The sequence below is a fragment of the Nymphaea colorata genome, chromosome 6, assembly GCF_008831285.2.
Source record: "Nymphaea colorata isolate Beijing-Zhang1983 chromosome 6, ASM883128v2, whole genome shotgun sequence".
In the NCBI taxonomy this organism is placed as follows: domain Eukaryota; kingdom Viridiplantae; phylum Streptophyta; class Magnoliopsida; order Nymphaeales; family Nymphaeaceae; genus Nymphaea; species Nymphaea colorata.
Window position 1 is genome coordinate 13,305,413 of NC_045143.1, and position 60,948 is coordinate 13,366,360.

The 60,948-nt window shown below is 38.4% G+C and overlaps 3 protein-coding genes across 8 annotated transcripts; all 3 read right to left on the bottom strand.

The window, feature by feature from the left end:
- Positions 1-3,499: 3,499 nt before the first annotated feature.
- On the bottom strand, positions 3,500-5,128 carry LOC116256907 (uncharacterized). The gene is made up of 2 exons (XM_031633452.2): positions 4,891-5,128; positions 3,500-4,532 (listed from the first exon to the last, which is right to left on the bottom strand). The coding sequence occupies exons 1-2, from the start codon at positions 4,902-4,904 to the stop codon at positions 3,767-3,769; spliced, it is 780 nt and encodes a 259-aa protein (XP_031489312.1). The 5' UTR covers positions 4,905-5,128; the 3' UTR covers positions 3,500-3,766.
- Positions 5,129-14,717: 9,589 nt separating this feature from the next.
- On the bottom strand, positions 14,718-16,137 carry LOC116256583 (G-type lectin S-receptor-like serine/threonine-protein kinase SD3-1). Its single transcript, XM_031632985.2, is given in 5 exon segments — positions 14,718-15,333; positions 15,336-15,418; positions 15,473-15,615; positions 15,617-15,704; positions 15,758-16,137. Coding segments are annotated over 5 exon segments (816 nt in total). The 5' UTR covers positions 16,048-16,137; the 3' UTR covers positions 14,718-15,121.
- A 6,237-nt stretch (positions 16,138-22,374) lies between these two features.
- Positions 22,375-38,451, bottom strand: LOC116256726 (OVARIAN TUMOR DOMAIN-containing deubiquitinating enzyme 4-like). 6 transcript variants are annotated; one of them, XM_031633182.2, is made up of 6 exons: positions 37,909-38,451; positions 36,190-36,813; positions 26,190-26,311; positions 25,988-26,028; positions 24,051-24,149; positions 22,375-22,639 (listed from the first exon to the last, which is right to left on the bottom strand). In XM_031633182.2, the coding sequence occupies exons 2-6, from the start codon at positions 36,776-36,778 to the stop codon at positions 22,576-22,578; spliced, it is 915 nt and encodes a 304-aa protein (XP_031489042.1). In that variant the 5' UTR covers positions 36,779-36,813; positions 37,909-38,451; the 3' UTR covers positions 22,375-22,575. The 6 variants fall into 6 exon arrangements, with proteins under 6 accessions (XP_031489042.1, XP_031489039.1, XP_031489041.1 ...); XM_031633179.2 differs by having other exon boundaries at positions 22,375-22,698; positions 37,909-38,432; XM_031633181.2 differs by lacking the exon at positions 37,909-38,451 and adding an exon at positions 37,717-37,811 and having other exon boundaries at positions 22,375-22,698.
- Between the last annotated feature and the right edge of the window lie 22,497 nt (positions 38,452-60,948).

Genomic DNA, 60,948 nt, shown 5'->3' on the forward strand with positions numbered 1-60,948 from the left:
CTGGATTGGATTGAATTGGATCTCATCGAAGTATGAGTGCTTACAATATTGATCGAAACATCTTGAATTACCACACAAAAAAAGTCACGAATAAAAAGTCAAGAGGCTGAACCGCCAATTCCCCCCGACAACGAAAAGTGCGCCTTCTCCTGATGGTTGAGAGAATTCCATATGCGAACCTGAAGCTGAAAAATAGTAAAAATGACGTGACCCAGCTACACTTCCCCAACTGTGCAAAAGATGACACGTGCCGGACACCAAAGTTGAAGTGTTCTCTAATTATAAGATCGCACAACAGGCTGAACCACGGGAGCTTACATTAAAAAATAATCAAAATTCCATATGACCATTTCTATAACATAGCCAATCAACACTCCTTATCATACTCCTTCACGAGTGAAAATAACTATCTTTTCCTTGACTATGCACATTTTCTAAATCAACCAACTAGGAATTGCAAACCTAAGCCCGACGAACCACTAGCTGTATTGTGCTAAGGACAACTACTGATACAGGCTTTCATCATTCTATACCACTAGCAACCCGCCTGGTTGAAGGAGGGGAGGAAGAGTACAGCAAGCAAGATTCCAAATTGTAGGAAAAAGAAATAAGGCGGATCACGTCTTGTCACATTCTTTTGCTGTAAACACTGGGGAGAACGTCTCAATGCGCACCCATATCATACAAAAACTGCACACGATCACAAAAATTCATTCATAGACGCTAGGCTTGCGCTTCCCTCTACGTTCTGATTGACCATTCCAAACATGTAAGGCCTCTCAAGTTCAGATGGTAGATAGGAAAAGACATTCAAACACTATGAATTACAGAGTAACCAGTTTGTTGTTCAAGGACAAAGAGATCTGAATGCTTGCGTACTGCCAACAACATTTCTAGGGTGACATGATTACGACCCAAATGACGCAATGTATGCATGCAATCCTTAAGAAAATCTTATATTCGCATTTAATAATATGTCAATGTTTTGAGAAATATGAAATATTTTTGCAAAATCTTAGAAGGAATGAGATAAAGCAATGTTGCAACACATTTTCAATAATTCTCGTGACGATGGGGATCACGGTGTTGATGCATGTTGCAAATATGTACATGTGGATAGTGTCTCTTGCAACCATCAATTGTGACAGGGAAACAAAGTCCTTGCAAGGACAACGTGCACAAAAAGCACAACAATGCCTACATTATAAAATACAACATGGAAAAACACCACTCTCCAGTGCTCCTACAAGAAGTTTGAACTTAGTAGAGCTCTTTGTCTCCATGCAACAAAGGTGTTAGATCAGTAGAACATTGAGGAGTTAACTACAACATATATGAAGCAGCAATGAACTAAAAATGCAATGCAATAGCGACACGCTAAGATGCAACTTTCTTAAGATGGGTAGACAGAACGTGCCTCATTACACACGTTATCAGCGATTATGTAGAACCAACATACATGAAGCTAAAATCGCAACAAATACAGTAGATCCATCGATACGTAAGGGCGGCATAACTAAGGATCATAAAAAGTATCTGCTACATACACATGAAACAAAATAGGTCTCATTTGAAAAAAAAAAAAAAAAAAAGGGATCCGAGTGGCAGCAATGAACCCACATCCCCCAACAAGGATGAAAGAATCCATCCTCAATTTCGATGGCATCATCATGTATAGAAATATATATAGGCATATCTCACCGCATATGGATTTGTTATGACCATTAAACTGCTACATGCATTTATTAGCTGTACTGGGAAGAACATATTTTGTATGTGCCAATGTGCATGTGTTTATCACGTGTGTAAACATATAAGAATTATATGGACTGACTACAAATCATTCAGTGAACTTAACTGTCAGTTCACAAAGGACCCGTATGAAAAGTTAACTTTTTAAAATTTAAAGTCAAAATATTAGTCTAATAACTAGGCCCCAGTCCTCATTATGTATATATAACCGTGAGTGTGCAAGTGCTTAGTGAAAGGCCACAATATACCCACAGTGGCCATAGGCGATATGATGTATGAGAGGCCATAGTATTTTGTTGAAAAATATTCCAGTCTCCTCAGAATAGACTTAATGAATACAAGCAATTTTGGATGGTAGAAGCTACAAAAGACTGATATATCCCGTATCATTCAAATCAACAATAAAGTCACCCAATCTGGAGCAGAATAGACAGGTTGAGGAGATGCAACATAAGGATTAATTCAGCAGACTGCAGAAGCATCAAAATAGAGGGACATATACCTTATCCTGCAAACAAATGATCAAGTCTTCCACTCTGAAGCAGATAAGACAGATCTGCGAGATACAACTTGTACCTAAGGATTAGTCCAGCAGACTGACATGGAGATCCACGTACCTAAGGATTAGTACAGCAAACTGAACAAGGAGCAACATGTACAAGGACTAATATAGTGGACTGAACAAGGAGCTCCAAAGCTATTGTACGATTGTTTCACCATCTCTTGCATGAAGCTAATACTTGTTATGTAGGAACTATAAACTATGTAGGAAATAAAAACTAATTTTCTTGTTATAAAAGAACATCTTCAAAGTATGCTGTAGCGAACCCATGGAGCAAGATGTAGCTAGCAGGGACTCCAGTAGATCTATATGCCATCCAGAAGAACAGTTGTCAACAAAAATTATATAGAGGTATAATGTGCATTTTTGGCCAAGATAGTCAGAAAAATAAAATTGTTAAAAGTATTTAACCAAAACAAAAAAGAAACAATATAACAAAATTATTTGAGGCAGTGCCAATCTAGCCTTATGGAATCACCATGCTTTTCAAGTTTATGTGTGTCAGGTGACAATTTTTTATTGACTGGTGAACCTTTAATATAGTTGCTACAAAATTCTTGGCTTCTTATTTGTGCCAAGTAACCTCGCTCATACAATGCTATATGACATGTGATTATGTTAGATTGTTAATACCATCACTAATGTGTGTTTGTAAACCAGGGCTGAGAAAACTGATCAACAAGCATGTTCAAACTCTAAAATTATAGATCTGGCTAATGAAATTGAACCACTCTAAAATCAGAAAACAAAAGGGAAATGAGAAAAAAAATGCAATAAAATGCGAAAGTGCCTAAACAAAGGCAAAATGCATTATTTAGAATCTTAGACGTGTCACTCTGCTATCAGGAATTCAGCTTTAGACTGCACTATTGAAGCTTACTATGGCAACTGGTTAGATTTTTACCAACAGATAAACCAAAACAGAAAATACCAAATGACAAGTAGATATTTCACATAAAGCCCAACCATTATGTGAAAAACTTGAAGCATAAACATAGGAGAGAAAAAGGGAATCCAGCATAACAATGAAATATGTGTAAGACTTTAAAATGTTAACCATTACATACCAACTGGCCAAACATGTGGTATAGAAGATCTAACATGGACTACAAATAATATGAAAATAAAAGATAACCACTGTTTGCTTCCAAACCCACAAGTAGCAACACTAAAGGACACAACGAGAGCGTTAAGCAACATTCCTATAAGATCACAATTTCACAGAACAGAAACATTCAGTTGTACTCTCTTCCAATAGGAAGTCTAACGGAGCAAATGTTATGTCTGATTAAGATTTCAAAACAAAAAAATTGATGAAACTAACCTACTTGATTTTCACCAACAGTGAAAACCAAAAAAAAAAAGAGAAAAAACTTATGCATCATGACAGTACATATCTTCTTGGCAATGTTACAGTGCAACCTCAGCATAACTACAGTATTTTGAGTTGTATCATCTGGATGAAGTTGCCTCTTCAGCCTCATCATGGGAGGAAGGAAAAAGTTCTATGTAACGACTACCAATGGACATCCTGTCCTTAATCATAGCAGCTTTTGAGTCTTCAGCACTTGCAAACTCTACAAACGCTTCGCCTGTAGCCCTTCCATCTGAATTAAAAACCATGTGCACATTATCTTCTGAAACTTCAAAATCCTTAAAGAAATCCAATATATCTTCCTTTGTTGCTGAAAAAGGCAATCCCCTCAGCTTGAGGACTCCAGTATGCGGCATGGAATCCTTTGCATCATCATAAGATTTCATTCTAGGAGGTGGTCGGCGTGGAGAGATGCTTCTAGAATCAGCAACTTCACTAGCAACAGCCTGATAGTATTCTTGCCTCTTGCTCCGGAAAACCTCTATATACCGCCTACCCATGTTTTGTTTGTTTCTTTGAAGGGCGAAATCAACCTGCACAGGATATGCTAGCACGCAGAATGCTTCCCCACTGAACCGGCCACTTTTGTGAACAAACAGAACGTCAACAATGTCCAAACCCATAAAGAACTCTGCGATGTCTATCTCAGTGCAATTGAAAGGCAAACCTCGCAAACGGACAACTGGAAATGGCTGAGGCTGGCCAAAGAATTGCGACATGTACGAGGCATTGCCGTACATGAAACTGGGACCGGGAGAATTCCCATAGTAGGGATTTGAATCCATTAACCGCTGACGTTTCGACCCGAAATCATGCCCATCTCCACCACCATCCATGTATTTCCTTCAGTTCCCAAAAACCCAAAACCAAGAGAAACGACAACCCACCCGTTAATATACGAAAACCACCCACCCATCTATATCTACACGCATTTAGCTTAAGATTTCGAGGTTTCTCACCCCCATTCAACATTTTCACAGCAAACCGGAAAAGGAAAAACCCCAATACTGTATGAAACTCAGAAACTACTAATTCTAGAGAGAAATGAAACTCTAGCCCTAGTTCATTCACCATAACAAAGGAAGCATAAGGGAACCACTAAAAAGACAATCTTACGGTCGAAGGAAAGCAACACGAGAAAAGGGAAAACCTGGAAATGAAGCGGGAACAGAATCCCTAGAATTTCAAAAAACCCGCTTACCCTCTGGAGTACATATTCGAGCAATTGCCCACCCGGTTCCTTCCTCCTGTCTTTTCCCACCCTAGGTGCCCTTCGATCCTTTGTTGTCGACCGATTTCGAAGCCCCAGCGCAGAGAAAGAGAGGGAAAAGAGAGAGAGAGAAAGAGGGAGAGAGAGTTCCGCAAACCCTAGCGTGCTTGAAGTTGGATGAGCCGCCGTGATCCCTCTTTCATTCCTCTCGTTCGTAAAGTTGACTGCTTATGGACGGCGACCGGGCGAGACGTATATATTTGTATGTAAAAGAAAAGTTAATGCTGTCGAGAGCCACGTAGTAGTCTGATTCCTAAAATTTAAACATAAATCATAAAAAATTTACAATTTATCGTTAAAAACATTTTCTTTTTTATGTTGTTGGGCATAGGTATATCTCGAACCAAACTCTTTGGTATCCAGTTCACACTCTAAGATGGCTCATTTGACTCAATTGGATATACTTTCTTTTGACGTAATGAGAATTGTAAGGCAACGTTCTGGATGGCATTCAACTATGAAGAATAGTCCCAATAAAAGACTTCCTGTGACTAGGTTATAAGTTATAAGTGTATCTTGACTTGATGACTTCTCGATCAAAGTAAATCCCAAATGATGGTGGAGTCATCCACTTCCTCTATCTTCCTACGGTAGTGCTCCATACTAAAAAAGTGACCGTCGATGTTCTGAAAATGACATGACTATAGCCCCATGTGTTTGTAGAACCATGCTTGTAGTGCGAAGACACATCATTCTATCGAGTCTGCATCCCCAATTGAGAATTTGGTCAGTCCTCTGTAAATGAATGCTAAGACTGCCATTGCTATGGACATGTGACGGACTTTAACATGCCCCCATTTTCTAAAGAGGCGAGCTATACGAAAATCCATTATCTGTTCTGCATTGTTGAAGAAGATAAGACTCGCGGTACAAGTCACCATGGAGTTTTTGTACTTGTTTGCATTACTTCTAGATACTAAAGCAGGGTTGACATATTGAAAATATATTTCACCAAGTTCTTGTAGTTGAAGATATTGATGTCCATATTTCTCTAGAAACAGCCAACTTCGTTTTCCTGTGAGTTTACGAATCACTTCTAGAGTTTTAACTTGACCTTGATTCACAAGGAGCTGGTCTTCAATTGGTCTTCTTGGGTTACCTTTTGGTTCTGATAAACCCATAATATTGGAAAATTCATCTAGAGTGATTGTCATTTTACTCCATGAAAACCAGAATGTATTGGTCATTGGGTTCCATCTTTCAGTAATTGCATAGATTAAATTGTTGTTGATAGGTTGTATGGTAAGACTAACTGTTTCTTTGAAACCGCAATCCTCCAAGTGGTCGGGGAACATACACCGAAAAGTTGGGTGCCATGAAAGATACTACTCAGGTAGGTAGACTCCACTTGGGACGATGCGAAGTCCGGATTGACCTTGACATGACCCGAATAGAATGTTGTCATATGGAAAAATGCCTTTTGAGTCCCATCTAAACAAGAGAAAGTATTAGACGTTGACATGAATTGACCCAATATAGACTTGAGAAGAGCTTTGACATTGGGTTTGGACATGGTTTGAAGACAAGGTAAAACATCACATCTCATGCATCAAACAAACAGTTATTGAAAATTTGATAATGCATTCCCTAGGGCTCTTGCCTATATACATTGTTTTGAAAAATTGATTTTGGAACCTATGGGGAATAAATTGGTAAATTATTCTTAATTTATCAAAATTTAAGGTATACCTATATACCAAATTTATGGTATTGACATAGACTCATCCAAGGGCTTTTTAGATTTGGGTCCTTCAATTCTCCTTGTTCACCCATCGATATATCAGGACTATTTTCGGTACTAATGGAGGAACTTCTCAATCTAATTGGGTGGTCCAGTTGTAAGGCTATATCTTAGACTAATGTTCTACAAATAGCCCGACAAAATGACGACCGGGATATGATGTAGGTAATGATTTGTTTTCAAAACTCATGAGAAGATGTGAAATAGATGGCTCTATTGAATACATTCCTAAGAGAAAGATTTGAAAATTTGAGAGCATACATGGGCTGCATACAATCCTTAAATTGAAGAGTAGAATAAATTAAAATAGAAGGGGTTCATGGAATCTCCTCAATGATTACTACATGATGCCGGTATGCATGTTTATAAAAAATTTAGTGCAATTGATATCTGACATTGTGAAAATAACTTGTATATGATTCAAATAAGTCCTTAGACAAACGATGACGGGTCCCACTAGGTGTGCCATCTTTTCGCACCCCACTCATTTTTCAAAGGGAGTTGAAATGCAAATAAGCAAAATTCTTTTAAAATTGAGGGTTTTGAGAAAAATAATTTAAGAGAAAGGGATCTGTCCGTCGGTACGAGGTCCAACCGCTCCTGCCGCCTTTAACAGGGGTAATTGGACCAAAGACTAATGAACACTTGGATCATGTACGAGTTATTGATGTAAATCCTATATGCTTATGCATTGATGTTTTAGATTCAATAACCAAAATTCATTTTGAATATGTGATTTGAACTTATTTTAAAAATGAAAAACCTTTGTTTTGGTGCCATTTGATTTGAGATCCACAATTCTTGGAGATTTTGAAGATTAAATTTGAGTTCTTTGTTGTGAACTTAAGATGATTCATGAGTTGAAATTGTGACCATCTTATGATCAAAATTGATTTTGAATTCTTTTTTTTTGTTTAAAATTTTAACATTGCTTCAATTTTGATGTGAAAAAATTTGGGGTGTTAACAAACTGTTTGTAACTGTTCCATGAATCTACCTAAAAAGTTGGGTAGATTCATAAAACACTTTTTAAAAAAACAAGGGTCGCTTAAAAAAGTTGGGTAGATCCAAGAAAAATACAAAAAAGAAAACAAGAAAAGGGTGCTGCCCTAAAAAGCAAGGTCGCTTAAATTAAATCCTCATGTAGATAATAAAAGTTAAAACAAGTTTCTTGTCATGATAAGGAAGTCAAGATAGTGACAACTTCTTTGCTAAGGAGCCCAATGACATGTAGAATGATTTATCTCTTGGAAATGGAAAGACAATCATTTTCAAAGGGATTGGCGACATAGTCCTAGTTTCTTTAGAAATGAAATTGTGTGCAGTCTTGCAAGGTACAAATGAAAGAAGTTTTATCAAACAATAAAGGTTCACAAACATCTCCAAATCACTTTGCACTAGCATTCATATTGAGGTTTTTTTATTTTAATATCAAATGTTTTTCCTCAACAACCCAATTTCCACAACCAAGAATTTTGCCTCAAAATTTGAACATTTTATCTAAGACTTGGTGTATTTTGCCTTTGCCACTAAGCACAGTTTCACTGACTTAGTAGCAAAAAAGGACATTTGTGAACACTTCAAATTTTCACAAAACCAAATAACCAGTTTACCCTTATCAAAGAGGCTTCAAGTTAGTCCAAAAGCAAGATTTCAAAAGTAGGGCTATTTACTGAGCCAAGCCCAAACTCTCCATTCTAGTGTCAAATACGTTGGCCAAGATCACCTAACTTGGCACTAACTTAAATAGCCATGCTACCCCTATGGCATACTATTCTAGCTCTAAAATTGTGAATTTCACCATAACTCCAAGAATTGCCTAACACTTGATCAATTAATATAATTCTCACCTTTACTTGTCCACAAGAGTTGTTGGAGTAAGCCTGCTAGGGTTCCCTAGCTCAAAGTCAGCTCACTCTAACCTGATAAGCTCATTGAGATCACCTACCATATCTGAATCACCAAAACTTTGTTAGACCTAAGCGAGCTCAACATAAACTGTCCACAATGTCCATGGAGTGTTTCTTGACTTACTTTTAGTTTCAGGATTCAGATTTGAGTTATAGAGCCATTGTTCTAAAATTAGAGGGACACTATCTTACCCATTTTGAAAGGTTTAGCTAAAAATCTCTCAATCCTAAATTTGTCAGCCCACTCTAACCTAGGATCATATCCTTTAGTGCTTGACCTAAGCATTTTTTAACTTCAGGTTCAGTAGAATCATTCATATTTGAGTTCATTTGCAAATCTACAGATTTACTAAGGGTTGTCTAGATCCAAATATCTCATTTTAGTGTAGCTAATCCATAATGTAACTCGATGTATGATGGGCAGTCCGTGGTTTATGCAAAGGGAATCCCTAAATTAGTCCAAGGTTGGGGTAAATCCAAACTATCCCTGGTTTGGAACCATATCTTCATTAATTTATCTCATATTTAAACTAAGATAGAGGACACACCTAAGTGGCATGACTTCTTGGGCTCGCTCTCATCTTCTCTCTCTTTCTTGTCTTCCTTCCTCTTCTTCTCTTCCAACCTCTTCTTTTCTTCATCTATACTCCTCTTTCTCTCTCTCTCTCTCTCTCTCTCTCTCTCTCTCTCTCTCTCTCTTCATACTTGCTTGGTCCTTTAGTTGGCATCAGCTCTATCTCCCATTTCTTCCATAAAAAATGAATGTATTATATTTTATTTGGTTTACTATTGAGATGCTAAGAGAGAAAGTACCCTAGGTGGTGCCACCTAACTCGCCCATTTATCACATATTTTTAATTATTTATTTAAGTGACTTTTCATCAATTACCTTTAACAATTCCCAAATTGACTTCCTTCCACATAAATTTTTTATTTCAAGTTTACCCTCATTTTTAATTAAATTCTTCCAATTTCCCTTGCTATTTTCTTATCCCAGGTTTACCCTTTAACTTTTGGTTGAGTGAATTGTGTTTTTGATCTTGGGGTTTTCAGTGAATTCCCATTTTGTTCCTAAACTGGATTTAAGTTCAGACTAAAGATAAGTCATCCTCAATGCATGCTTATTAACACAAGGTTTTTTTAGTTTTCACTTATCAAGACATTATTTTGGAATAATCAATCGTACAGATAAAATAGGTATTTGAGTAAGCATCTATACTAGATATGCCTGAGTAGCAGCACGTCACATACCATCTATTGGCACCCTTGGAGCCACAATTTAGTTTCTTTTTTCAATTCATTTAGGAACTATGCAGGTGGTGACTTAGCTAATGCTTGTATTATCAAACAATGTATTATGTAAGTGCCTAATGTATAACCAAATGATCACACAATCATGACTCAAGTGTTAGTACTATACTTATAATTCAGCCACTGCCTTCCTTTATTTACCATAAAAAGATTAAATTAGAAAGCAGTTCTCCATAATCTCATGGTAGGGAAAATGGATCACGCCATAATTGGCATACCCATAAGAAAATACCAAATAAAAGTCCAAAACCTTGATCACGAGTATTGGCCTTATTCAGCCTCATCCTAGTTAGAAGGGCATGCCACGAGAGATGGTTTGGCCAGATAACGAATTAATGTTATGAACATGCATTATTTATATCAAATAATTCAACATACTATTAATGAAGTTACTAATTTGCTCATGTCATTCATTTAACTGCAAGTATTTAACATGTACTGACATTACAAATAGCAATTTTAATGGAAGCCATCATGTTAAATTTCAATCACTTGTATCAAGTCATTAGCACTAACAATCTGAATCTCAAATCAAAATTTAAACAAATCCATAATTTAGTAAAAAACAAATGCAAACACATGTAGCCATATATGTCTTATATTAGCCTAGGTCTAGATCAAGGTCTCTTTGCAACCAATAGGTAAATGTTCTATGTGTGTGTGTGTGTGTGTATGTGTGTGGCAATTCAAACGCAATCATAACAATAATCATGTAAATGTCTCTAAAGGAATCATATCCAATTCTATTGATTCCCCATGCTGCATGTCGTTCATATCATTTTATGTTGAAATCAAATCAAGTTGCAAAAATAAGTTTACACTTATCCTATTTAGTTGAAGTAGTCAAACTAAATCCAAGTTTGGGTCAAATCAAGTTTAATTGAAAATGGTAATAAGTTCAAGCATGCAGTCATTCTTTTATGAGTAAGAAAACTAGCAAAGCATCGAGTGTAATTTAACAAAATTGTAAGTCAACACAAAGTATGTCTGTCATATGCCCTCTTAACTGAAATTAGTTAGGCTAGGCAGAAAGCAAGTTTAGGCCTAGAGAACCCTATTTTGGAAAATAAAGGGGTGTTAGAATTCCTATTTTGCAGAAGCCAGTCTAAGAACACCTCTTCACAATGTTTAAAACTTAAAAAAGAGGTGGATGAATTTTACAACCTTTACAACCATATTTTCAGAATTCATGAACATGTATAGTTCCTAAAATTGCCAAACAAGGAGTTGCAGCCTGCTTTCTAAAATTATTTTCTTGGAAAATGTTGTGTTTGGACTAACTCATAAGGGCCATCTGATCTACTGTGATGGATGGTTGAAAGGAAAATAGTAAGAAAAAGTGTGAATTAATCTCAGATTATGAAAATACCCATCTCTTTTTTTCCTTGTTTTTCTCTCAACCATGCAACATGATGAATCGCCCTCAAGAGTGAGCTGAGTGACTCATATATATATATATGTATATATATATATATAAAGTGTTTTTATTAACTTCATGCAGTTAGCCACTTCATCCATAGGGGGAGAGAGAAAAAAATGACAAGGACGGAAGAGAGGGGCTACAATCAGCGAGAGAGAGAGAGAGAGAGAGAGACCCCATAGAAGGCAAACTCAATATTTTTTGACATCTGAATAATATCCATAACTTAAAAGATGGTAGAAGTGCTCAAGCTACTTCACCTGTTAGTTCTACAGTCTCCGCCCCCTGCTCTGAAACATTAAAGAACATTGAATTAGAAACACATAAAATTATATGTTGTACATGTTTCTATTTCAATGAAATCGAACTGCAGTATTCCATTTTTAGGCCAAGAAAACAAGTCATTATACACTTAAAGCACATTTAACCACATGTTGCTGACCTCTTCCTGAAACTTCGTCATTAATTTTCATCTCTATTTGGGGTCCTCTTTATTCTCATTAGCCTTAAAAGTTCATCCTCATCCGGTTTTTGCACACAAGTTAGAGATCCATCTCATATACCTATGCCGTTGATTCTTGTCTATCTCTTAACTTTCCAACCCACTAATAAGCCTGGGATATGCATTGAAATTATATGATGCTGCTATAATGACAACAGCTATCTTCCTTTCTCTCTTTTCTTTTCCTTTTCCCTTAATGCTTTTGGTTGAAGAAGAGGAGAAAACCATTAATAGTGCAATCATATAAACTTTGGGGTAAGATTAAGTGAGTAACCTTATCATCTCCTATAATCAAGGTTGGAAGAAAAGATTGACTGGCATTCTGGAGAGCATGAGAGAAATTCATAGGGCGTGGATAAAAGTGTATCTGTTGATGAATAGAATAAGAAGTATCAATCATATTCCTTCATTTGAAATGGGGTGGTCATGAGGAAATATGGTGAACAGGATGAAAAACTAGAGAGAAGCCAGGATTGGGTCTTCCAGGATTGGTTCTTATGGTCAGGTTGGCCTTTTTTGGGTTGTCGCAGCCTAGTGCCACCTTTTATTGGAGCCAACAAGGTTTGCTGCCTTGTTTTTTTTGTACATGATTGATGCCTGCATCCTAAGAATTCCAAACTTGCACATATATATTTTTGTGGAATAATGGAAGGGTGCGGAGAGAAGAAAATCTTGGCAAAACCAACCTGGAAGATGTTAGAGGAAGAGGTTAAAACAATAGCCACTACTATCTCAATAACCAATAGTTATCAAGGCAAGTCCAATGCCCATGATATCAGATGATAGTTGTCGTCTTCTATAACCCCAAATCCCTAGCCTCCACCATCTATTAGTGGAGTTGATTTCCATTTTGTTGTTATGCAAACTGGAGCTTTTGTGCGTATAGCCATCGTTGTGCCCATTCTTTACTCTGCAAATACAACAGATTGATTAGATCACACGTAGAGGGGGAGGATTAGAAGGCTCTTGATGACATTTTACTTTTGGCCCTGAATGGAACCCTTGGCATTTGAATCAAAGCTGAATCCCATAGTTGGAGACCGAAGCTTCAAAGATGTTTACAAGCTTCATCCAACTCAAAGATGGCACACACAACTTTTTTATATGTTTAGGTGTCACATTACCATTTAGGCTTTTAATCCAGCTGCTGAAATTGTTGACATTGTTCTTCAGCCCTGCAAGAAGGCAAATGAGAGGCACTGAGACTAATACTTGTAAATGAGTCCAGTCCTCCCTTGCCAGTTTTTGTAAATTTTGTAACCTAACATTTTTTGTCAATAAAAGTATGGGGCCTAAACCCCAGCAAGGTTGCGGCACAAGAATGGAAAGGGTGCCTATTTCCCAGAAGTCGTTTTATTGGAAAGCACATAACCTTTCCAGTAGGCTGAAAGAAATTTCTGACACTCAAACAGAGGCTGCAAAGCGAGAGCCCTTCCCAACTTGCACCATGGATTTCCTAGGCCACATCCACTTATCCATAGTGTTTATCAAGATAACCTGGTTGGGTAAGTGATTTCAATCAAGGGTTTTATTTTTTTCTCTTTTTCTTCTTTGCTCTCTCTCTCTCTCTCTTTGAGAGAAGTCCAGCTCCCGACTTTCTTGGTTAACTGTCCTTATCTCTCCCTCCCTCCCTCTCTTTTGACTGAACGGAGGACATCGTAGCATAGTTCGCCAACCCTTGACTTAGACTTGCATTGGCAGATGACCGGGTCACCAGATAAGTGACTTGACTCGTCGACTCAGTCAAGTTTTAAAGTAACTTGAATCAGATGAGTTAGGGTGAATAGGGGGTGAGTCAGGGGCAAGTCAGGCCGAGTTGATGGTGATTCAGGGGCAAGTCGGGCCGAGTCGGAGGCTAGTCAAGGGCAAGCCAGGTTAACATTGACTAGTGGCCAAGTTTTTTTCCAGTGACCAGAGCTGAGCCGGGCAACTCCTAAGACAACTCGAGGTGTCAGCCAACTATGCATCATAGCCCTCATTCTTTGCAAAATCATTTTTTCTGGTAAAATGAGGGCTTCACACTATTTCACGAGAAAAATGAAGGCTTTTGAAAGCCCACTTTATCTGGCGAGATAGATGGCACCTTCCCTCTAATTTTATTGCTTTTTCCGGCAATAATAAAAGGCCTGAAAACCCTCCCCTTCTGGCCAGAAAAAAGGGCTTCAAAGTCCTTTCCAAATGGCTGGTCCGACCAAGAAAAGGGGCGCCCACCCTTCCCCGACCAGATAGAAAAGAGGACTTCAACTCTCAATCGGTGTTAGAGGGAGAGGGAGAGAGAGAACAGGGCAGGTAGGGGCAATCAGTCACATATCTCACATAATTACAACTGATAGAACCTCAGGTCTCACAGATCCAATGTCAGATATGAGATCGGATCATCAAAGGCTATCAACCGTAGGCTAAGATGATTCCAACTCAGGTTGCCATTGGCCTTAGCAGGCTGACTCCAGCAAGAGATTCAAAAAATTGAACAATATAACAAAAACAGGAAAAAGTTACGATGTTAAAGGCTTCAAATTATCAAAAGACAAAAAATTCAGAAGAAACATGAGGCCGTCACTCAGACATAGCCTGGTAGTTATGCCTAACCCTGACTTGGTACTCGATAGCTGAAAGAATCACTCACCAGAAAGGGCTGAAGCGCAATATCCTGAATATCCGTGACGATCACCATGCCTAATTGAAGAGCACATGGGGACCAACATGAATGCCAAAAGCCTCATCCCCTCAATCTAATAATAATTGACAACTCTGGGCACCTAGGAATGCATGAAAAAACTTTATATAATTGCTGATGTTCTCCCATCTGACCTTCAACAGATGGGGGGAGGATGCTCACAAGCCAAAAACAGACAACGATAGACCAAACCCACCTTCCCTACATCATCAAAGAAAGGGAAAAAACTATTACCAACCTTGCCATACTCCCACGACCACCATTTCTTGAATGGCCAAAAAAACCAAACCAGGAATGGCCTCCCACCCCAAAAAAATTAGAATCTTCCTGACTGGTGAAAATCTGCCAACTATCCAGACTGACAGGCCAATCACCATCAGTTTCGTCATCGATATATGGCCATCTCGGCCTGGTGGAAATTGAGGGAAACGGTGGTGGAGTGCGTCCAGTCACTTGGCTACCTCCCCCATTGATGACCTCATGAAGGCCCCCTCTTGCACACACCACAAGGCTACCCAGAAGCCCCTCTGTGCTTCCCCGGATCTGCATTGCCTCCAATCGTCCATCCACCACACCCATGACACTTTCTGACACCAATGTCTCATATCCCCACATGTGCAACTCCATCTCTCCCCTCCTCCCAGACACCATCTCGATCAGCATTGTACCAAATTGCTGCACATCCTTCATAGCTGCAACCTCTGTATTGTCGGACTTTGCCCATTGCAACCCAAATTCCATTCACTTTGGCTCGGATCTCCTCATCCAAGACCACGTTCTCCAATTTCTGCCTTCCGTGTCCCATGAACCGCTGCAAGCTGAGTGCAGGTATGTCATTGCCCTTGCGACACCAATCCAAATCTTCACATGTGGCTCCCATGTCCGGCTGTGCCTTCTACTAGACAGTCAGGATGCCACTGAGCCATTCTTGGCAAACTCATAAACAAGATACTTGTGGTCTAATTCACAGCATATGCTTCTAGCTGAACGAGTCTCTTGTGATCGATGCTCCACAGCAACAAATGAGCGAAATTGTCTCTCTTGATTTGAACAGTTTGACACTGTGACAACGACAAGCTTGTTTCCAAGCATCAGTTACATGAAACACAATGGGACCAAGAGGATCCTTGAAGTTCTTGGTCAAATCTTTTATCTCAGCATAAGACGGCCCAATGAAGAATCCCCTGGAGTTTGGATTGATGAAGGCTAACTTCCCACTGCACAGTTGGGGCTGGACTTTGATCTTCTGTGGTAATGGATGAAGCATAACATCAGACCAATCTAGATAAAGAAGAATGCAGAAAATGTACCACTGGCAGCAGCTATCAAGCATGACTTGCAGACTTCGCATGATTGTGGATGAGGGGATGATTGGGTGGATGATGGTGGTGCTTCAAAAGCGTTTCTCCTGCTCAATGCTGCCAATGGATCCAAGCACATCTTCACAAAACAGGCAACAACTAGAGACGCCTGCTTATAGCCAATGACATATCTTGTTCGCGATCTACAAGACAAGCTTTCCAACATGCTTCAAAACTACCAAATATAATTGAATCATGAGGTGGGTACAACCCATAAAGTATAGTGTCCTTGAGGGGAATCATGCCAGGAGTAGTATCACAGACGCTATATGGAGTTAAACAATGCAAAGAAGTGGCCTACGGGAAAGCGTATGCACAACTAGTATCACCGCTTGGTCCAGTTAAGCTTCAGATTCCATTGAGACCACTTGTTGTTGAGAGCCTACATAGCACCATCAGAGGAAAAGGCTGCAATAATAGTAACTGACGTTTGTTTCCCAGTGTAATTTCAAGTGCCCAGAAGATCTGATCACGCGTATAATTACTTGTAAGGTTGAGCAGGGACCTAATCATAGGTCTGCTAAGTGTATAATTACTTTTATACCAAAAAAAAATTCATTAAGGTGGATATGTCCTTACACAACGGCTCTGGTAGAAGAAGCCAAGTTACAACTCAAGGTGTGTTTGGCTCGAGAGTCAAATGCACAAGCAACTATCCTCTCTCTCTTTTTTTTTTTTTTTTTTGAAGTTTTCATTCATGTTCGACTTCCATCTTCAAAACGATTTTAAAGTGTTCGGCAAAGAAGATTGGGATTATTTTATTTTACTGTGTTCACATATTAAGGTTGCATTTGATAGCCTCAGATCTTAAATCTGAGGCTACATAAAAAGATGTGTTTTTGGGAGATCCTCAGTTCAAGCAAACTAAAAATCTCAATAGCATGGATTTTAAATCCATACTACACGTTAAAAACCATGGATTTAAGATCGGGATGAAAGGGTCTGACCTTAAATCACTAGATCTGAAATCTTAGGGATCTCAGATCAGATCCACAATAAAAACAAGTACAATCTAAATATTGAGCAGAGTATACTGCATCCTCCCCCTTCCCCGTTTCAAATCTGTTTTCCTTTAAATTAATCTGCCCGTCAACATAAGATGTAAATGCCCTTCATTAAGAACATGCAATGTCCACCCTTGAGTAATATGTTGCCCCTTTTCGAGTCCATTTCATTTGAACTAATATGCCGTAATTATTACGACATAAATTGCCTTCAATAATGTGGCCACCCTTGAGACATCAACCAGTATATGTTGGTATAAAAACATAATTGCCCTTCATGGCACAATAGGTAAAACTTTTTAAAACCCTGACTAGATCCTTCGCAAAACCCTCATCATCACTAGACCCTTTGTGAAACCCTTACAACCAAATATGTCAAATTATTGCTGCAGTCAAAGAATCACCAGTGTGGGTTTCTTGAACAATTACACAACACAATGTTTCAGTGTTCAATGTCACTTTTCTACCATTGGCTACCTCAATTTCCTAGGCATGTCTCGTCTATTTTCATGGCATCTTTTCACTGCTCATCTATTATCCTAGTCTTGGTATATCTTATTTTGTTTTTGTTTATGTTATAACATTTGTCTAGTTTATAAAACTAAATCATTAGAGTTCAATTGGTCCAGCTTGTCATGGAAACTTTGCATTACTGAACAGATTTGCTTTTAGTATAAGTAGCACTAAATTGTTAAACAATATGTAAAATCACTTTTATGTTTCAGTATGTGATAAAGTAAATTGCTACTTTATAAAAGTTCCATTTAAATGCATAGCTATGCTCCGCGACATATACTTTAAGTCGGTAGTGAAGGCAAAAATTTTGACTGTAAAGGCACTGATTCAAAAACTTTCATTATGTTAGGGCCACCAATATATGTACATAATCAAGTACCTTAAGACAGTAATGTGAAAATAAACATATTTTATGGGTCTAATGTATATAACTGCCAACACCAGCCCACATGTGGCTCTGCTCACTGCATTAGGTTGTCGTTGACTCATTCATATATTTTATGAAACTTAATCACTGGAGCCTTACATGTCAGTCATGGTGTAGGAACTCTTGACTATATTGCTTAATTTTCTTGTTTAAATTTACTTTCAGTATACATAGTAATAAATTGTTAGTCAATATGCACAATTGCCACACTTTAAATTCCTACACCATATGTAAACCATTTCGAGAAGACATTGTTGTCATATGATGTTATTGCTTGCATATATGTTTGACATTGACATCAATATATTATGTTATATTATGTAGATAATATGGCTTCATTCAAGAAAGTCCAAATTGCTAGACTCATGGCTCCTTTAAAAATGACCTTATGGCCACTTATTCATTAGTATGACATGACAATGGATGACATCAGTGATTTATATTTATATTTAGAGGGCATTAAAAAGATACCTAGGAGTACAAGAGGTGAAGGCGAGAGGGTTGAAATAATAGTTGAAAAGAAGCTTATTAAAGAACTATGAGTTGTGTTGGTGAGAATGGAACAAGAAAGAGCTAAAAATAGGTGGAAAGAGGAAAGGGATATGGAGAACCCAAGAGAAGAAGGACAAAAGAAAATGGGTAGATGAGATGAGAGAAGTGGGAGAGATGAAAATAGGACAAGGAAGCAAGGGTTGAAAAGAGATGGAAGAAGTGAAGCTAGAGTAGAAGGGAAGAGGAGGGAAATATAAGGAACCGCAAAACAAAAGGGAAGAAAGAAGAGGGAGGTAAGGGGAAAAAAGTAGAAGGGTTGAAGTTGAGAGAAAAGAAAAGAATGGAAACTGATAAGAGGAAAGACGAAGAGGAGTGAAGAGGGATTCTTGAGGAGAGAAATAGAGAGGATGAAAATAGAGAAGAAAGAAGAAAAGATGGTGAAAATAAAAAAAATAGAAAAAAAATGGGTGAAATGCAAAAAGATACAAAAAAGAAGTTAAAAGAGAGAAAAGGAGGGGACTGAACTTGAGAGGAGAGGAAAACAAGCTAAGGGGATGGAAATTGAGAAGTCATGATGAAATAAAGGAAAAAAAAAATAGTTGCATGGAGAGAGGGGATGGATGTGGTTTGAGTGGGAGGGGATCCATGGTATGTTGAGTGCTCCTTACTTATATATGAAGCAATTGTATTTGTAGTTACATCATTACACAACTATTTACTTACAAATAATAAAAATGGTGTTTGTGGGATTGTTTCTTTTGCAAGTGCTCCATTCTTTTTCTCTTTTGGAAAATCAAGTGCTTTGTGCAAAGCCAAAGCAATGCGAGTGCGCTTTTGCACAAAGCACTCGCTTTTCAGTGCACATGACGTACAAGAACCACTGAGTTACCAATCTCATTAACCACTTCTAGGGCCTTAGTTACACGAGGGTTCTTCTGGTAGACATCACCTGCGCACCAAACCCACACACATGAGAGCGAATCGTCGTGTTGTACATGTAACGCAGAGTGGTTTGATGAATGTCATTCCATTCTGTTGATGTATAATGGCATACAATTCCATTTTTGGTATGGAAATAGAATAAGAATAATTAACAATTTGCCTTTGTCATTAAAACTACAGCAAAACCTATGAGATGAGACCTGCCTATCTACATGAGGTCTAGTCATTCCTAACATCTTTATGAAGAGTAAATAGACTAATGATTAATCAATTCTTATGTCTCCTATACCTTGAAATATCCAAGTGTTGCATGAACCTAAGTGCAAGAATGAATTATGCATTTCTTATTTGGAAAGAGTAGAATTTTGAAAATATTGTATGCAGTGAAAGATTTGGCAAATACTTATTTTGATTTGTAGAAAATGGAAGAAAGGTCATTTGTGATGAAAATGTAAAGGATTTTTTTTAACTATATGGTCACGAGTGATTTTAGAGAAGTAAAAGAATCATGAAACATTTAAATGGAGATGAAAGAGGACAAAACTTTGATATTATTTTGGGCAAGAAATTTGAATAAAGAGGAATTTGTTAAAGAATTACTAGAAAACTAATGGTTTTGAAAAGTACATGAGGAAAACACAACTAATTTTACAAAAATTGAAATATGATTTGAGAATTTGAAAAAAGAAAATTTAAACCTTCAAGTTGCATCCTAGGACCAGAGCCTCATCATTAAGCTTGAATTTGAAAGACTTGGGAAATAAAGATTGATTTGGTCCTTCATATTTGAGGCTCTGTTACTACGCCTAAAATGAGAAACATTAAAATAGATTTGAAAAATTGTGTTGAAAACATCATTTGGAACGAGTTTTGCTTAAAAAAATGCTTTAGAAATGTGCTTTGAAAGAGACTATATTGTAAATTGCTTTGAATAGTTTGGCAAGCTTGAGTAATTTCAAAAATTGAAATGTGCAGCCATGCAGGTTATGTAAATTGATATCTCTTTCATATTGTGACTATGATCAATGATTTAGACTGGATCCAATCCCCTCAATTTTGTTGAAGAAAGTGTTTAGTCATTCATATTACTCTTCTATGCATATTTTCCAAAAAATTGTTGGATGACATGCAATTTGCTAGGGAGGTCTGTATGGTTTGTGCATCATGAACTAAAGTAAAATGGGAAAACATGTAATTGTCAAATTATGTATTGTATTTGATTCCTTGAGAAATTGGAAGGAGGAAATCAACAAATTAAAACAAGAAAGTGGTTAATTGTAACCACATGAGTATGTTTAATTACATTCATCTTTGTGAAACATAAAAACATTCTACATTTGGTCAAGATAATTTTAAACATATGTATGCATAGACAAGTAAACAAGATAATAATCATGAGAAGAAAGTAGATGACACTAATGAAGGTCAATACTCACTAGTAGAATGGACCTTGAATACAACAACAACCACATGAATGCTTATGCACATCTTTGAATTGTCTGGTGCATTTGAGGCTCCTAAATGAGGTTGATGTGAATCTCACAAAATTGTGTGCCATACATGACAAGATTCTTCATTTCTCATGATGTTTGAAGTTTGATTTTCTCATTTCATGTCTCTTTATATACAAGTCATCCTTTGTGATAGTAATAGTAAATTCAATATACTTACAAAGTTCAACCTAATTGCAAATACACATGTATGTACAACTATGTTTATTTGTATGAACCATTCAGCCTTCCATGCATCTGGTCAAGTTAATTTTAAAATTCTACTAGGCAAACAAATGAACAAGGCAGTCATCATGAGAGGATAAATGTTGTTGATGAAGCCTAATGCTTGCTTGTAGAATGGATCACAAAATACATTGAAGATGGCCTTGACGTTGACACACAATTTCAATGTAAGGAAACATATGCTAATCTCTTTTTTCTGGTGTATTTGAGGGTACCGAATGATATTGATATGTTATTTCGTAGAATTTTGGGTGATACATGACGAATTTTTCATTCCTCTTGAGCTTTGAATTATGCTTTATCATACAACTATGCACCCTCTTCTTGAGCTTCAGATGCAGTGACTATCAAAAAAATATTTCACCACCACCTCCACTTTAACCACTGTGGCTACAACACCTTCAACTCCTCACCACAACCATCTCCTAAGTCCCAACAAGTAATATGCATTCCCATATTACAAATTGAAATTCTAACTGTGAACAACTTTTGAGCATATTATAAAAACATGAAGTTGTTTGATGTTTCAAGTCAGCGCCTAAGTTCTTCAAATACATATCAAGTATGTGTTTCTCTTCATTAATGTCAATTTAACAAGTTATGTGAAAAAAAGTCTAGAACTACCCTGAAGGCCTTACCTCTCTCTCTCTCTCTCATATTTGCTGAGGTGACTGTTCGACCCCACAGTGGGAGGCACAAGCACTAGAGCCAATGTACCAATGATGTCGGTGACGGTGTTCAACACCACAATGATATTCTACTGGAAATTTAGTTCTGCAGGAAGGTCAGCTGTATCTGTTCATGGCAGGTGGTGATCTCAAGTTTTCCAATCCATAGATCCTTTTATCTCAGCTTCAACTCCATCTATCTTTCTCCTCTCACGCTCTCCGAGCAACCCACCATGCTACGCCTCTTGGGGCAAGAGAGAGAGAGAGAGAGAGAGAGAGAGAGAGAATCTATTGGTATTCCAGTCTGGATAACTAAGACGTTGAAATGAAACACTAAATATGGAAAGCTAATTGCTTTCGGGTAAAACAATTATTTGAATTACATATTTGACAATTTCTGCCATGCATCGCCAAGTTTCTTTTTGTTAAACTTTTCTTCAACCACACAGTCACTGGAAAAGTTTTTAAACAGTGTGTGTTCTTGCAATAAGTTTGAAAGTTGAACATGTTTCTGTAAAATTTTCTACTCCGGAATATTATGCTACCGTGCCCTTTGCGTGGAACAATCTGAAATCCATATAAAGTGAAAAAGATATGGTAATTTCAACCACGACACAGATGATTCTCGATTAGGTCATTCCCTCATGCCAACTACGCTGGAAATTACCACTTAAACTGCAGGGCCAGAATGAAGGACTCGTCTGCGCATGTAGAATATGAATATACAATCTTAGATAGTATACACTATACAGTACAAACATATGCATATGTTCATCTAAAAGCCTGAACTGAAATGCTCGAGGTCATGCAGGGAAGCTTGCATATGGAGCATGTACATTTTACATTGAGGATCCTAATAGTTTGTCCTACAACCTTGCTCTTCCACTCTTCGGATGAATTAGCACGGAATCATAGTGGCCATAACCATGATAAAGAACCTGAATTGGTTCCTTGCCATACTCTTTGCCGTATTCTGCGATTGAAATCAATCCATGAGCATCATCATCATACATGTATACTGTTATCGGTATCCTGCAATATCAGGTCATACTTGTGAACAAATGTGATGTTACATCTATATATAAGGAAAACCTATGAAAGGTTAGAGTATTAAGAAATATAACCCTTCATTAAACAAACATAACCTCCAAAAGAAAACCTGCCTCCAGGTCATCTTTAATTTAATTTATTCACCATTTTCATGCAATAAAGGAAAGGCCAACACTATCTATTTGACCTTCTCCAAATTGCCTTTATCTTCATGATCGGTAAGGCATTATTTCTTGATAACTAAAAATTAAATATCTCACGTTATATTAAAGGTGATTAAATTTGTGAACATGGTACATCATTCCCAACCAGGGAAGGAGCCACTTAAGGGAAGGGTAGGCATGTCCCAACCCTGATACTACATTTAGGAATGGGCAAGGGGCCAATGCAAGTTCCTAGTCATAGTTATGTTCACGTTATCGGTTTATGCCTCTGCCCACTCAGAATCAACCTTTTCATAAGGATTTATATTTGAGCCAACATGTCATTTTGAAATCAACGGTAAGAACAAGAAAATAGAGGCTCTGACCTAGGAAGAAAAGGACGATGAACATTAAATGTCATTGAAAAAAACTATGGCTAAAGTACCTGCAGGCTTCAGGCAAACAGATCCTACATTCTGAAATATGCCAAATCTGTTACGGTGCCAGAACATTTCAAAAATTTTATTCTTTTGAAAGAAAAATGAGTAATATTCTAGTTCCTAAATAAAGAGTGTAGCATTCAGGCTGCCAGTGGGCCAATATCAGGGTTTGGTCAATGTTGTTCTTGATCCCCCCATGGGTTCAGGTTTAAATCTGGATTTCTATCAGGCTTACCAAGTCTTTTTATAAATCCCAAACCACAGTCCAGATTAATCCATTAAAATGTCAACTTGGTTGTTTGATCATGCTGGAAACATGGCCCATTTAATTAGACTATAACATCTCTTTACACTACAGCAAGATCCATGTTACTGTAGCACCAAACAAGTTTTTCGTGGAATTGGGAGGTCTAAGGGTTCGGTTCTCATAGTTTTCTTGATAAGCTAAATGTATGCCTAAAACTTCAAACAGGCTGGCATTTGATAATGACGTTATTTACCTATAGTTCAATAAAACTGCAGCATCTGTAACCAAATCTGACAAAGTTCTGAAAAAGAACCTGGATCTGGTATTTATTTTCTTCAGATTTATCTTTTTTCATCCACTTTGGAACTGAGTCACAAACAGATGCTCCAGCCCATTGACAGCCTCATGTGTAGCAAAATCCATAATTTAGGCATGGTATGCAGCTCCTTCACTGAGCAATGCAGTCAAAAAATATTACAAATGCCAAAGCTTGTTAACACTTACTCTAAGACATGCGAGGCCATCAGCAACTCTGGCTCCCCGCCCCACACATGTGGGTTTCTGATCTGTGAAACATAAGAATCAAAATCTCCTTCTATAAACCTGCACAACATACAACTCATGAGAATACAAGATACTCAATAGCAAACATGCACAAGCTTTCACTTTCGTTATGATCTAATAATCTCTTCTACAATCAGAGAACCATATTTACCACTTGGGAGAAAGAAGGCATTTAATGTCAATAACAAGTCATTTTGTTGGCAACAAGTAATTAACATAAGAATTAAATCTAAACTTGATGAATTATATATCCACATTTTCCTTTTGGAGATGACTAGAGCATCCATGAACACTTATCTATGTTAGATCTGTCCAGATATGTTCAGCATGTGGAAAAGAGAAGACAAAAAAGAAAATAGGATTTGTTCAAATGTATGCCGGCAGCCACACTTTATTGGGCATACTCTAGTTGTATTTAATCGTCATAATACATATTACAAAAGACAGCAGAGTATATTAATAAAACACAAAAGAACAAGCTTGCTACTAGGTACACACCTTCTACAATAAAATACACAACATGGATTGGGTAAAGTAAAAAACAAGGAGTAGTAGCAAGGTTGTGTGGAGTCAAGATATAGCGTTATGGCCCAAACTGCCTTAGAAATGGTTTGGGTAAAATTATTCTCTCATATTTAGGCATTCAAGCGCCTTTGCTAATGAAGATGATGTGTGATAACAAGCTTCCAGCTTATATTGTAAATAATTATGTGTCTCATGAAAGGACAGAGCATGTAGAGATCGACTATCACTACAATCAGAGATATGGTTCAAATGGGAAAATTTCAATTATGCATGTTTCTTTTGAAGATCAAGTTGCAGACATCTTTACTAAGCCTCTTTCTATTTCTGATTTTTCTAAATGTCGTAACAAGCTGAGCATGACTGATATATATGCTCCAGCTTGAGGGGGAGCGTTGAGTAATAGCTATTAGAAAAAGAATAAATTAGAGTGCCGACATCAGTATTTTTTGGTAAATTTTATTCGTTTTCTGAACTGTTTAAGTAAGTCCTAGCCAACCCATATTCCTCTTATTTACAAGAAGATTTGGGATAATCTAACAAGTGAGCAAACTTCTCTCCCTCTCTCTTTTCTTCTGCCTCTGTCTTTCTCTGAAACCAAATTCAAAAAATTTGATACCAGAAAATAGAGAATTTCAGATCAAAATCAACACTGAAATTTTATGTCAGAGCTTTTTGGAGATAAAGAATCCCAAAAAGGAGCAAAATATGATAAAGAAAGAGGTCTGAAACAGAAATAAAAGTGGAGACAGAGATTTCTGACTGAAGGAACAAAGTTTAATCTCTATGGGCACACCATTTGGAAGAAATCTGCAACCTCATTCTAATGCCAACAAATATTTTGAAGATAAAAACTTGAGAAAATGACCAGAATCCTAGATCATCAGAGAATAGGGAGGAGATAAGAGACTGCATAGAAAAGGGCAAGGCTGCAAAACCAAACCTGTGCAAAAATTCTCATTATATAGTGTCAAATATTTTCAGGGACAAAATATCCCTAAAGGACAAAATTAACTACAACATCACTGAGCATATTATATTACAGGTGTTTGAATCTGGAGAAAACTCGATCCAGATGCAACCACGTTTTATCATAGACCACTGATCTGGTCATAGATACTAGATAGTCCGGATAGATACAAACTCTACCAGAAGGAATGTCCTGAAACATGAATTCTAATTGTTCAAGTTTGAAACTTTTCTGTTCCATTAACTTATTATCTTTACTGTTGTAGATGTAAAACGAAAACCTTCAACCACAAAGAGAACTGCTAATATCTATACCAACTGTTCTTCAAGAAGGTTAACAATAAGAAACTCTTCTACTTCATCCATCTAAGCTGATGAACACCCACCATTCTGTTTCATCCCGTCTCTTGATAAATTCATCTGCAACCTATTAAGATCAATGTCACACAAGATTAGGTCTGTGATAGTTTAATGAGCAATGGCATTCAAACTGAAACAAAAGAAAGAAAAGAAAATATGATACTAAACAAATATTAAATTCAGCTCTTAAATGTATAAAAAGTTGCATCAGTTGTCTTTGGGAAGTACTCTTGCTCGGAGTTCATCAGCAAGTTCTTGCTGTAAGTTCTCGTTTGGAGGCAATTTTCCAGAAACTAAGCAGGCACCATGAGCAACAGATCGGAAAAGACATCTTCCATCGCCTGGAATGCCTGCATAAAGTACGAATGGTATCTTAGCAAAAATATCTCTAGGTAACCAATGTCACAAGTATCCGTTTTTTGGTGGCAAGGTTTTCTTTGGATGTTTTCCAGAAAGTTTGTTTTTTTCAAGAAAATTAAGTGAATATATTAGAAACTTTAAAAATAAAAAGTATATAAAAACAAGAAAAAGAATAAGAAATTAATAGTTGCATTCTAATTTCCTTGCAAAAACAATGAAAATATTAAAATATTTTTGCAATTGTTAAAAGAAACAAAAAAAGAGAAGGTTTAAGATACATTAATAATGAGGCTTTTTAAAAATAGGGAAAATATCACAATACTATTCCAAGAATTATTTGTTGGCAATATTTCCAAAAATATTGCCATATTTGTCATTTTTTGCCAATGTTACAGCAAAAAAATAGAATATATGTCACAAGCATAAAATCACAAAAATTTCATAAATCTGTGAAATTGGAAGATGAACTAACAAAGGAACAATAAGTAATATGGACCCACTTAATGCATAAGATGATAAAAAATTCCTGGTACGTAACCATCACTTGATAAGTTACATTCTTCTAAGCTTGAAAACCAAAATTATTAATTAGGTAAAGTTGTAAACCTAAATATAGTCATGGAATAGCGTGAGTACCATGTGAAGTGCTTTCTAACTGCAGTTTTAGCAGGTGTTCAATTGGTAAACGTTCTTCCATCCCAAGCTTGCTTGGACAGACAAAAAGAACTCCCCTTGCCAATTCCAGGTTGAACATGGGACACTATGACTAACTCTTTGTTAGATTTCAATGTCCAGAGGTATTCAACATAAAAGGAAAAAACAAGAGATATGGAAGAGTTTCTTCAGCAGCAAGATGGCAGCATCAAAGTGTTCAGTAATTCAAATTGAGAACAAGATTGGTTTTGCATGGCTAAGTAACCCAGCATAAAATCCAAAAAGTTACAATGCCTGCTATTAGTTACATGCCAATGATAAAACACAACAGAAGGGATAAGGGTTGAACCCAAATCCAAACCAATGATTAATAATAAGCACATCCTTTCACTCCCTTCAAGTTGTACATAGTTTTAGAACATGAACAACTTACATTTAAGCATCTAAAATATATCTCTAGTTAAGTCTTTTGTAAACAAATCTGCAACCTGCTTTTTAGCTCAAATAAACTCAGGTTCGGTTTCCTTTTTTTCTACCTTCTGCCTCACAAAATGTCGATCGATCTATATATGTTTCTGACACATATATGGTGAACTGCATTAAATGACATTTATAGCACTCTGACTATCACATAATCAAATAGATTGTGATGTCTTCTCTCTAACTTCAGTCAGCAGGTACTAAAACCCATGCAGCTTCAGCTGTAGCTACAGCCACACACCTATACTCTGCTTCAATGATAAATCTACTCACAACCTTTTGCTTACTACTTCTCCACGTGATGTGAGCCACCTGGAGGGCCCAAGCACTTCACAATCCCCAACCCAAGCGTGGTTCAGTCCAGCAGTCCACAGAGCCTCAAGCGGGAGGCTAGCCAGTAGCAGCAGCATGCCAAGCATAGCCCAGCCATGCCTTCCAGCCCAAACACAGCCTCGACCAACCTTTCTTAAGCACCAGATTTCAGCTCAGGAGCTTGGGCCAAGCGTGAGCACTTGCCCTGGGCCAGAGTCCGCTCAAACACGATGCCAACTAATGTTAACACATGATCGTTTGTAAGTTATTCGTTCGTAAGTTATTGGATATGGATCCTTTATAGATCCGGTTCTAATAAGTTATGTTGTATGCTGTAAATAATGTTTTACTTAAGGGTATGCTTGTAAAGACTGAGTCTTAGGGTATTAACCCTCTTTTTATTAATTAACTGAACCACGTCTAGGGCTGCTGAGACATGCGATTTCTTTCAGCTCTGTTCTCCTCCTGTCCTAAAGTTTTAACAACACTACCTTGTTTGGACTTGAATATAAGATTTTGCTATTTAATTTTTATATATTGATGATATGCTAATAACAGCAGTCTATATTGAAGATATCAAAAATATTAAATCCGTTTAAAGGAAAATTTTGAGATAATAGATCTAGGTTTCTGAATGACTTTTTAGGTATAGAGGTTGTTTACTCCCACAAAAGAAATCTCTGATCTCAAACCATTGCCTATCCTTCTTGGGTTTTAAATGGTGAGGTTTTTATTGGGTACATTTAAGGAAATTTGTTTGCCTCTGGAACATATAGGTAACTTTTAAAAAAGAAAAAAATCCTCAAAAAACAAAGTGACAAGGTGTAAAAGGTTGGACCCTGTGGGTCAGGGGTCCGATTCAGTAGGGAGTCACAGATCGGGTTAGGTAGATGGATCGGGTGGATAAGAGGAGATAATAACCCACCCCAATGTAATGAATCTGAGTATATAAGTTTCTTAGGGAATTAACCCTAATTACGAATGAATATTAGAGGTTTTAGTGGAGGCTCGGCTTTCACCGGAGCAGAGTGCGTGAGTTAAACTTCCTTGTTAGTTGTAGGCTAACAGAAGCTAATAAGAAAACATAAAAATAACTACATAAAACCATAAAAATAATGTTTTAGTAATAAAAAAATGGAGATAAATAATTCAAATTAACTTTTCAACTTTAAAGCAAAAATAATCCAAAGAAACATGATATATAAAAAAATGCCTTCTTTTTTTTTTAAAAAAACAAAAGGTCTTTTTTTTTTCATTTCAATCGTTTATGTAAATATCAGCTACCTTTCAAAAAAAAGATGCGATATTTGCGACGTCTCAAACTAAGCTTGCTGCAAAAATAATTGACAAATATATTAATCACAAAGTTTGTGAGACCCTTGAAGTTGCAGCAGCCAAACTGAAGGTTAATGTTGGAGTTCTCTTGAATGATCTCACTCTTTAAAAGAAGCTTGTAGGATCATTAATGTATCTTAGTATCATTAGACTGGATATTACATGGGTATTGCAAGTATATAGTTAGTTTCAACATGTTCCCAAATCAATTGACATGAGTGTGGCTCTTCAAATTGTTAGAAACTTGGATAAATAAAAGGAGCAATTAACAAGAGGGCAACAAAGTAAGTAGCATGACATGTGCCGCCTGGACCAATAGTTGGGCACATAAAACATAGCATGCCATAACATAATGTAAAAAATCATGAATTTATTTTTATGTTAAAAATAGAAAAAAGTAACACCAAAAAAATGCAGAAAAATAGGGAAAATAAACAAATATCATTCCTATAAAAGTCAAGGAAAATATGACACTCATTAACAAATTAACAATCATCAGTTTCACATCCATGATAACATTATCCATCAATTTCAGTTAAATTGTTTTAAACATTAACAAAGAAACCTGTTAAGCACAAAATATGAGAGATAAATTATCATTCATCATCTTCTCCTTCAAATTCTTTGTCATCCGAAACATATATAGCTTCCTCGACATCATCTTCTTGTGGTTCTTTAATGTTCATCTATTCTACAACTTCCTTTTGGAATATACTGGCAAGTTCTTCAGCCTATGTATCCAATACACCAAACATGCTCCAAGATTATAGGATCAACCTACTCTTTATTCTTTATAGCTGATGCTTATTTAGATGCTTGAACAAGTAAAAAATAATTTACACATATTATAAAATATGTCACACAAATGAAGGACGTGTGATGCAGACCCACCTAGGTCGAAACTTATTTACTCTCAGTGTCACGAATACAAAATTAACATCAGGACTTAATTTGGATTTGAGAGAAGATCCAAATCCTAGGAGCATACTGTGCAAGAAGGAACCGATGGGCCGAGTCATGCGTATGGAGAACAGAGATCTTTTTTAGAAAGCTTAAAATGTTGTGCTATTGTGAAAAAACTACCAAGCCCTCGATCCATTAAAAGGAGACCATGTGATAGTGGGGTAAATTTCATAAAAACAAGGAGCAGATTGGACAAAGGCATTCCCAAGTTTTATTTGCATACTCAAAGATTCATGGTGACTTGAAAGTAAAAGATTATGTGCTGAGATAAAAAGCCTATCGAGCCCTCTTACAATTAAAATGAGGCCATCCTACTTGCATACCATTTTGATGAAAGTAAGGGGTGAAATAGGCATAAGATTCTGCATTATGTGGTTTGGTTCTAGAAGCAGTAGTTGTTGTATAGTCAGAAAGAGGAGGACATACATGGTCATGCCATGCACACACATAAGATGGAATTGCAAAGCATCATGCATATGGAAGAGAAGGATTTTCTTTTGAAAAGACTAAGTTGGTGGGCTAATATGAAATATCCATCCACTCCCCTAATCAATAAAGGATAGATGTTGGATATGTTGGTAAAGCCGATGGGGAAGAAGGGCTTAATCATCATTTGGTTTATAGTTATACTTCTACCAAGAAGTGTGCGGCTATGCAAGCTGCATTTTTTACCTTTCAAATAGAGGCTGCATACAAGGCAAGAAACTCATCTATCACATGCACAAAAGGTTTTCAAGTTAAGGAGCAGGATGAAGACAAAAACAACAACTGAATTTTTCTTATCTCAAGTCCAAAAGGAAATAACGATGGTGCTCAAGAGATTTTCTTGTGCGACCATATTTTGACAAGGAAAGAGGAGAGTGATGACAAGAAGATAAGGATGAATTTGCAAGCTACCTTCATTCATGATTCATGCATAGGAGAGAGAGTCTCTCATATGTATAAACATTTGGAAGTCCAAAATTTAAGCCCTTCATTTGAGAGGGTCAGTGCATCATACCTTCCTAAAAAGGGCACACAAATCTTGGAGATGGGTCTACCAACTTCCATAGTCCATGTGCAAAATATTGGCAATTCCAGGAGAGGACGATGGTTTGAACTAATTTGAAATCTCCTTATAATTTTGGTGTCCCGCGTTGTGAATTTTGCTTTTTTATTTAAATCTTATAGCATGCCCAATTTTAGGCTATGCTTGGAAAAAAAATGAAATTGATTTTGGGTCTTCTTGCACACTAAGTTCTATTCCTTTAATTATGTTAAAATTCTAATTGATCGCCAAAAGCCAGTTCAGCCCAGTCGCTTTGGGGCAATGCTGACACACATAAGAGCACTCCTCCAAGGTAAGAGAAACAATGGTATCTTGTGGCATCTTGATGATGATCTCACATCGTGTAAGCTCTCTTACAAGTGCCACCAAAGCCTGCTTTCATGACTGCAAGTTTTTGGGCTTAAATCCTTTGAGTTGCTATGTTTCCACCACAAATGTCATCTTGCCACCACAAACACACTCATTCCTCACGTAGCCGAGACCATGACCATATGCGTTGGATGGCGATCTTGGATCTACGGGCAGCCCCATGGTGGGTCCCATCATTTGGGCACGTCGACTTTTGAAAAAACATAAGGGCAAGCGTGGCGGATCCTCATCCTCGTCATGCATATTATTTGATAACCTTACTTGCCCATGTTTTTTTCCCTTTTGCCATTTTTGTCATTACTATTGTGCGAATAAACTTTTATTTATGTCAAGGCTATTTCAGTCTAGAATTGTTAAATGAAAGGAGGGAAGACGACAGTGTATGTCCCTTTTGTGTTTTAAAGAATGAAATGAGAGAAAGAGAGTTTGGAGAAAATGAGATTGCGAGAGAGACAGAGAAAGGAAGGACAGTTCAAATGCGAGAGAGAGAGAGAGGAACGACACTCCATGAAGAATAAACCATGGCAAAGAAATGAAGAAGGAAGCATGAAAAAGGAACAAAAAAAGGAAAAAAAAAAGCGTTGATAATGGATTTTAAACTTGAAAAAGGGAACAAAAAAGCAACAAAAATTAGGAGTTGTATAATGGATTTTAGTCGTCAACGTGGATTGACCAAGTTGGGTGGGCATCCACTGTAAGACAAGAATGGCCCGGTGCAGTTAACGGCACCAGGTGCACATTAACCACATCCAGCATCACACCCACACCCATGTTGCATAGACATGGGTGCAACACCTCTTTGGTGTGGCACATCTTTAGGTGTGTCTTCACAACGTAGATTGTAAAGATCTTACATCACATCTATTTCTCTTCTTAGTGTGGATTTGTGGAAAGACATTTCAATTTCTTCCACCTCTACTTACACTGCATGTCGGATTGAGGATTTTAATTGCAAAAACATTAAAATTTGGGCAATCATGTTCAAGCTTATTCTACTACATATATGTTCACACATAGAATAATATGAGAAAAGTAGAAAAAAAAAATCAAATTAACTATCAAAGAGAATGACTACAAATGAACTTAATTACAAAATACATGGACATATTATTGCCCTCTTCTCAACAGTAGTGTTTCTTCTCATCTCACCTTGGGCATTATCATATATTTTCACATCAAGATGAATAGCATCTTGCATGTCAAGCTTGAGGATTAATGTATCAATGCAGTCCAACAGCCCCTTTTCCACTTCTCCATCCATTCTGGATGTGTTTAAATATCTTACTGTGTGATTAAGACAATAGGTTACATTAAGGGCATCATTAAATTGCCTAGCCCATACCTTATCTATAATCTCCCAAATATGCTTACACAAATTTTTCTTTCTTGTGAGGAGTTCTCCAATTGTCTCATCTACTTTGTTCATGGCTTTATACATGTCCTGATTGCAAGCCTATCCCCGTTGTTAACCAATCTTATAGGTTTCACCAAAACAATGTTGATTTTTCAATAACTTCAGACATGATTTTTGGAGCTGAATAAGATATCCACAATGTCTCTTGATTTTTCTCTTATGTGAATGTAGTATAAACTTCATTCATGACTTAAGAAAATCTATCTCAAAGCTTTTCTTGGCATTATGCACTACATTATCAAAACATTTATAGCAAATCTAGTTTGTGCACAGGAAATCAACTTCACCTCCATCCACATATTTCCTCATCAAACTCAAATCATATGCAAAAATACAGATACACTATGTGATTCTCTAGCATGCTGCACAGTTTCTTTCATTTCATCCATCTCATGCACATCTGCAACGCTTCAAGCATTAGATTAGCATAATTAGCAGCACATGGAGTCCCAAAAACTGCCTCACACTTTACATGCAAGATTTGCCTGCAGCTCCACAATTAGTTGCATCATTTGTAACAGGCTAAACTATGAAACTTTATCAGCCCCCCCCCCCCCCCATTTCAGAATATCATCAAAAAAGCATGATATAATACTTCAATAGACGTTGGAGTATCTGATTAATCAATAGGGTTAAAGAAGTATTTAGAACAATGTAAAGAAAGCTTATAAATGCTCTTATCCATGTATTTTTCATCCATCTGCTATCATAGCTGACGCAGTATAGTCTAGAGTAGATCGGATCTTATATTCAGATCCATTTAGGCTTACTTGGACTTTGATATATTTTTGGGTTTGGATCTTTTAGTTCTGTGGACTCAAGATCCAATTCGGATCTCAGGGTTAGGCCCCTTAAAAGGGCCTCTTTTCTTGTGATTAGGGCTAATTGGCATTGAGAAAAACCCTAATTATCTTTTGTTATTGAATTCCCCTTTGTTTTCTTGCATTTCCCCCTTCTGTTCTTGCTTTCTGGTGTTTTTCTTGCGGGGATTAGAGTGAGGAACTCTAATCACTGCATCAATAGCGCACCATATTCTTTCCAACTTATTATTAACACATCACAATATTTAATTTCTTTCATACTTTGATAAAAAAATTGTGCCCTTACTTGATGGTAACAGGTGAAAACAGAATGGACTTTCGCATGAAAAGAAACATAGGCATCATAACCCATCTTCCAATTGCATTGGTTATCCTATGAAATGTTTGGGAATCAAAAGACTCCTAATATCTGGTTGAAAACTTGAGGCAGTATGAATGGAAATGAATTCCTAATAGTTGCAGTAACAGTCAACTGCTAGTGAATGCTTTCAAAAACTTTCCAGTATCACCCCTTATTTTTCTCTTAGAGCTACCTCTAGCCATCATCATGCTTTCACCCTTAGCCCTAAAACTAGTCATTTCTAATCCTAAACTAGAATCAATAGGATCCAAAGTGGGAAATTTGTAATCTTCATCATCCACAATTTCTCCAGGCATGCCATAACCCCATCTATGCATCTTTTATCTATTTTTTTTTCTGCCTTCAAATTCTTAATTTTATTTGTTTGCACTTTTGTAACTTCTAGCAGATCCCTAGAGTGTATGCAGCAGCATTTTCATGCAATGCAGCTAAATGATGCTTTAATCTAAAGATCCCTATGATAATCGGTCTTTAAGAAAAAATCACACATGATTTTCAACTGATTGTAAACTTAAATAGAGGTCCATCCACTCAACACAGGGTTGTTGAACCAGCTCTTGAAAATACTGAGAAGAGACAACCTGTACTAAAAAGCAAGATGTATACCTTTTCACAGTGAAAATACCTCCCTTGAACAAAATATTCAGAAGCCCTCTTTTTCAAATACAAGAATTGATCTCCATGCATGAATGCAGCATCAAATTGAAACTTTGCTTCTCAAAATGGGAAAAGCATTCCACCACACTACTCCTGGAAATGCATATGACTTGGGGATGAAGGGTTAAAATCCAAAATGAAAAAAGAGAGATTTGAATCCCATTAAAGTTCCACAAAAGTTTGACCACATGATATCATCTGTAATTTGTATCATATATCACAGAGCACCATATCATACAAATACAATACAATGTGATACAATTACACTACAGCCTCACAACTAGCTATATGGATACCTAGTAACATGCGTAATACCATACGATATGCACAATGCAAGGCCATATTTTTCTCTTCATCCTCACTTTTGAATTTCACAGTATATACTGTCTTTAATTGGGGTTCAACCCAAATAACCATTAGTCTACCACTGAATTAAGGGTGTTATTAAGAGAATCATTAATATTTTGAAGGTGCATAAAGCAACAAAAGGTATTGTATTCATATACTAAGCTGAATATAGAGTTATAATGACAACTATAAAGGATATAGCTTGGCTTAGACAACTACCAGGTGACATGAGAATCCAAAGAAAACGCTTACCAATTTTGTTGATATAAAAAGAGTTTCACCTATATTGCTTGCAATCATACATTTCATGAGCACATGGAACACATAAAGATGGACTAAATGCTATGTTAGGAAAAAAAAAAAACTTGAAAAAATTATTGATCTGCCTTATGTTCCTTCAGAGTATCAACTGGCGAACTTCTTCACTAAGCATTCTATTTAGCCAGATTTAACTTCCTGGTTAGTAAAACTCTAAGTAAAAGCACTGTAACTGTGCAGGGATATTATGTTTTACAAATACATATGTAGGCATACATATGTGTGCATATCTGTGTTTTTATTTTCATTATTTTTGTGATAATATATATGTGGTATTATATGTATTTTATTATTTTTGTAAAATTTCTTTTAGTGTTTTATTGGTTTTTGCTCAGTTCTGGTCAAGAACGGCCTTTGACCATAGTTGATCTGAAGCCATTAGAGCTAGCTCAGTCTCTCTATCGTATATACTGAAGGGATTACTCCCTTTGTAATTTGTGCTTCTCTAACTCAAAGCACTCTTGGCATTATAAATACTTTCAGTTCTGAGCCTTTCTGCATCTTGACAGATTTGAGTGCTTGAAATTGTGAACAAGCCATCTACTGGGGTTTGTGTGCTATTCATGCATTGCATCTCCAGTTAAATCTCCTGAACAATGTGTGCTATATTTACACAGATTCCATAAATGAGCTATTGTTCTTAAGTTTGTTATCTACATCAGCAGTAAGGTTAATCCTAAAACCAAGAACTCCCACAAAAACAATGTGTAGACTGCTGATATATGCCTGATATGGGCAAAAATATGTATAAAAGAGACAGAAAAAGTTGTTTATACAATTGCACTTACCAGTCACAGAGTAATCTGTGTACACTGTTTTCCCATGTGATGAACTAATGGTAACATCTCGCTGAACACCCATACTGTTCTTCATCCTGACAGCTTCAGCATGTGCCACTTTAAGATTTGCTAGACAAAGACAAATTCCAAAAATCAGCCCAGCTGAAACCCCTCCTCGCACCCAACTTGCACATCTCAGACCCCAACCAATTTTTGAAGCCTTTTCATTCAACCGAGCAGCTGCATACAACCCTGAAGCCACATAGTTACTTCTTGATGCAATACCCAAATGTTTTAGTACAGCAGAACTAGCTGAAAGTGTCCCCATTAACGGAGTCAAGTGTCCTCGAGAAGTAACGGAAGAAATACAGCCTTGGAAATATGAGCCTATAATTGCTTGAGCAGCAATTGATGGTCCATACGATACTCCACTGAGTTTCAAAGCTTCATTTCTCTGTCGTAATTTATCATAACAAAAATACAAAGGACCAGATTTATATGGAAGCAGTGAGACCATGGTAAAATGGCCAGCTATGTTCTTCCCAAAACTTCTGCCAAGAAAAATAGGGGAGCACTTGGAAAAATGAACAGCTAACATGTCAATGAGAGCTCATCTCAACGCTCGATCCCCTTCTGTATCAAGAAAGGTTACTTATTAGGAGAGGAAAAGGGTAGACAATGAATATTTGTTCATCTAAATGCAAAAAAGGGGTCAAAAGGTTCACTAAAGTATGTTAGTTCTTGGACAAGTAACCCAGAGGAAGCAATTCTTTCAAGGCACTATTTCACGCACTCATCATACTCAAGAAACAGGAAATATTTTATTATTTACTTCCTGGAAATCTTTCAAACCTTCAAAAACAAATATGAAATAACTTTATATAGCTCTTGATCCAAGACCTACCATATCTATCTGAATATAGACATAATACTCCCAAAATCCTATTCTTAACTAAAACGACCTACTTATACAGTTTAAAGGAGGATCTTTGCTGCATTAAAGGAGTCAACTTGATCAAATTCACATCGTTCACACTTTTCAATTGTACTAGCTTTATAATTTGCCTCAAAAGCAAGCAAAAAGAAAAAGAATTTAATGCATGATGGAACTATATCCTTCTGCTATCTGAATTTCACTTTCAGGCAACACAATTTTCCCCGTTATTATGTTTGTAATCCTCAATTCATATCTCAGAAACAGTCAGAGAAACTGTAATCATACCGTCATCATCAAAACGCTTGACAAAAGATTGCCTCAATGTTTCGGCCTAAATAAAGCTTGCAGATAAAAATTAATTGGTACAATCCAGACAAAGAAATACTTGGAAATACGAGTTAATATCTAAAAGATCAACCTAACTAAAAAAAAAAAAAAAAAATCTAGAATGCGCAATTCCCGAAAATAAAACTCACATTTCTTCATAAGAAAGACTCCATCAGCTATCTGAACCAACTTCAGACAAGAACATTGGGTAGAGAAAATGCATATTCAAATTTTGTATATCTACAAAAGGAAAAGTTAAAGAAAAAGGAAACCTCGCGCAACGTTGAAAAGCTGTCATTGTAATTGTACATTATATGGTTTGCTTCAATCATTCCCGTAAAAGATAAAGTACATAAACCAAGCAACATCTGGGAACGTAGAACAATTAGCAGTTAAGAACCTACAAACCAGCACATACAAGCAAAGCATCGCGTAAGAGAGAGAGAGAGAGAGAGAGAGAGTACCCAAGTGAGAGGGCGGAAGAAATGCTTTCCTCAAACTGAAGTCGTTCAAAATGCTGTTTCTCTTTTCACATAGTAAACTTCTAAAATGGAAAATCTGTGACGTTATTCTCCCATCCGTAGAAGCCTTCACAGGGGCAACTTTGATACTTAGGGGCACGAAGAACCGACCATCTTGAAATCGACAGTTAACATGCCAGCGAAAAGGAAGGCGCGCTCGATGTTCGGGCAACGTCCTAAAAACAATGCTTGGGTACGCCCTTTTATATTGGATAATATTTTCTTAATGTCTGGTGTTGACCTAGATAGGCATCTTTGTCAATTTCGGCAAATGCCCTTTTTATTTCATAATATTTTGATCAATTCCTTAAATTTCTTAACTCAATTTCCTAATCATTTATCTATTTCCTTTAATTTTCTACGATGCTAAGTAGTGGCAGCAAGGCTGGGCATACGGTCAAGCCGGGTAGGCCCAAGGGTTAGGCCCAAGGGTCAGCAAAGTCGGGCTTGGGCTGGCCCGAAGCCCTCGCCGGTGGCCCAAAGGAGCCCGCTAAGTTATCGGGTTAGGGTCAACCGTCAACTTTATATCCATCGGGTATCTCGTTGAATACCCACATTTGAAACCCTTAACATTTCATATTTTAATATCTCAAAAACCCTTAACAAAGTGCTAATAGTTTCAAAGGGTGCCATCAACACCACATGAACAGTTTCTAAGGGTGTCATTGGTAACACATAAAGAGTCTTTAAGAAAGTCATCAGTGATGATGCACCAAAAGTTTTTAAGTGAACCTATGCCAAAAAAGATTATATATATATATATATATATATAGGCCAGCTCATGTGTAAAGTAATCAGCTCAAGCCTGGCCCATCACGAGTGGGGTACCCAATTATCAGGGGCCGGGGCTGCAAACGAGCCAAGTCGAGCTTGAGCTTGCCCAGCTCGAGCTCGAACTCGAGTCGAGCTACCTAACACAAGCTCAAACTCGACTCGATTATACAAAGTCGAGCTCCTCGATTAACTGGACAAAGTCAAATTCCTGGAATCAAAATAAGGAAGCTTCAGCCTCAAACGCCCAGGAAAACCAACACCATCATCGGAACCTCTAAATCTCTAGGAACTCAATAATTCCAATTTCTTAACGGGGAAGATGACATGAATCAATGAGTACCAAAAGAATCATCAAATGCTTTCACAGAAGCCGCTGGGAAAAGGAAATCAGAGCCCGAGAATCATTAAGCCAACTTAAAAAAATGCCAAAGATGCACGACGTTAGCCACAGAAGCTCGAATTAGTTGTATAATTCCTAATATTAATACAACAAAGAATAGGAAAAAAGGTAGCACGATTCTAAACAATATAATGCCCAAAGGTGCGTCGCAGGGTCTGAGGCAGCAGTAGCGAGATAAGGGCAAAGGCGAAAGGGGGCAGCAACGACGGTCTAGCAGAAGCGGCGAGAGCAGCAGTCCAGCGGAAGAGAGAGAGCAAACGGTGAGAGCAGCAGTCCAGCGAAAGAGAGAGAGCAAACGGCGAGAGAGGGCGGCAACGGCAGTCCAGCGGAAGTGGCGAGAGCAGCAGTCCAGCAAAAGAGAGAGAGCAGGCGGCAATCCAACGGAAGCGGCAAGAGAGGGCAGCAACGGCGGTCCAGCGGAAGGGGTGAGAGCAGCAGTCCACCGGAAGAGAGAGAGCAGACGGTGAGTGAAGACCGAATGGCGGAATGAGAAAATTTTAACCCTAAACCGGTGAACCGGAGTCAAGTAGAGTTTAAACGACTGAGTTCTTGCAACTTGAACTCGACTCGTTTATTTATTTGAGTTTAACTTTCAGCTCGAACTCTTATAAATGAGTCGAGCCGAGCTTTGTCGAGCGAGTTCGAGTCAAGCCCGAGTTGGCTCGACTCGTTGTGCAGCCCTACGAAGGAGGGAAAGGGGTCGAAAATCATCCCCCCACTAGTGGGCCATTAGGATAAATTATTTTTAATGTTTTTTCTTAATGCCCAAATGAATTTGTTAAGAGGTGGGAACGCCGGTTAAAGGGTCCCTCCAAAGTCATCACTTAAACAAATTAAAATAATGACAAAACTAAGATGAGGAAGTAGAGGAGAGAGAATTGTGGAGGCCATCAACTTGGGAAAAAGAGGGGAGGGAGAGAGGGGAAAGGAGAAAACGTGAGGAGAAGGAAAGGAGAAAAATAGAAAGCAAAAGGAATTGCATACGTCGACAACCTGAGTTAAAGAAAGAGGTGAGAGGATATGATAAAAGAACAAGAACGGGTGGGACTGGGACTCTGGGAGGAAGACAAAAAAAAATGAAAGGAGGGAGAAGGAAAGGAGCGAGTAAAGGCATGACCTAGTTCATAAACAATTTATGAAAGGCATGACCTATTTCCTAAACCATTTCCACATTGGTTCCATTTCTTACTTGCTTCTCTTTTGTTGTATGTTATGAGGGAAGTTTTTTCGAGTTTTTACTGTCCTATTGCAATTGTTCCCCTGTGTCTGGGAGTCTGTACAGTCCTTTGCTTTGTTTTGCATTGTGCTTCCTTTGCTTATGTTGAGTCATTTGCTTATGCATGTTTACTTGTAAGGGAGTATCCTCCCACCGGTCTAAGTGTCAAGTATTGGGATTTCTTGTTTTGGGTGGTCGACATGGGAATCCTGTAAGAGGCCTCGGCCATCCTACATAAGTAAAGTCGAGATCATTCTCCTTACTTATCTTTCTCGTGATGTACTAATTTTCCAAGCGAATACATTGCGAGATTTTTTTATTCACAAGCATTCTTTATACACTTGTTTTCTCAAACTACTTTTGCACCCCGTTCGGTGGTTTGAAGGCTTACGGCAATCAGGTTCTTGCCGCGCCGCACGGGCCGAAGTTGTCAGCCCGTGACAACTGGTATCAGAGCCCAGGTTCGGCAATCTGAGGAAGCGGTTGGATAGTCGGTGTAGAACTACACGCCGATGATCGTTGATCGAAAGAGACATCCGACGATCGCTGATCGAAGAGGAAGAAGCCCTGGCGACTCAATATAATCTGCAAAGTGCCAAGGGCAAGGGGGTAACCCATTCTGACGAGATGGGTACATCTCAGGGTCAGGAAGACCTGACCGAGATGGTGAACAAGCTGGCTACCGACGTAACTACTCATGAAGAAGCATTGGGTAATGCAGCTGAGTCCTTCGGGGAAATGAAGGACGAGATGAAGGTACTACGGGAACAAATGGCCGACCTAGTGGCCATGAATCGAGCACTGACTGACACAGTGACCACGTTACATGCTGAAGTCAAAGAACTTCAGGTAAAGAACCGCACACTATAGCGACAAATCTCTGTAGGTGGAGGTGACGATCGGCCAGCGAGGGTCGACGTTCAGAGACCAGCTAAATACAATGGAACTCGGGATAGTCGAGTGATCGACAACTTTTTATTCCAAGTGGAGTATTACCTGGACTTGCAAGGCGTTATGGGGGACGACCTTCAAGTCAAGACTGCGGCTATGTTGCTAGAGGGCGATGCTGTGGCATGGTGGAGAAGGAAAAGGCTCGACATTCAAAAGGGGATCTGCACAATAGACACTTTCGATGATTTTCAGCGAGAGTTAAGAACTTACTTCATGCCCCCGAATGCGACACGCCATGCCTATCGGATGGTTGGTGAATTGAAACATACCGGATCCTTGCGAGACTACGTGAGGGCCTATCAAAGGCTGATGTTAGATGTGCCAGATATGCAAGAACAAGATAAATTGAACTGGTTTATTTTGGGACTTCAGTCGTGGGCACAATCCGAAGTGGAAAGGAGTAATCCGGAGACCTTGGAGGATGCTTATGTGGTAGCAGAACGTTTGGCTGATACTCAGCGCAAGAGCTACACTAACGCCTTCAAGCCGTCGAGGAATCCTGACCATGGAGGAAAAAAAGATGATCGAAGGGAACGGAAAGATGAACCATCAACTCAGCGCCAAGTCGAAAGAAGAACTTTCTTTCATAAAAATGACAACTCTCAGAATAGAGTATTGAAATGTTGGTTTTGTGATGGCAATCACTTAGGAAGGCAATGTCCAAAGCGTGGAAACAGGGACAATCAAGCAAGCTCTTCAAGGCAATCTGCTAATGCGGTACAAGGTGAAGAAGGGGAAGGACCAAAGATGGGTGCACTTCAACTTCTGAACACCATAAAAAGGAAGGAAAAAGTGAAGGTGACAGCGACACCTTCTAACGATCTCATGTACTTGGAAATCCTGGTAAATGGAAGGTCTACCCTGGCTATGGTAGACACGGGAGCCACACATAACTTTGTCTCAGTTGAGGAGGCGAGGAGACTAGGCCTAACCCTTGAGAGGGGAGAGTTATGCATGAAGGCGGTGAACTCAGAGGCCAAACCCATCCACGGAGTGGCCCGGGATGCGGTTGTGAAGATTGAGAGTTGGTCAGGAAGGGCCAACTTCTCGGTGGTCCCGATGGATGATTTCCGGATGATCCTAGGCATGGAGCTCCTCAGTACTGCGAAAATTGTCCCAATGCCGCACCTACGCAGTATCAGTATCATGGATGAGAAGTCCCCTTGTATGGTTCCAGTAACATCGATAAAGAGGCATAAGGGTTACTTGGTGGCAATCAGGGAAGTGACTAATGACTCCCCTGGTTTGGTCCCAGAGGCGCTTGCGCCTGTCTTAGCGGAATTCGCAGGAACAATGCCCGCGGAGCTCCCTAGACGGCTGCCACCTCGACGTGAGGTGGATCATGCCATCGAACTCCTTCCTGGTGCCAAACCCCCGGCAATGGCACCATATCGAATGGCCCTTACAGAATTAAGAGAACTTCGACGACAGTTGGACGAGATGCTAGCTGGAGGTATAATCAGACCTTCCAAAGCTCTTTTTGGTGCACCAGTGTTATTCCAAGCGAAGCATGATGGCTCCAAAAGGCTATGTGTGGATTATCGAGCGTTGAACAAGGTAACGGTGAAGAAAAAGTACCCTTTGATTGCAGATCTGTTTGATCAACTAGGCAAAGCTCAAGTGTTTTCCAAGTTAGACCTCAGATCAGGATATTGGCAAGTTCGGATTGTTGATGGCGACGAGCCAAAGACCACTTGTGTCACTCGTTACGGTGCCTTTGAATTCTTGGTAATGCCGTTCGGGTTGACGAATGCCCCAGCCACTTTTTCGACTCTAATGAATAAGATATTCTATCAGTACTTAGATAAGTTCGTGGTAGTATATCTTGATGACATTGTAGTGTACAACAGCTCCATGAGAGACCATGTGGAACACTTGCGAACAGTGTTCAAGGTATTGGAGGAAAACGAACTCTATGTGAAGCACGAGAAGTGCCTATTCGGCCAATCGGAAATCAGTTTTCTCGGTCACATTGTGGGAAAAGGTAAGCTGCGAATGGACACAGAAAAGGTGAGGGCAATTCGAGACTGGAAATCGCCAACCAATGTACCGGAACTACGTTCTTTTCTCGGTTTGGCGAATTACTATCGACGATTCATTGATGGGTATTCTTTGATAACTGCGCCTCTCACTGATTTGTTGAAGAAAAACCGAACTTGGGCTTGGGAAGAGCTCGAAGAAGATGCCTTCGACAAGTTGAAGAGGGCCCTGACGCAGGAGCCTGTGCTCAGGTTGCCCGACCACACAAGGAAATTTGAAGTCCACACGGATGCATCAGATTTTGCCATTGGTGGAGTTTTGATGCAGGAAGGTCATCCAGTTGCCTATGAGAGTCGGAAGCTGAAAGACGCAGAGCGACGGTACTCCGTGCATGAAAGAGAAATGACGGCCATTATTCATTGTCTTCGCACATGGAGACATTACTTATTGGGGTCCCAATTCGTGGTAAAGACTGACAATGTAGCTACAAGCTACTTCCAGACTCAAAAGAAGTTGAGTCCGAAGCAAGCTCGATGGCAGAAATTCCTTGCAGAATTCGATTTTGCCTTGGAGTACAAGGCAGGGAAGACAAACGTTGTAGCCAATGCACTGAGTCGGAAGGCGGAGTTGGCAGCTACCCGGACGGCATCATCCGAAGCGCAACTCGAGGGTGCTCTTCTCGGGCGGATTCGAGAAGGCATGAAGCAGGCCCCAGTGGCCAAGCACTTGGCCGAAACAACGGAGGTGGGAAAGACGCGACGATTCTGGCTACAAGATGGATTTTTGATGGCAAAGGGCGGACGAGTGTTCGTGCCTAGATGGGGCAATCTCCGACGAGAGTTGCTGAAGGAGTGTCATGACTCGTTGTGGGCTGGCCAGGAGCGGACACTGGCACTGCTCGAACGTGGCTACTACTGGCCACAGATGCGCGACGACGTTGAAGCATATGTGAAAACATGCTTGATCTGTCAGCAGGACAAGGGAACAAACCAGAAGCCTGCCGGCCTCCTGGAGCCTCTTCCTATTCCAGAACGTCCATGGGAATGCCTCTCCATGGACTTCATCGTCAGCTTGCCCAAAGTTGACGGCTTCAGCTCCATCCTTATGGTTGTGGATAGATTTTCAAAGTATGCCACATTCATCCCAGCCTCTAAAGAATGTTCCGTGGAAAAGACGGCCGAGTTGTTCGTGAAGCATATTGTCAAGCATTGGGGCGTGCCGAAAAGCATTGTCAGTGATCGGGACGCTCGCTTCATAGGAAAATTTTGGCGCGAAGTATTTCGTTTGTTGGGTTCGAATTTATTATTCTCAACAAGTTTTCACCCTCAAACGGACGGCCAAACTGAACGAATCAACGGATTGTTGGAACAATACATTCGACACTATGTCAGTGCGAATCAAAAAGATTGGGTGAAATTGTTGGATGTAACTCAATTTTGCTACAATTTGCAGAAGAGCGAGTCTTCTGGACATAGTCCATTCAAAATAGCCACAAGACAACAACTGTTGATGCCGCATACCCTTGCAGCCCAAGAAAAGGGAATACCCACTTTTGCCTACCAGTTCGTTCGCGATTGGCAGGAACAGACGGAAATGGCTAAGACGTTCTTACACAAGGCCGTCAAAAAGATGAAAAAGTTTGCAGATCGGAATCGAAGGCCAATGGAATTCCGAGTGGGTGATCAAGTCCTCGTAAAGCTCTATCCTGATCGCACGGGCATTTTCCGTGGTCGACACAGGTCATTGATCTGTAAGTATGAGGGACCCTTCACAGTGCTGAAGAGAATCGAAAAGCTAGCCTACAAGCTAGACTTGCCGCCAGACTTTAAGGTGCATTCAGTGTTCCATGTTTGTAACTTGAAGCCCTTCTATGTCGATGAGGAAGACCCCGAGCGAAGCGTTCCAGAACGAGACCCGATCCTGCAGCGAGCCTCGCCGACCAAGCGAGTGGCGGACCGTCGGATGGAAGAGATTCTTCGGCACAAGACAAACTATTTGGGGGAGCCGAAGAAGTACCAAGTGAAGTGGATAGGCGAACACAACCTCACCTGGGAGTATGCATTCCGCATGAAGCAGCGCTACCCGCTTGAAGTCAAGGCCTATCATGAAACTGCTGGCGCCGAGGACGGCGCATAACTTGAAGGGGGGAGTCTGTTCCCCTGTGTCTGGGAGTCTATACAGTCCTTTGCTTTGTTTTGCATTGTGCTTCATTTGCTTATGTTGAGTCATTTGCTTATGCATGTTTATTTGTAAGGGAGTACCCTCCCACCGGTCTAAGTGTCAAGTATTGGGATTTCTTGTTTTGGGTGGTCGACATGGGAATCCTGTAAGAGGCCTCGGTCATCCTACATAAGTAAAGTCGAGATCATTTTCCTTACTTATCTTTCTCGTGATGTACTAATTTTCCAAGCGAATACATTGCGAGATTTCTTTATTCACAAGCATTCTTTATACACTTATTTTCTCAAACTACTTTTGCGCCCCGTTCGGTGGTTTGAAGGCTTGCGGCAATCAGGTTCTTGCCGCGCCGCACGGGCCGAAGTTGTCAGCCCGTGACAGCAATGATAGTGTCTTAAAAGGGCCGCCTTACGATGTTGAAGTTTCTTCTTTGGGTCATCTTTGATTCAATTTTAAGCTCTATTTATCATGATTAGGAGCTAAAGTTATCACTTAACCAAGTTTATCACCGATGATCACTGAACATGATAAAAATTTTATTTCAACACTCTACCGGTCGCCGGTGAAAATTATTACCTTAACGGTGGTAATATTCTTTATCAACGCACTTTCATGTATCAGAAAATATTTGTTAAATTTTATCGACAAAATATTACCGATGGTCAGTAATAAGGCATTGATGAAACGACAAATTATGTCGATGCGCAAGAAGAATTTAACGTGGTAAATTTAACAATGTCTGATGCACAGGAAGAATTTAACGTGGTAAATTTAACCATGTCTGATGCACAAGAAGAATTTAACGTGGTAAATTTAACCATGTTTGATGCACATGAAGAATTTAACGTGGTAAATATTGTTTTTTTTTTCTTCTCGTCCCCAATGATTTTACTGCAACCACTAAGGCAGCTGTAGAGCTCCATTTGATCCAACCCAACGAAGATTCTTAATCCATAAATTAGGATTTCATTTCTTTGTCTTCACATCGAAGCAAGCATGCAAAGATTTATGTAGCAGGAACACGTGGTGATGTAAATTAGGATTTCGTTTCCTTGTCTTCACATCGAAGCAAGCATGCAAAGATTTATGTAGCAGGAACACGTGGTGATGTAAATTAGGATTTCATTTCCTTGTCTTCACATCGAAGAGAGGGCTGATTTTGTACAGTTGATTGTATTTTTAATTGTTAGTTTGTCATAGTTGGAGAACAAATGGGAATTGCGTTTTATTTAACCTAAAATCACAAAATCACAAAATGACACTGAAAAGAACCTCTTTTTCTAGATATGCCAGCAAATTTCAAAATAAGCAGACATGAAAATGTAGTACAAACTGTAACATTTTCATACATGCTCTGCCTATGCCATAACAGGTATGTCCTTGAGCCATGGATCCAACAGCTTGCCAATTGAGTAAACTATGAAATCAATGTTCCTCAGGTGCTCAGTGTCAACAACATTGCAGCCATCAAACACGAATGCAGGCTTCTGCATGTTATCATAGATCCTTTGGTAATCTAGGTTCTTGAACTCATCCCACTCAGTTAAGATGCAGATGGCATGAGCATCCTTTGTTGCATCATATGCATCCCACACAACACTCACTTACTGAATTACACAAAATTCCTTCTAATTGATCCAGAAAACGAAGATCCCCAAAAACAAAACTCGTCACCATCAGCCTCTGTCCAAAACGAAGCAGATTCTGGTGAAGTTTCCGAGTTGGACTGAACATCCATTAACTACTCAAGAGTCTTGACACTCACATCTCCAAGAGAGAAGACGAACCCATGAATTGATCCATTGACAAAACCAGTCAGTGTGAAAAAGGAACCCGAAGGGAGTGGCGAGGGTTGAGCGGCGACGGCGGAGCGGCGACGGTGAGCAAGCAGCTATTCTCCAATGCGAGGGAGCTCGTCGACTGCGGAGAAAAACGCGTGGGTGAATGCCTTCGAAAGGAAAATGTCGAGCATGTGAAATCTCACCCGCCCATACGTATTTCAACTGCTCCACCGATTTTTTCTGGGCAATCAAACCTGAACGTCGGCAATATTTTGTCCGAAAATGCGTACTGCGACAGGAGGGATAGTACGTGTCGTGAAATCATTAGTTACCGATGTCAGCTTCTCAGCCATCGGTAAAATGAAATGTCAGCAACATATATTTCCCATAAATTCGTGAAGGTCAATGTTCATTGACATCTTTCTCCATATGTCAGTAAAAGTCAATCCTCACTAACATTACCGTCAGATGATGTCGGCAAAAAAGGACTTTCATTTGGTGGCTATTTTTCCACTCACTGGTGAATCCATACATGCTATCATTTGCAATTTAAAAGAGTAGTACCTAAAAATCAAGATAAGCAGTCTGCATGTCGGGAAAACTCACAAAATTGGTGAGCTTTCACTCCTTTCCTTTACAAACTGCTATTCCGTATAGGCTTGATGTACACTACCAACACGTTGGAGACAAGTCTTGGTAAAGCAAGTAATTCATGTATGGATTAGTCGACTAGGGCCTTGCTCAACTTAATTTATGAACGGTGCACCATTTCATTTATTGAATCTATGGATGTTTACCATCGGGTGAGTGGACTGTGCTCTCTTTGTGGAAAAGCAATCTCCTTTATACCCCCACTTCAACGGGCATCGCACAGTAAAAGGTGTGTTACAAGTTGAAGGATGTGTTGTCCTGATACAGCTTAAAATCTGGAAGACAGGAAAAATAGATGGGCCTTGAAGTATGCTCGCAGTAAAATTGCAAGCCTTCTGCTCACGTGAAGGTCTCATATGCCACTGCATTTGCGGCTGTAGAAAATCAAAAAATCGGAATGAACTGAATGGCGGTAGTGCAAAATCAAAAGAAATTAAGAATTAGAATGAACCTAATGAATATGATGCCCTGCATCTGAGTATCTGAGATTTGAGAAGAAGAATAAATAAGAAGGAGAGCCAGAGGGAAGGTCGGACGATCTGACCTCACATCAGTCTTTCAGCTGGCGGACGGTGGACCAGGCGATCAAAAAAGACACAGACAGCAGCGGCAGTCCCAGCGGGCGGTGGTGGCGGCAGTTCAGATGGCAGAGGCTGCGACTGATCATTACCATTCGGTATGTGTCTCTTGCCTTCTCCTCTTCATTTCATAATTGCAAACTAAGACCCTCCTAGGACGAGTCAAGTTTGGAATGAATTCATCACACAATCAAATTGAGCACTCTACGAATGATTGAAAAGACACAGATGATGACCTATCTGGTGGAGACGCCGACCGCCTGAAGTTCTGAACTGCATGAACTTCCGCATGAAGTTCTGCCTTTGGGGGGCTTTTGGTGCATATATGCCTCATGTTTTGGTTTATAATGTGATATTTGTATATATAGGTGATGCTTGGTGTACTATAGCTCATAATATGATGTTGTTTTTATAAATTTTTCTTATTTCATCATGCATTATTATACTCCTGCTTTGATTTTATATGGTGGAGCACATTATCTGCTTAAATCCTATTACGTACCAACTACGAAATTAAGCAACTTTCGTACTATTCACATAGATAATTGAAGCGCTTGATAGATCCAGATTCACATTCAAATTCAGATATAATTTTTTTTCGATTCATATTTTAATATGAATTCAAATCCAAGCATGCAAATATCCAAAAGAACAAATATGATTATGAGTTTATCCCATTCGAATTTGATCCTTTGACATTCCTAGAACGTAGTTGTTGGAAGCAAAGGTTGCAACAAACAGTTCAGAATTTATAAAAGGCAAGGCATGAGGTACTCGCCCCTACATGTGGCTAAGAACAAGACTATGATTAGGAGTTGCAAATCCTGCAAAGGAGGTCTTCAAGTCTCTTGTTGATCCTTTGGCCTAACCTTTGGGCCAGTATTCAATCACTTTTTTTTTCAAGGATGTATTTTTATTTTTTTATTTTTTATTTATAAAATGGAAGGTTGCCATCTCCCAATAGCTTTTCATCTGAACAGCCTTAACCTAAAAAATAAAACTTGTGTAGATAAAAAGAAAAGATAAGGACAGATTTAAAAACTTAATAAAGGATAAATATCCGCTATAGTGAGGAGAATTATGTGGGAATATAAGGACTCGCATTTACCAATACAAGTTATTCGTGAACCAAAAAGGAGGGCATTTTTGTTTCCCTTGGAAAATTTAATGCAAGACTTGGCACATTTACCAAATTGAGAAGTTCTTATTTTCCAAGTTCATTTGTTTCAATGCAGGGATGGTAACATTATATTTGCTTTTAGTCTAAACATATCAATCATTGCATCTTTCGTTATTTATTAGTGAAATTGACCATGTATTTTCTGCTTGGTGGCACATGGGCGTCATGCCCAACCACTTGGGTAGGTACTTACCTATGACTAGAAAGAAAATATGCACCACAGATTTCCTTTTATCATCTTCCCCTTTTTCTTTTCAAGTATTCCAACTACATATCAATTTTTGCTTTGTAAAGGTGGGAAAAAATCTTTATAAACTTTGCCCACATAGATAATCAAATTTGACACATTGACATTAATCACGAAAGATTGGAAAATAAATTAAAAAATAGATAGTATCGATTGTCATAATAAATGAAGATGATACAATCCAAAGTTTACAAATTTTCTTTGTTTCAAAAAAAGAAAAAAAAGATTTATTTTCATATTTTCCCCCATTTCTTATTTGGTCACCTACCATTAATGATTCCTTCCTAAAAGTATCATATATTATGTACTATAAAGCAACCATTGCTTCACATTGGTGACCATCCAAGGACGTGCTCTTCAACTTTAGTACTATACATTCTTGAATGTTCAAAGCCACATGTATGAGTTCCAACTCCATGTACAACTCTCCTTGTTTGTGTTGTTATGCATTGCTCCTCACTATTTTTGTGTTTTCACTTTTCAGTATGACGAATATTTCAAACCTAAAAAGTAACAAAAGCTAGTATAGGTCTTCAAAATTTCTTGTTTTTACTGTTCTATAGGTTCAAAATAGGTACTTAGATAGGAAAGCTAACAAAGGAAAGCATGGCTGGATGTATATTACTATAAAAAGTGGATATTCACTTAGTAGTGATATAGGTCTCGTAGCCATATTGGAAATGGTCCGTCTCCTTTTTTTAAGTGAAAAAGTAAAACACTTCACATACATGTAGATATAAAAATTCATATGTGCCTTTAGGTGCTTAACTTATCCACTTCAACCTTCTACCTTTTTTAAATTGCAGGTTAATAGAAACACTATTGAAAATGCTCCATTTCCTTTTTCTAAGTGCAAATCCAAAACAAATACACATTACATAGATATAAAAATTGGTATGTGCCTTTAGGTGGCAAACTTATAAGAAACCACTTCAGCCTTCTATTTTTTCTAAATTGACAGTTAATAGAAACAGAAAAATCAAAAGTCATGAATTAATATTAAAAAAAAGCTCCATGTCTGGTTTTTGAGTCTCTCTCTCTTCTCACATATAGTGCAACCACTTAGGTTAGGTGGCATATAGTAGCCAAGTCCTCAGTTTGATTCTTTGTAGAAACCAAGTGAACAGGCTTTTGCCCCTCCCCTGCTCAATCTTTTTCCTTGTCTCTCAATTGAATATGAATCTAGAAAATAATATAATTATTTGGCATTTGATTTAAGTTTATTTCTTGAAAATCTGCATTTTGTTTTTATTTCTTTAATTCTTAAAATAAGTATATAAAAACTTCTTTTCAATTTCATATTTCCAATGAGTGAAACGAGAAGGTGGAACATGGCAAACGTTGGAAACCGGTCGGTTACTCCGCGGCAACAGAAGATAAGGATCATAGCTGGAGGTCGTGATGCGAAGGTTGCTTATAGGCATCTCTTCCTCCATCACTTTTGGTGCCTTCGGACCCATACTAGGTTGACTGCACTTCTGTGTTTGTGTGGGGCCTGATATTGCTATAAATTGTTGGATTAAAAAAAGGAGAGAGAGAAAGAGCTTTCTTACATGGCGTTGGGTGTTTGAACGTTCTTGAAATTAATTTATTTGACCTTTGTTTCAATTTTTTTTTATTTTTCTAAAGAATGTCAATGGAATGGATTTGGATAGATATCTGATTGAATTGTTCTAAATGATCAGATACCAAAAAAAGAAACTGATTGAATTGCTTTAAAAAATTAGGTATAAAAAAAAGTGTCTAACTGATTATGAAATCAGATATGATTCATATGACATTCCATCAGATCTAGACTAGATGTGAAGTAAATAACCAAGGAGATTCGTGAATTCGAATCCAGATTTTTCTAAATAAGTACCCTATATATATCTAGTACTTATACTTTTTGAAAGTCGACTCTCCCCTCTTATCCAGATGTATCTTAAGATCATGTGATGAATCCATGTGGATAGGAACACTCATATGCCTTCATCATTGTACTGAATTAGAGCTTCCTCAAATGAAATATCAATGGGCGCCTTGATTCTCCCCACTAATTCATTTTGCATCTGAGATAATAGAAGACGCCGTTCCAGTCAACAATTTAACTATCTAACCTTTTTTCACACTTCCCATTTTAGCGTGTAACCAACCTCATCCATTCCTAATCACCAAGATCATGATCCTTTCAAATATCTCTTATACGTGATCCATAATATGTTTTCATAGTATTTGGTAGATATAATTGCATAAAGCAGTTGGCCTGTAAATTCTTTAAATTGGCTTCCCCCTCAAACTTTTGCTATAAAAACAACATACGAGCTCTATTTACTTGTCTAACCAGTCTTCCACCCTAGACAACAGACATATAAAAATTTTGCAAAGTCTGCACATGAAAAAGGGTTAGGGCACCTATATGTTTTATCATAGCTTTAAAATTATCTATGTGAATAGTATAAAAGTTGCTGAATTGTGTGGTTGGTACATAATACGGTTTGTCCTAAGCAGGTAATATGCTCTACCATATAAAAGCAACACAGGAGTGCAATAATGCACAATGAAATAAGACAATTTGTAGAAACATGATATTATAAATCTGTGCTATAGTACACCAAGCATCACCTATACATACAGGTATCACATTCTAAACCAAAACGTGAACTTGCATTTATACAGCAATGCCCCCCAAAGGCAGAACTAAAAGAATGGCAGCATCTACTCTCTCAGAATAGCCCCCGCTCGCAGACTGTGACTGGATATGCTAGCATGATCATTCATCGAGTGAGAACCTAGAAGATAATAAGATTTAAACATCATAACAACCGACGAGTATGACATTCAAAACTGTATGGAAGAGTACTCAAATAAACGTAAACAGCTCAAATCTTATTAAAATTGCCTAAAAATGCCACTACATTTTTTGTCCAAATATACTTATGAGAGAAAAGACGAGGATGGGGAGCAGATGTTGTGTTTGTCGTTGCCGATTAAAGCATGATGAAATGTGCAATGCATCCAATGGTGATCACCATTGCTAGTGATGTAACAAGCATGGAAATGGCCAGAATGTGCTTCAGGCGGACCTCACTAATTCGCAGAAACTGAGTAAATAGTAGCCAGTATGAATGAGAGAGAAGGAAAGCAACAGCGAGAAAGCACAAGTCTGCAAACAAAGGGAAGCAGAGTCAGACAGTGGGCAGCTTCTCCACCAAGCACACTGACACAAGACCAAGACCTGAACACCGACGAGCTGCGTTCAGAGGGACTCGTAACTGGACATAACATGCCGTTGATGCATCTCAATCTGCAAAGTGGAAGGATTCATGGTGGGCAAAGTAGCAGGAATGGTGGAAGGGGATGGGAATGTAAGGGAGGGGCTGCATGGAGGTAGGAATTAACCGATCACTCTCAAGAAAAAGAAGGGCAAAAAAAGGAAATGTGCCCCAAAATGTGGTTTTTGAGGAGAACCTTTTCAGAAGGCCAGCAATCTCCAGCAGCGGAGATCTAGGGAGTGGTTCAGACTACGACCCAAATTTATGTAGCGATTTCACAATCCTTCCCTTCGCTTCTGCTTTTCGATTGTGGAGTTACAGACAAGGAAAAGAAGAAAATGCTGCGGTGAAATTCAAAATCATCCGAAAGCATGACGAGATACCCTATGATCAAAGGCCAATGGAAAGGAAAGAAGGCAAAAAAAAATCAAAATGCCGACATTTCAGGAATTTCACCCACCATTTCAAATTCGTTTTTGAACAAAACCCTGAGCCACCATGAAAGATAGCCGAGCAGGCTTTTCAATGACAGAGATAAGTACGCCATCTTCTGAACTCAATGATGAAGAGTACCTGCAAAGCTTGGAATAGTCTGCTCCTGCGGCATGCTAAGAAATGCTCTGCTCCAAAAGGGAAATGTCCAGACAAAAATTGTGCAAGAGCTCAGGATTTGTGCAGGCACATGGAAAAGTGCCATGATGTTCACGGTAAATACACTTATTGCGATAAAACCAAAATGCTGACAGATCATTTCAATAATTGTCGTTCTGAAACTTGTGCTCTTTGTGTTCCTGTTCGCTCTTGGGTGTCTCAGCATAGAGTTTCTGCAAAACAGTCAATAGATTCTGGGCATGTAAATACAACAAATGGCACTTGGAAGACAATCCCTAGAGTGGATGGAAGTAAAATGGCAACTAACCCTCTTGGTTGTACTTTGGAAGCTTCTGATCCTATACAGTTATCACTGAAACGAGTTAAGCTTGAGCATTCTTCCCCTTCAATCACTCAGCCTAAGGTAGAGTTAGTTCAAGTATCTTCGTCACCTGTAGAAGAAATAGATGAACTAGAAGGGAGCCAACAGGATGATGTGCCTGCGCCTGTGCCTGTGCCTACTAAATCTGAAGTTATGGAAGTGAAGATGGATGCACCCATGCTGTTTGGAAGCCCTGAGAGAGTAAGTGAAAGTGGTCGAAGTGATTTGGACAATTCTAGTATGTTGAAATCTGAAATCAAGCCTCCAACCTCAAATAATTTAATATCTGATTTTAAGCAAGAATATGCCCCAATTCAGAAGGAAGTTGATCAGGTGATCTGGCCATCTTTGTGCTTGTTACAACACTTGCAGTGGTTTTGATCACTGTTGGATCGTGCATTGCACATCTCATCATGCTTTGACCGGCAAGGATGAACACAACATCTGCTCCCCATCCTCCTCTTTTCACTCACACGTATATTTGGATAAAAAATACAGTGGTTTTTTTAGGCAGTTGTAATAAGCTGTTTACACTTATTTGAGTACTCTTGTGAGTGTAGTACTCGCAGGGTTGTTATGATGTTTAAATGTTATTTGAGTTATGATATTTGTGCAAGCATCCTGTTTACTGTGTTGGGTACTTTTCTTTTTTGTTCTTTACACGGCGTCATTTCATGCACCACTTCTTCGAAATTTTGTGACGTCACCATTGTCGGACCTGCCCCACATGGATTGCCAACGAGTCTGTCCAATGCGATCTCTGAGATAGGACGTCAGCATATATCCCGACACTCTCCACTCAAATATTATATGCAACAAATCTGCCGGTATTTTTGAATTTTTTATAAAATAATAGGTAGTTTAGACCATTTAATTTTTAATCTTTTTTAAGAAGTTTTTTTTTATTGAAATGGAGGTATTTTGGTTATTTTTCTTGCCGGGTGCACATAACCAGCTCGGTGTCCTTTCTTTAAAAAAAAATTAAATAGAGCGTCCAATTTAAAAATCAGATGTTCCTCGTAAAGCGTTATCTCTTTTGCTATAAATCTATCTATGGCTGTGGTATGCTGGGCATGCCAAACCTGACGACTGTGGTGCAGAACTAATTAATTAACTTCTCCTATCTAACAAACAACATTCTGTCACCAAGAGTGTTTCGACATAAAGGAGCACTGAGGACATGCAGTGAGAGAAACTGTTCTATGATTTAAAATTCAATGACTTGGGACTGGACTAAGTTTGTTACTGATTTGTGACTTGCGGGTTTTGTTAACTATTATTTTTAAAAGAAAAACAATATATAACTTGTCATTTGATTACAATAAAGTTGTGAAATGGCTTGAACACATGTAAAATGGCTTGACCATGTATTTTCTACTTGGTGGCGTGGGGGGTCATGCCCAACTATTTGGGTAGGTACTTACGATGACTAGAAAGAAAATATGCACAGCCGACAACAAGGATTCTCTTTTATCATCTTTCACTTTTGTTTTCAAGTATTCCAACTATATGACGACATTTTTCTTAGTATATACAATCCTACCAATCAATTTTTGCTTTCTAAAGGAGGACAAAAAATCTTTATAAATTTCCACATAGATAATCAAATTTGACACTCCTTGACATTAATCATGAAAGATTGGAAAAACAAATTAAAAGAATGTATGGTATCGATTGTAGTAATAAGTGAAGATGATACAATCCAAAGTTTACTAAAGACAACAATTTTTCTCTGTTTAAAGATTTATTTTCATATTTCCCCCCATTTCTTATTTGGTCACCTATCAGTAATGATTCTTTCTTAAAAGTATCATATATTATGTACTATAAAGAGCCCATTGCTTTACATTGGTGACCGTCCAAAGCCATGTTCTTCAACCTTAGTACTATACATTCTTGAATATTCAAAGCCACAGACAGGTATGAGTTCCACAACTCACTATACAACTCTCCTTGTTTGTGTTGTTATGCATTGCTCCTCACTATTTTTGTGTTTTCACTTTTCAGTATGATGGCTATTTCAAACCCGAAAGTAACGAAAGCTAGTATAAGTCTTCAAAATTTCATCTTTTTACTGTTCTATTGGTTCAAAATAGGTACTTAGATAGGAAGAAAGTATGGCTGGATGTATATTAATACAAAAAAAAAATGGATATTCACTTAGTTGTGATATAGGTCTCGTAGCAATATTGAAAATGGTCCATCTCTTTTTTTTTAAGTGCAAATGTAAAATACTTCACATACACATAGATATAGAAATTGGTATGTACCTTTAGGTGCTCAACTTATCCACTTCAACCTTTTACTTTTTCTAAATTGAGGGTTAATAGAAACAGAAGGAGAAATAGTATTGAAAATGTTTTTTTTTCTAAGTGCAAATGCAAAATAGATACACATTGCATAGATGTAGAAATTGGTATGTGCCTTTAGGTGGCAAACTTATAAGAAACCACTTCAGCCTTTTATTTTTTCTAAATTGGCAGTTAATAGAATCAGAAAAATAAAAAGTCGTGAATTGATATTAGAAAAAAAAATGTTTCATGCCCTTCATTTTTCACGACATTTTATTTTTGTGTTTCTATTAACCGTCAATTTTGAAAAAATAGAAGGCTGAAGTGGTTTCTTATAAGTTTGCCACCTAAAGGCACATACCAATTTCATGTGTATCTGTTTTGCATTTGCACTTAGAAAAAGGAAATGGAGCATTTTCAATACTTTTTCTCCTTCTGTTTCTATCAACCCTCATTTTAGAAAAAGTAGAAGACTGAAGTAGATAAGTTAAGTGCCTAAAGGCACATACCAATTTCTATATCTACGTGTATTATGTGAAGTGTTTTGCATTTGAACTAAAAAAAAGGAGATGGACCATTTACGTCTGTCAAAAACAATAGAAGTACTAGTATATATAGTTGGTCGGACTGGTGGACTGGTGAAATCCTGATCATCAGTTTGATTCTTGTAATTTTTATTTCTCTAGACTGCAGATAATAGCATTCTCTTAAGTTAAATCGAGTCACCCAAGTCCCAAAGTAACCATGAATCCTGGACCCCTGGTGGCAAGGAAAGAAGGGGAGAGACTTCGTTCTTAATAAGTGTTATATATGAACCTGTTCAACTTTTAGAGACAGATGATTGAACAGTTATAAACTGTTCCATTTGTGAAATAGGAGGCTTTCTAGCGCTTGGTAGATAAGGAGGTCGTCCTACCACGATGTGATTCGGGTCTTGGAGATCCAGGGTCATTACTTAGATCATAAACAGTGCCCAAGTAGCCTTCCTGAATAAATGACCCGATCAAGGCATGTGTGGGGTTTTGGAATTTACATTTTTGCCCATGTAATATTGGACATCGTGGAAAACATACCGTTAGAGAAAATTGTAATGTCTTTGGAAAAAACACAAGCGGCGGCAGGTCAGGAAGATTATCAAGGTCCTGAAGGTGCAGATTGGCGCAATCATTTAATGCTTTCTTGAGCGTTTATCCACCTCCATTATTGCAATATTCAAGTAACAAGCATATCCGGATGGCATAGTGTCCAATATCTGGTTATTTTATTTACTCCAACTAAGTCACCAGCAAAAATCAATGCTCCTCAATTTTCTAAGAAGGCACCCTCTAAGAATCGAATCGAGAACGAGAACGAGAACGTGTATATAACGTCCTACTTGCTCATCTGGTTTTCCAGTATATTTCTTCTGTGCAATTTATACGTGACCTTCCTTGTAAATGTTGTCTATTATCTTAAAACCGGGACCTTAAAAAAAAAAAAAACTAAAAACTCTAATTAAATGGTGAACATGAATAGGGAGGCAATTGTCTAAGCAAAGCTTAATTCGAACTTAGAGCCATAATTGGGATTAAGAAATATTCCATGGGCAAAAATGTAATGATTGGGCATTTACTAAAACATGGAGGGTAATAGTGTAATGTTCTTCAGGACAGAGTGGATATTCAATTAAAAGAGTAAGGGTAGACTTGGAATAAAGACAAATGGACACAATCGCAAGGCAGCAAATTGAAAAGGGTGAACGAGTAGGGCTGCACACGAGCCGAGTGGAGCTCGACCTTGCCCCAGCTCGAGCTCAACTCGGCTCAATGAGCTCGAGGTCGAACTCGAGTCGAGCTTCCTAACACAAGTTGGAGCTCGACTCGACAAAGTCAAATTCCTGGAATCAAAATAAGGAAGCTTCAGCCAGACAACTCAAATAACAAAGCAACTGTTCAGCCTCAAACGCCCAGGAAAACCAACACCATCAACGGAACCTCTAAATCTCTAGGAACTCAATAATTCCAATTTCTTAACTGGGAAGATGACATGAATCTGTACCAAAAGAATCATCAAATGCTTTCACAGAAAAAGGAAATCAGAGCCCGAGAATCATTAACCCAACTTAAAAAAATGCCAAAGATGCATGACGTTAGCCACAGAAGCTCGAATTAGTTGTATAATTCCTAATATTAATACCACAAAGAATAGGGAAAAGGTAGCAAGAAGCACGATTCTAAACAATATAATGCCCAAAGGTGCGTCGCAGCATATGAGGCAACAGTAGCGAGAGAAGGGGAAAGGCAAAAAAGGGCAGCAATGACGGTCCAGCAGAAGCGGCGAGAACAGCAGTCCAGTGGAAGAGAGAGAACAAATGGTGAGAGCAGCAGTCCAGCGAAAGAGAGAGAGCAAACGGCGAGAGAGGGCAGCAATGGCAGTCCAGCGAAAGAGAGAGAGAGCAGACGGCGGTCCAATGGAAGCGGCGAGAGAGGGCAGCAATGGCGGTCCAGCGGAAGGGGTGAGAGCATCAGTCCAGCGGAAGAGAGAGAGCAGATGGTGAGTGAAGACCGAATGGCGGAATGAGAAAATTTTAACTCTAAACCGGTGAACCGGTTTCTCGAACCGGTTCATTCAATTCAATTGATTTAATATACCGAGTCGAGTCAAGTTTAAACGACTCCAGTTCTTGCAACTCGAACTCAACTCATTTATTTATTCGAGTTTAACTTTTAGCTCGAACTCGACTCGTTTATAAATGAGTCGAGCTTGAGCCGAGCTTTGTCGAGCGTGTTCAAGTCGAGTCCGAGTTGGCTCGACTCGTTGTGCAGCCCTACTAGGCCGTGGTACCACCCCAACTAATTGAAAAAAAAAATTAAAAAATTAAAAAATTTTAGTTGCGTAATGTATTTTTTGGATTCAGGTTTAGTTTGGCCCTACCCGAATAAGTTCATCGAACTATTTGGCCCATCCTTGCCAATTACCCATCGGGTACCCGACTCATTGCCCACCCTTAAATGGCGGAGACAAGTGTGGACTGATGTGTGTCATTGTCCATACAAGTCCACACAAATTGCTTTATTTACACATTAAGATCTTCATCATCATTATTTGTTTATATATGATGGTTTTATTTTGGTAAAAATGTGATTTAGTGGAAAGGCTTTAAAAACTTTCATCTAAAAGAGAAAAGTTCGTCGATTACATTTCCTATGTGTTATCTTGCATCACCATCCATCATGGTGGCAGGTAAAGGTCCTCAATACTCCCATAGATGTTCTATGCACCTTGTGATATGCTGACAAGTTCCATTTTAAATGGTGCAAAAATCATGGATTGGTCAAAAGCACGTTGGAAGAGAGACAAAACAGCAACCTTAACAAGTTGCTACAGGCCACATTGCCATTTTGCTACTATAAATTGTAAGCATTGTCAATCAGCTAGATGAAAGGTAAACTATAGTTTTGTTGACATTCTTTGAAGGCGGCATAAATGGTCATGGTCGGCCCTTCATAAAAATGGTTGTTAGTTGTGAACTGGTAAGTTGCTAAAACAGCATTATTGATTACCACAATCGTTCACTAGCATGACAACAAGTCACAAGTTGCAAATAATTAGCCAGAACAATGTCAAAATGCAAGTCTCAAGGAACTAGCAATTGGCATTTTATTGAAATTTATTTTGTAATCAACCGGCCATTTGAAACTTGCAGAAAAGTAATTACCAACAGTTTCCAAAGACAAAGCGAAGGTTTTGCAAAAAACATACAGTCAATATTCAGCTCACAAAGTCACATTTCTTGCAACATTCAATCACACTCAAGTTCCATCTCTTGATGTATAAATTATAGGTAAACAACTGACAGGTGGAAACTAGAAGATGTCAGAAATTATATCCAATGCTACTCTTTTAGCATTAGAAGTTGAATTGTCACCACTGTAGCGAGAGAGGGATATTATAGGTAGTCACTTCCTTTCTCATTGGCATTTTGCACCTGTTTGTATATCAATTTGCTAGCATACTTGAGCACAATCATAAGGATACTCGAGCATTATTTTGATCATGGTCTCTTAATAAGTTTAACTGCATGCCTGTAAATGCAACTATAAATGTAGATGACAATAATGGGAAGGAAACAATAGATATGGACCAATTAGTTGAAAGTGTTAAAACTTTTATGGTGCAACAGATGCACCCACAACCAAACAGTGCGCAACCGGCCTAATGCACATGGAGCAGAAGAAAATGTTTTAATGGATGCACACATATGCACAAAGGATTTTCTTATCATTGGTTTGGGTCTCCATGCATGTGAAGGAATTCAGTTTAATGATGACAAAAAATATTCAACTTTTAGAATAATTATGCATTACCCTATAGATTTAGTATTTGAAGAGTAATAATGGTAAAGATTGAATAGGAAATTGTTATAAGAAGAACTAACTCACGTTCAAAAGAAGGATGATTAAAAGTAAACAATGCCCTTCAAATTCATAGAAGGATTTCAAATGCAGATATTGTGCAAGCATATCATAAAAAGGCTTTTGAATGGTAGG

Bases quoted from the DNA above. Each gene is read 5' to 3' on its own strand.
- LOC116256726 (XM_031633179.2), bottom strand. From the start codon at position 36,778: ATGTTAGCTGTTCATTTTTCCAAGTGCTCCCCTATTTTTCTTGGCAGA. The intron at 26,029-26,189 runs GTACTTCCCAAA...TGATCTTAATAG, and splicing joins CTGATGAACTCCGAGCAAGA to GTTGCAGATGAATTTATCAA. The intron at 24,150-25,987 runs GTGGGTGTTCAT...TATGTTGTGCAG, and splicing joins AGACGGGATGAAACAGAATG to GTTTATAGAAGGAGATTTTG.